At 34.5% G+C, this 72089-nt stretch overlaps 1 protein-coding gene and 1 pseudogene across 1 annotated transcript; one reads left to right on the top strand and one right to left on the bottom strand.

Moving 5' to 3' along the window:
* Positions 1–17330: 17330 nt before the first annotated feature.
* LOC120130106 lies at positions 17331–17851 on the bottom strand (annotated as a pseudogene).
* Positions 17852–32681: 14830 nt separating this feature from the next.
* LOC120130093 (WD and tetratricopeptide repeats protein 1-like) lies at positions 32682–49031 on the top strand. Its single transcript, XM_039147432.1, has 19 exons — positions 32682–32891; positions 33283–33351; positions 33752–33829; positions 40974–41108; positions 41213–41320; positions 41474–41602; positions 42548–42663; positions 42740–42857; positions 43261–43366; positions 43811–43956; positions 44078–44248; positions 44336–44446; positions 45054–45165; positions 45697–46043; positions 46454–46544; positions 47347–47442; positions 47545–47615; positions 47696–47823; positions 48821–49031. The coding sequence occupies exons 1-19, from the start codon at positions 32811–32813 to the stop codon at positions 48900–48902; spliced, it is 2295 nt and encodes a 764-aa protein (XP_039003363.1). The 5' UTR covers positions 32682–32810; the 3' UTR covers positions 48903–49031.
* Positions 49032–72089: the final 23058 nt, after the last annotated feature.

The raw sequence follows: 72089 nt of genomic DNA, 5'->3' as shown, positions 1-72089 counted from the left end.
TATGTCTTTGTATTCATATATCAATCTAGTTTCGTGTAAAAAAGTAGAGACTAATTTCAAAGTGTATAATAGAATATATGAATTTTTGACCGATGATAGGTCTGAAAACAAGGCACAGATTCTGCTCAAGACAGATTCTCGAAATTGGATTAAAAATTCACCATAAATTGTACAAGTGAAACTTAGAAAGATTGATTTATATGGTTAGATTTGTATTCAAATCTAGTTTTTAATAGAAAAAACGTAGTTGAATTTCAATGTGTATATTAATACAAGAAAATAATTCTTTAAGGGTAACGCAAGCTGCCATAATAGAAAGATGAGTGGGGGGTCATGTATTTTATGTTGCCTTATGTTATATGTCATTGTAAAGGCTTAAAATGATCCAAATCTATTATTTTGGCATGATACTTATGATATTTATAATATAATGGACACGTTATTTAAGTGTCGAAAAGGTAAGTGATCAATGATATTTTCTTGATATATTCATGTTATTTGGAAACGAAATATGTAAGGTATGAACTGCCCATTGTGCTATCATATGAAATGATCAATATATTTTTATCTTTTATGATTGAAGAACAGGTGATAATTAATGGAAATTCTCATTTTATGTACATTGAGAGTCCTTGGTATAGTCAGCTTGGAGAATTAGTAATTGCATTGAGTAGATAGTATAGTGTTTATGGTACTATTGTGCCCTTAGGAATACAATAAATAGTATAGTGATAATGGTACTATGGTATTCCTATTTATTGGTACATTGATACAGTGTTGATGGTATATGTACAAGTGACTAGCACTAAAAGTGCATTCTCATTTATATACCTTGGGCTATAGCATAAAGAAATTTTGAAAATTGTAGATTATGACAAATAAATGAGAAAGTTAAACTTTTCTTTTATTATAAATGTTTTAGCATAAAATATTTTATATTTGGTTTTGAAAATGACTTTGGTCTAAGTTCATTTTATGTTCCTATAATATCTCATTATATGTTTTGTATTTTTTATATATAATTTATTTTATATCATTGGTATGTTTTATTTTGCATTTTTTTACTATGCCTCACTAAGTGTATACTTAGCGTGTGATGATTTTCATGCATAGGTAAGGAGAAAATATCAAAGTAAAGAGTGTTGGACATCTTATCTATCGAGAAACACACCTATATATAATATTAGTAATAACATCCATCTGATTGATTCAATTTTACTAGCTTGCAGGTATATGTTTTAGTGTTTAGTATAAACTTTACTCAATTATAGTTTGTAATAAGTTATAAGCTAACTTACGATGGTAATAATAGTTTTAAAGAAACAAATTATTACAAATTTTCAATAAGGGAAGTTTTGTAAGTTTCATGTGACATCTCTATCTCGTGTTCAATGACGGATAGGAGAAGGGGATGTTATATTTATTGGTATCAGAACTGTAGGTTTAGCCGGTTCTGAACCTAAAATGAGTTTATTTTGAGTTAGTAAATATTTATGCCACTAGGATGTCATGATTATTGGTATGATGCTCCTTCTAACTATTTTAATTTAATTGTATTTGTATTTAATGTGAGTATGAGAGTAAACCGAGTTTGTAGATAGTTCATATTAAATATTTCAAGGGATCGAGTTTCTAGTAAGCTTGATATGATTACCTTTTGAAAATTTTGAAGTTATTTTAGGTATGGTTATTTATTTACCATGATATTATGGATTTTTTCTTTAAGTGATTAACTCTAAAAGAATCAAGATAATCCAAGATTATAATAGTTAGTGAGAGATCAAATCCTTTATTTAGTGTGATCTCGGTAACAACTACTAAGAAAATATTGATACAAGGATGTTAAGCTTACCTAGCCTGTGTAGTGGATATTCGGGCTCAAAGGGTAAAGTTCGAAAGTATCCCAATTGTTTATTAGTATCCAGACATGTTTCCTAGTGAATTACTTAGATTATGATATTGTTATTGATTATCATTCAAGGAAAGCTAATGTTATAGATGATGCACTAAGTCAAAATCATTCTCTACTTTAAGAGCCTTGAATGCGCAATTTTCTATGAGAAAGGATGGTGCATTGGTTGCCGAATTGGGTTGAAACCTACCTTGTTAGATCGAATTAAAGATCTTCAGTCAAAAGATGAAAAGTATTTGTCAAGAGTATAACAAGTTGAGAAAGGGGAAACTAAATACTTTGTAGTTAACATTGATTGATACTTATTTTATTAAAAGAGAGTTTATTTGAGATGATGATGAATTGAAGCAAGAGTTTCATATAGAGGCACATTGTAGTCCTTTGAATATACATATGGGAGGAAATATGATGTATCAAGACTTAAAGAGTTGATATTGGTGGATTGGCATGAAAAGATCTACGATTGAATTTGTTTCTAAGTGTTTGACCTGCTAAGTCAAAGTAGAGCATTATGATACTTCAGTATTGTTACAACTGATTTCCATTCCTTAGTGGAAATAGGAAAATGTTACAATGAATTTTGTACCATGCTTACCACTGACATTAAGTAAAAATGATTCGATTTAGGAAATTATGGATATATTGACTAATTCAACATACTTCATCCTAGTTTAAATCAACTATTCTATGGATAAGTAAGTTAAGTCATATATTAGAGATAATTTGACTTAATCAGATACCAATATCGATTTTTTGTGATAGATATTTGAGATTTACTTCAAGATTTGCAAAGTGTTTGCATAAAGATTTGGGAACTTGACTTAATTTTAAAACTATTTTTCATCCTTAAATGGATGAAAAGTCTGAGCTAACCATTAATATTTTGGAAGATGTTCTTAGGGCATGTATGATTCATTTCAAAGGTTCATGGGAAAAAATATTTTCCTTTAATTGAGTTCGCTTAATACAATAGTTATCAAGTGAGGATTAAGATGGCTCCTTATGAAACATTTTATGAAAGAAAGTGCCAAACTCCTTTAAATTGGTTTGAGCTTAAGAATCGTGATATATCGGTGCGACTAGATCAAAGAGGTCAACATAAAGTGAAGGTTATTCAAGATAATCTTAAGATTTATATTGATCGAAAATAGTCTTGTTCTGATTAAAAGAGGAAAGATACTGAAATTCAAGTTGGTGAAAAAGTATTTCTCAAAGTATCACCTTGAATGAAGGTGCTATGATTTAGATGAAAGGGAAAACTAAGTCAAAGATTTATTGATGCTTATGATTGTGAAATGAATTGGTTCGGTAGAATACCAACTAGCTTTACTCCAGAGATGGATAAATTTCATAATGTTTATCATGCGTCAATGGTTAGAAGGTAAGGTTATGATTTTTCTCATGTCATCACTCTATAAGAAATTAAAATACAATTGAATATGATTTATGAAAAAGAATCGGTCAATATTCTAACTTCTGGAATAAAAAAACTATGAAATAAGGTAATCTCACTTGTCAAATTTCTTTAGAGGAATAAAAAAGTATAGGAAGTTATTTGGCAAATACAAAAATGACGAGAGAGTCGTATCCTCGCCTATTTGAATCAGGTACATAAGAAAATTTAAAGATGATTTTTTCTTAAGGTAAAAAATTGAAAACCCCAAAATTTTTGTTAATAACCAAAATGAATAAATTGGAAGTTAGATGATCAAAGTATAATTTTGGGAAAAGTCCAAGGGATAATTGATAATTTTCCAAAATATGTATTTCCCATGAATGAATAGTTTACTCCCAAGATGATATTTCTGTGTTAGTTAGATTTTTTGTACAAAATTTATTTTAAAGGCTATGAAATGTTTAAATTTGCAAAAAATTTGGATAATTGGGTCGAATCAAAAATATGATATATTTTTTAGATGAGAGCGAGGGCGAAAATTTTATTTCCTTGATTTAAAATGATACTATTTAATATGGATCATTGAATTGAGTTGATTTTCCATGTTAAATCTAAGTCGTTGGATCAAAAATGGCAAGATTGTAATTATAGAATTTTACAAGGTCAAAATTGGTAACTACTAGCACCATGGATTAGTCTTAGCCCTTGGATGAAGATTTTGACATGTGTCACATTGTGAGTATTAGATTTTAAGGGTAAGTGGTCATTTTAATAAAATGAATTTAAAATTCATTTATTTAAAAGATGACAAATGGCTTTATTAATTGATATGGAAATTTCAAGACTTTCTCCTTCTTGTCTCTTCATTTCAACAGATTGCTAAGGTTGGAAAACTCTTTCATTTGATTTTCGAGAATTTTAGTTAGAAATTTTGATGAAGCCATGAAATACAATTTTTTCTTCCTAGAATTCTCTTCAAATTGTTACCATTAATTTATTGTTTTGGTTGGTATGAGCTATGAAATTTGAAAAAATAAAGATTAAGATTTATGGATTAAATTGGATTAAGGCTTGGATTTAAAGCATTAATTGTTTATATATATTTTTCATGCTTGATTTAAGATGAATTTCATGGATAAGTTGATATAAAAAGTTAGGCCATGCAAAAGAAAATTATGGAAAATTATTCAAGCTTGTTTTTATGCTTATCATGGAGGATTAAACGTTTTACAAACTTTAAAATATTTTTGAAGAAAAAATTTGATTGTGAACACGCCATGGAATATTCAACTATTAGGGTTTAAAGTTTTGATGAAATCAAAGTGTTCATGTTATTTGCCATCATCTAATCTTCATTTTGATGGTAAAATTATTAATTTTGGAAATTAAATGTGAAAATCACTAATTTTATCCTTGAAACCCTAAGAGAGGGAAAATAAGGTTTTAATGAAACTTTGGTACTCAAGGTTAATTTGAAGTTTATCAAGTATAATTAGTTTGGATTTAGCATCGAAAGAATTTTTAGAGAATTCTTTATAATTGTACGCATGGTTAGAATATACTATAACACATGCTTTGATTTTATTGTGTAATTGATTTGGTGAACCATCCAAGTTCAATCAAGAGAATAAATTAACAAAGGAAATGATGAGAGCTCATATAAAGCTATCAGAAAGACTACATTTTGGTTGATGTTTAAAGTGTTAAGATGAGTGCATATTTATGGTGTATTTATATTAAATGTAAACATTGGCTTCTGATGAGCCAGTGATTGACTTACTATGATAAAAAGTGAATCTTGAATGTTATATGAATTTTTATTCATGCATTTAGGTTAAATTTATATTAGAAGATTAATAGAATTAGTGAATAAAGCTAAAAATGCAAATAATGAAATAGCTTAGATTTATTATCTTAATAGTCGATTTGGAAAATCCTCATAAATTTTAAAAAATGATTTAGAAGGTGATTATTATACCATTGTATTTTTATGTCAATCTAGTTTTGTGTAAAATAAACATACTGATTTCAAAGTGTATACTAGAGATATAAATTTTTGATCGATGATAGGTCAAAGAACAGACAACAAATTATGCTCAAGACAGATTCTCTAATTGGATTAGAAATTTACCATAAATTGTACAAGTTAAACTAGAAAGATTGCTTTATATGGTTAAATTTGTATTCAAATATAGTTTTTAATATAAAAAATATTGTTAAATTTTAGTGTGTATATTAGTATAGAATAATAATTCTTTAAGGGTAGCACAAGCTGCCATAATAGAAATATGAGTGGTGAATCATGCATTTTATGTTATCTTTATGTTATATGTCATTGTATAGGCTTGAATGGAGCCAACTATATTATATTGGAATGATACTGATGATATTTATCATATGATGGACTGTTATTTACATGTCAAAAAGGTAAGTGATCAATTATATTTCATGATTATTCATGTTATGTTGAAATGAAATATTTAGGGTATGTACTACTCATTATGTTATTATATGAAATGTTCAATATATTGTTATCTTTGATGATTGAAGACCAAGTGATAATTAATGTAAATGCCCATTTTATGTACATTGAGAGTCGTTAGTATAGTTGGCATGCCAGAGGTGGAGAATTAGTAGCTACATTGAGTATATAGTAGATGTTTATGGTATTATTGTACTCTCATGAATACAATACATAGTAGATTGATAATGGTATTGGTATATTGTTACAGTGTTGATGATATATATACAAGTGACTCGCACTAAAAGTGCATTCTCAGTGACTAGCATACATTACGTAATCATTTATTTCTTGGTCTATGACATAAAGAAATTTTGAAAAGTGTAGAGTATGACAGAGAAGTGAGAAAGTTAAAATTTCCAATTATTATAAGTGATTTAGCATAAAATGTTTATATTTGATTTGATGATTTCAGGTATCTGATTTGGAAATGACTCTAGTATAAGTTCATTTTATATGTCCTAAAATATCATATGATATGTTTGTACTTTCATTATATAATTTATTTTATATCATTGATATGTTTTATTTTGTATTTTGCATTTTATACTTAGTGTGTGATGCTTTTCATGTCTAGTAAGAGTAAACATCGGAATAGGGAGTGTTAGTCATTTTATCTATTAAGAAGCACACCTATAGTATCAATCATGGCATCCATCTAATTTATCGATTTACTAGTTGGCATGCATATATATTAGTATTTGGTATAAACTTTACTAAACATAGGGTTTAATAAGTTATAAGCTAGCTTACATTGGTAATAATAGTTTTAAAGAAACAAAATACTATTGATTTCAATAAGGGAAATTTCGTAAGTTTCATGTGACATATATGACTCATGTTTGGTGAAGGATACAGGAAGGGTTTTACAGTTTATCAAAAATATTTGGATATATCTCTGCTTGTACTGAGGCACTTCAGTTTTATCTTGGTGTAGATGCCTAAGTACTCACGAGTATTAGTTAGTCGGGTATACATTTCTGATGCAACAGTTGTGGATATCACCCTAAGTATTAAGGGTATTATAGGTAACATAGAATGGTGTGAGTCTCAAAGTATAGTAAACCCTCTGAATACACTACGATAACTTCGTGTGAGTAATAAGTTATTTAGCTATGTGAGTCAAGCTATGATTTTAGTGTTAAGATTATAGAAAAAGTAATTTAAGCATCGATTGACTAACGTTAGCCGTCATCGAGCGATGGTAAGCGTCATGGGTACAGATATAGAACTTAAATCAAGTGTGGTTGTGATGGATCTCTGCTCTAGTTTACATGCTCTATAGGAGAGCTAGATGTTGCTAGTTTCGCTAAGAAAGTAGCCAACTTTCAGCTATAATTACCTTAGATAAACGATCTAGTGAGTAGAGCGTATGTGAACTACAAGGGGAAACGAGAAACGTCGAGTAGCATGGATGAATATTGAATCAAAGCTGTACAGTAGAAACTTTTAGACCCATGTGTAGAAAGTCAGGAATCATCATCATATCTTCAGCAGATGATATCAAGACCGCGTATGGTAAAGTGTTCGTAGGTCTTAACGTGTAGTATGACTAGTTACATATGTTCAGTAAGTAAAAGCTACTACAAAGTGGTGGAGTATGTTAATTCAATTGAGCGAAGTAGCCAGTAAAGTTAGTGGATACAAACAAGTCGTGCAGAAGTGTTTGTCCTTATGAAACATTCCGAGAATAAGTGTTACACCTCTCGAATGTTATTGCTTAATGTTTGATGCATGTAGCGTCTTTTAGAAAATTGTAGATCGATTTTCTAAGTTTTCGAATTGCACGACATGTTACGGGGACTTCTTCCCTATGGATCAAACTTGATAATATTTTAGGTTTTTTGAAGCTTCTAAGTATTTGACCTACGAATAGGCTGTTATTCGATCCAAGAAAATTTCGAGGACGAATTCCTTTCAAGGAGGAGAGTTGTAACACCCATTTTTAGGTTAGTAGTTTGGATTTTTTTTAGAGGTATGGGGACCTCGTGGAGTTTGTAATTGAATTCGTTGGGCTAAGTTTGGGCTTAATTAGGGTCAAATTGAGACCAAAAGGTCATAAAAGGGATCTTTGCATAGAAGACAAAATGAGAGGGACCTAAAGTGTAGTTAGATCGTTAAAGGAAATAATATGATATCTTAGGCTTTTATTTGTGGGATAAACATAGGTTCTCCCATCTTTTCTTCTCTTCATTCTGATTTCCTTTATTCATCTTTTTACTCTTTATTCTTCCTCTTAAGTGCCATAGCTTAAAGGTAAGCTCTTTAGCATCTTTCATAGTCCCTTAAGCTTTAAATCCTTCTAGAACCTTCCTCATTCCCATCTGTATTAAAAAACCATCGGTAGTTTACTTTTAATCCTTTGTGGTGTTAAGGCTTTTATAAGCTTGAAGATTTGTTCAGCTTTGGGTATTTAAGTATTTTAGGGTTTATGCTTGATTTCATGATTCGATAACATTTGCATGTAAAGCATGTGTTTTTATAGTACTTTATGACCCTAAATAACTTTTCTAAGCTTTAGCACATGATTTAGGATCAAACTATGACCTTTGGGATGACCCTTGAGTGTTTTTATAGCTTAAATAAGGCAATTATGGGTTTAAGTATAGATATTGGATGAACATTATCGATATTGTTTGACTTGTGATGATTTTTGGGCATTTTATATAGGGAGTATTGATATTCTAAGGACCAATACTGATATTGCATCCCTGGTATAGATACCGAGGGTAACAATATTGTTACTAGAAGGATTTTTAACACACATAAGCTACTTTGAAAAATATCTACTCAGCAAATATGTTTTCAAAATACCCAATCTTCTTAACCATGTGTCACATGATAGCGTGTTCCTGTTAAGCTACATCACAATCGCATGAATAAAGATGGTCCCTTTGTAGACCATTCGATCCAAGAATCAGTTCCTCGAGACCTCGAAATCTGAATTGGCCTTTTGTGTGTCGGTGATGATTGGAAATATTCTTGAGATTCCTAGCAGTTGTTCAACCATAATGTTGAGATATGAAGTTTTTCACATCATTTTTTTGCTTACTTGATGACATTGAAAAGGGAGACTCGACTCTCCCTTATATTACTGTTATTCCCGTTGTTATTGGATCATCATTGCTAGCCAGGGTGAACTGAGTTTTCATCTATTTTGGTTTTATCATGGGTGTTTCATCCCCAGCGGCAAGAATTCCATGAACCTCTTCCTGTACATGGCCCCCCCTATAGCTGATATTTTCTAATTCTTACAACGCTCTTACAGAAGAAATCGTGATCAGTATTATATTTGCCTTTGCCCGATATGAAACGATCAGTTGGTATCTCCTATTCAATTCGACACTAGTACATTTTGTGAATTTGACCAACTTTTTGGTCATACTAATATCACACTTGAATTCTCCACTGAGTTTTGCTCTCAAATGGTCTTATGACATCATTCAAAAAGCTTGAACACTAGGCAAAGAGCTTCAATGATTAAGAAATCTTGGCAGAAGCCACAGAAAAGGATGAATGTGTTGTCAAACGCTTTATGAACGTCTGAGCAAAAACCACAAGAAAGGATGAATGTGTTGTCAAATGTTTTACAAACTCTGAGCAGAAGCCACAGAAAAGGATGAATGTGTTGTCAAGTGTTTTACATCTCGACAGAAACCACATAAAAAGATGAATGTATTGTCAATGTTTTTATAACCAGTGATTATGGTGTGAACCAATGTTGTGATCATATGGTTTCCATTTTTGATCCAAATGAAGTCTGTCTTCTTCAACCCCAAGATTAGAAGTTGAGATATGATGAAGATTTCTTTCCACAGAAGGAGAGCTGAAATTTTACAGCAAGAAACTATTGGAGCCAACTAAGATCAAACAATAGTTGTTGTTAAACATCTTTACATGATATGGTTGAGTTGCTTTGTTCGAGATCCAATTAGATGTGGAGACATGAAAGGAATTGGAATAAATCCTCCTTGTGATATGTTTCAAGAGTCAAATCAGAACAGACTCTACTCTCTTAATTAATCCCTGCTGATCAGGCATATCTACATCTACACTCTTCAAGATGATAGATTCTCTTTTTAAAGATGACAGATTCTCTTTTCAAAGATGAAAACTTTATGGATTTCTACACAAGTCCAAACAATAAAGTTGGTTTTTATCCAAGACAAATGGGGCATTAAGGTCATAATTCTGACTACGACAAGAGTTCCACAAATAAAACAATTCTTCTGAGACTTTCATGAAGCAAAGAATACATAAAGATACAAGTTGATCAGATAGTTCTTCAGAAATGCAAGCTTGATAGCATAAGTTTGCTACACTGATATCCAAGGTGACCCTGGCAATAAATGATGAAGTGAGGAAAACCGAGTTCACCATTTTGAAGTCAAATGAAGATTGCATCAACATTCATGCATCATATTTAGACATTTGCAAAATAGAGCATTTTCATTCATTTTATCCATGTTGAATATTTGACAGGAATTTCAAAATTTTAGCAAAGATTCAAATCCATCATATGATGGATCCGCTTTCAAAAAAGTTCATAATGAGAAGAACTCATCTGAAGAAGAAGAAGAAATTCATAATGAGAAGAATTTGTTCAACCTTTTGCTCAAATCCATCATCTGATGGATCAGCTTTTCCAGAAAAAGTTCATAATGAGAAGAACACATCTGAAGAAGGAAAAGAAATTCATAATGAGAAGAATTTGTTCACCTTTTGCTCAAATCCATCTGATGGATCAGCTTTTCCAAAAAAGTTCATAATGAGAAAAACACATCTGAGATGAAGAAATTCATAATGAAGAATTTGTTCAACCTTTTGCTCAAATCCATCATCTGATGGATCAGCTTTTCCAGAAAAAGTCATATGAAAACTCATCTGAAGAAGGAAGAAATTCATAATGAAAGATTTGTTCAACCTTTTGCTCAAATCCATCATCTGAGGATCAGCTTTTCCAGAAAAAGTTCATAATGAGAAGAACACATCTGAAGAAGGAAGAAGAATTCATAATGAGAAGAATTTGTTCAACCTTTTGCTCAAATCCATCATCTGATGGATCAACTTTTCCAGAAAAAGTTCATAATGAGAAGAACTCTGAAGAAGGAAGAAGAAATTCATATGAGAAGAATTTGTTCAACCTTTTGCTCAAATCCATCATCTGATGGATCAGCTTTTCCAGAAAAAGTTCATAATAGAAGAACACATCTGAAGAAGGAAGAAGAAATTCCTAATGAGAAGAATTTGTTCAACCTTTGCTCAAATCCATCTGATGGATCAGCTTTTTCCAGAAAAAGTTCATAATGAGAACTCATCTGAAGGAAGAAGAAATTCATAATGAGAAGAATTGTTCAACCTTTTGCTCAAATCCATCATCTGATGGATCAGCTTTTCCAGAAAAAGTTCATAATGAGAAGACACATCTGAAGAAGAAGAAGAATTCCTAATGAGAAGAATTTGTTCAACCTTTTGCTCAATCCATCATCTGATGGATCAGCTTTTCCAGAAAAAGTTCATAATAGAAGAACTCATCTGAAGAAGGAAGAAGAAATTCATAATGAGAAGAATTTGTTCAACTTTTGCTCAAATCCATCATCTGATGGATCAGCTTTTCCAGAAAAAGTTCATAATGAAAGAACATCTGAAGAAGGAAGAAGAAATTCATAATGAGAAGAATTTGTTCAACCATTTGCTCAAATCCATCATCTGATAAATCAGCTTTTCCAGAAAAAGTTCATAATGAGAAGAACTCATCTGAAGACGGAAGAAGAAATTCATAATGAGAAGAATTTGTTCAACCTTTTGCTCAAATCCATCATCTGATGGATCAGCTTTTCCAGAAAAAGTTCATAAGAAGAACACATCTGAAGAAGGAAGAAGAAATTCATAATGAGAAGAATTTGTTCAACCTTTTGCTCAAATCCATCATCTGATAATCAGCTTTTCCAGAGAAAGTTCATAATGAGAATAATTTATTCAATCTTTTGCTCAAATACATCACTTGATGGATCCGCTTTTCCAGAGAAAGTTCATAATGAGAAGAACTCATCTGAGAAGGAAGAAGAATTTCATAATGAGAAGAATTTGTTCAACTTTTGTTTGAATTCATCATTTGATGGATCAATTCCCAGTAGAGTTCACAATGAAAGAACTCGTCATCTGAAGAAGGAAAGAAGTTCATAATGAGAAGAATTTGTTCAACCTTTTGTTCAAATCCATCACTTGATAAATCAGCTTTTCCAGAGAAAGTTCATAATGAGAAGAACTCATCTGAAGAAGAAAAAGTTCATAATGAGAAACTAATCTGAAAAAGAAGAAGTTCACAATGAAAGAGCTTGTTCAGCCTTTTGAATGACTCTATCACAGAAGGAAATAGGTCAACATCATCCCCTGCAGAAAGTTCATAATGAAGAACTCATCTGAAGAAAGAGAAGAATTTATTCAACATCTCCATCATAATCAAGTGAAGCCAAATGGATAAAAAAAATATCTTTTCATCTTTGCCCTATTCCTGTTAACACAAGAATGAGCAAAGAGGGGCAGTTGAAGATACTAATTTTTTTACCCATAATTATTTATTATTATTATAATTAATATTATTATATATTATTATTATAATTATTATAAATGTTATTATTATTATTATTATTATTATATTAAATATATAAATAATAAAAAAAATCAAGCCCAATTTTTCCGACCTAAACCAAACTGAAACCCAAAACATTTAGGGTTTCAGTTAGGGTTTCTAACCCTAGCCCTATGCCGCCGCCTCAAGGTTTCCAGCTGCCTCTGAAGTCCTTAGCCACCGCCGTGGTTCCAGAAGGCCACACGTCCGTTGCCTACGCTCCACCAATGCCACGAAGCCACCCCGAAGAGCCTCCAGAAGCTCTGCTGCCACAACCCCGACCGTCCACGTCGCTTCTATGGTGAGTCACAGCATAGCTTTGGTGACTCACCGAAATTTTACCCTTCAGACCGGTCCGATGGCTACACCGTGATGGTTATAAAACCATCAACCCATCTGCGAACAAGAAAAGAACACAGAGACGAGAGAAAAACAAAAGAAAAAAATATACCACGATCTCTTCAACAACACGCAGCAACAAAAAAAAATGGAGAGAAGAGAAAGAAACTTACTCTGTCATCGGAGAACCCCAACCGTCGCCCGGATACACGAAAACCGAAGGTACTTTTGTAGATTTGCTCCGATTGGGAGCTTTTTAAGGAAAAAGAAACACCGAAAACGGTTTTAGACCGTCCCGATCTATATTTTGGTGGATTTTTGTAATTTCCGGCCACCATAACGGTGGCGGCAACGGTGGTCGGAGCCCGGCAGTGGCTGACCGGACGGCTTTCTCTCAGTTTAGAGAGAAGCCAGAGAACTCTTCTCTCTCTCTGTTTGAGAGAGAAGAGAAGGATGATGAGGCTGAGGCCAGCCGGTTTAGGGAATTAATACCCTCTCCCAAACGACGTCGTTTTGGGGAGGGTATTTCTGTATTTCATAAAGGGTAAACCCCGCCGAAGCCATTCCAACTTGTAAACTTTACATTTTAGTCACTAAATTGAATTTATAATCCTTTTAATTCAATCTTTAAATTTTAGTTTTATTTATTTTAGTCCTTTATATTAAAATAATATATTTAGGATAAATAACAGATTTAATCACTTAATTTTAATAATAATATTTTAATCCCTTTTATATTTTTAATTTATTTTAATTTAATATCCGAATTTTATATAGTTTTTATTTTAGTCACTAAATTAATAAAATAAAAATAGTAGGTTTAATACCTATAATTTTGATTAATTATGAATTAGGTTTTAATCTTAATTTTACTATATTTTAGTCACTAATTTTAAATGTTTTCATTTATTTTACTGCTTTTAAATATATCGTTCTAATTGTATTTTTATTGTTTTATTTGTTTATATTTAAATACTTTTATTATTATTATGTAGTCATAATATATATATAATAATAATTTATTTTTTTTAATAAATTATTTAACATTTATTTGTCATATCAAAGAAAAGGGCATCTTAATACAACTGGATGTCATATTCTGGTATTTTAAAATTAAATATTATAAAAATTATTATTAATTTTATTCAAATTAATATTTATTAATATCAAGAAAAGAGCTGTCTTAAGGCACCTAGATCTTTTCCGATATTTTTAAATATTTTTTATATAATTTTGAAATAATAGGATTATAAATTAATATATTTTGAATTTCTAATAATAAGACAATTTATAATTAAAAAGTACCAATTTGGGCGTGTAGGGGTGCTAATCCTTCCCTAAACGTAACCGACCACGAATCCCTTTTATTATTAAAAAGAACGATTTTTGGTTATAAATGCAGATTTCATTTTTAATTGATGTTTTCTTAAAACTCTTTTAAAAAATAATTTTTAGGTATTCGACCTACCTGACCCAAAGGCCGATGGCGACTCAAATTATTTTCAAAAACCATTTATTCACATCAATTTTCCCGCCAAATAAATATTTCGTGCCCGGACGAAAACCGGTTACGACAACCATATTGGTGGAACTTAGTCCATGAGGGACATAAATGGAAAAAAAGTGCCTAGAAACACACTTAGAAGGGGTTACGACCGAAGTAACCATTTTATGTGTAATACATCCAAGTATCTTCAATAGAGCATGTATCGATTAACTAAGAACGAAGGTTCGTTGTAGAGGATGTATTGGTAAGCGGTATGATGAGCTAATTAGATTATGCAATAGTAGAATCGTGTACTACGAGAACACAAATGAGATGAGGACGACAAGTCATTCCCCAATTTAAGGGTGAACATAAGAAAATGTAGAGCGACTAGCATGTCGTTACAAAGCAAACCCAAGTCGAACATCAGGCTAGCAAATAACACGACTAGTGAACAGTTAATAGTATTCATGTAAATTAAAAACACCTAGACCTTACAAATAGTATGACTAAAGGTCCTTCAGTGTTAAATGATTAAAATACAACAACTTAACAGACTACAAGATATAATAATAAAACACTTGTAGAATATTCTAGATGAGATATCAAGTGAGATAGAAGCTAGTGAGGGGATAACCTCACTTTAGTATGTTGATTATGATAGTGGGTAGCTAGGCTACCTTAGTTGTCCTAATGGAGCATTGTTAGTGTTGTGTGGCCTTTGGGCCCTCAGTCATTCATGTATAGTTGCATCAATACAATACAAGTTATCCTTCACTTGGCTTGATGCTATGTGATATCAAGCCAATGCTTCAGTAGAGTGGGAAGTTTATCGATGCTATATGATCAGGTTCTCCCTTCATGATCTATCTTATGCTATGTGAGACCAGAGATCATTCAGTAGTCTAGTATCTGATGTTATATGTACCAGATACTAATATGTCATGTGTCGCATTCAGATAATGTACAACAACTTAGTGGGAATTTTACCAATAATTTGATACTGAGATTCCCTTAGTAAACTAGTATTGATGTTATATAAGAATAGATAATAGCAATGTGTCATGCATTCAATTAGAGAATGCACTATAGTTACAATTATTGTGGCTAAAGACCCATAGAGGTGTACTTCTGGTGAGGCCCTTAGTAGGATTAAGGGAAGCATGAGACTCCTCCTTAAACGACCGAACAGTTGAACCATAAGTAGGTAACACTTTATTATGATCATGCATATAGCTACTGATTAGTACCATGTCTTTAGCATGCTTGTTTATCAGGCCCGGTCCTGACATTTTAAGAACCCTAGGCCAAACCATGATGACAAGAAGACAAGTGGGGCCCACACCTAATTCCCCTCCTAATCATCAAAATAGGACCCATTGGATTATCATATTTCCGAATGTTTGAAATAAAAAAATGATGTTTACAAATATTTTTTAATTATTAAACTTAAAAATATTTTCAAGAGTGGGCCCCTTATTTGTATCTGCGAACACCGAACATTACACGCGTAATGTAAGACAAAAATAGTTAATATCACAGTTTACTAAATATCACAGTTTACTATAAATATCACAGTTTACTATAAAAATCAAGAATATTTACCATGTTTCCTAGTGTTTGAAATAAAAAAATGATGTTTTAAAATATTTTTTAATTATTAAACTTAAAAATATTTTCAAAAATGGGCCCCTCCAAACCGGGGCCCTAGGCGGTCGCTCCCCTCGCCTATGCTCAGGGCCGGCCCTGGTGTTTATGAGACTCATAATGATGCTTTAGATTAGCAATTATATTGTTGGGCTTGGTAAGCTCAATGTTCGGATGATTTTTCGTTTGCATGTTATTATCTTGAGTCGTTCAAGGAGCATCATCGTAGCGAAATTTCAAGCATTTACTTCCAGAGTATTGTAATGTATTGTTACTTTTAGTGGGCATATGTCACGGAGCTCCGATTTTAAACTTTGAGTTTATCAACTTTGAGTTGTATTAATTATTTTAAATTATGTGTCACAGAATTCCGATTTATAAAAGTGTTTTTAACTGTCATGTATTTCTGATTTGCTACCATACAGTGTGTTTTTAAATGAGAATGAATAGTTTTTAAAAATTAGGAGTTGCCCCGGCAGTTCAATGTAGTACTTTAGATCCAATTGGGTTCAGGGTGTTACACGATGCAACAGTGATAATGTGGAAACCCCCACCAGATTGTTAGTGTTGCCTAAATATTGATGTAACACTTGATACAAGCACGGGTTTCAACTCGGTTAGTGGTGTGATCTGAACAAATGAAGGAGCATGGCTCATCGATTTTCACAAATCTATTGGCATAACCACTCCCATTCAAGCCGAGCTTTTGGGAATTTACATCAGTTTGCATGTGGTATGGAATCACGGTTGAATTGTTGCAAGTTCAATCAGATAATCTATAGGCTATCAACTTCTCAACAAGCCAAATGTAGGTTGCGATTTGCTTCCTCTTGTGCGAACCATTTCATTGCTTTGTTGTCATAGTTGGTATACTGAATTTCTTTAGGTCCGTCAAGGAATATAGTTGCCGATGAGACGACAAAGCTTGCTCTTCCTTATAGTTACACGATACAGTTTCTCTAGTGCCCCAGAGTCACTTCTTCCTTCTGTTGACAAGGATATTCTAGGTTCTCCTTATGTTAAATTTGATGTAATTGTTTATGGCCTTATGCCCTTTTCTTATTCAAACAAATGTATTAAATATATATTAAGTTACTCATATTTGAAAGAATAAAAAAATATAAGCAAAATGGTACTTGAGGCTACTCAACTTTTCTAAAAAAAATTAATGTGGCTTTCGATTTTTTTTGTACTTAATGTGGTCTTCGAACTTAGAAAAAGAATCCAATGTGATTATTTGGATTCTGGCGTGGCACTTCACGATGTTGATGTGATAGTCCATAATGGTTGGTGACGTAACGGATGATCGAAATTGATTTTTTTATCGAGATCATGGTCCAAGTTGATTTTTTTAATTCAAGAGTTTATTTGATTTAAAAAAAATACAAATATTTAAATTTAAAATATCCTTATCCTCTCGCTTATCCTCTTTCGTCGGTGCCTCGCCGACACACTCTTAGGTGGCTTCACTGATTCAGGGTCTATATGAATCGGTTGCATAGCTGCTATCTGGAATATCTTCTCCCTCATTGCAGCCACTGAGTTCTTCTTTTGGTGAGATGTGGAATAAGCATTTGCAACTGAACCAGACAATGGTTTCCCTGCTGAGGTAAACGAGAAACCTGGACCTTCTGGAGTTGGATCACTGAAAGAAATATTGGCTGTTGTTGGCAGGGTTATGAATTGGACGGGAGAACAACGGACCTGTGGGTTCTCAACAAAATGCGGCATGCCATTGATGCTATTACTGCAAGTACTATTGCTAGAGTGATCAGCAAGCTCGGTTTGAGGGAATTCAACGACGTCGTTATAGGCTCCGTAGAGTTGAGGGAACTTTTCCATCTGCATCTGCAAGACTGCATCATCATCACCATGTCCATCTGATCTTCTGTTGCAGGCTTTAACTGGTCAACTTCCATGGCTATTGTTACAGAGCTGTGACTGTGTGGAATCTGATAAACAGAGTGATGGAGAAGAGTAGGAGTTTATCAGAATCTGCAGTGAAGGGATGAGAAAAATGTGAAACTATGTACTCCTTTCTCTTCAAAAACTAAACCGGTTTTTCCCTACCAAGTTGATAACTTTTTTTATTCAACAACAAAAGATTAAGAAAATTCCAAAATCTTCCATCAAACCCAGATTTGAAATCAATTGAAAGACAATAATGTGGAAATTGCAGACAAGAAAATTTAAGTTTACACCCTCTTTGAATTTAATGTTGCAGGAGCTTCTGGTTGCTTACAGGCTACGGACTAGTATAAATTTCTTTTCAAATTTTAACATAGGGGAGAATTTCAATTTTTTATTGTTTTTAGTTTTCAAATTTTGATCAGCTGAACACACAAACACAATGATATATTGATGTAGACAGCGATAAGGAGTGATTAACCCTCCAACAAACAACAAAGGTTTGATTTTGTCATTTTTGCAAGACACTAACACAGTAAATTAATTGCCCTGGTTGCAGCTTAGTTAATTTTCTGTATTGCAAAGTATATAAATTTCTGAACAGTGGTTACAGCTATCCCATGCACGTAATGTACAGATACTGAAAAAAAATATTTGAATACTAAGACTTTTGCTGGGATTATCTCTCTCTTGCATTACATTTTTCGGATTTAGCTTTGCTTTAGACAGTTTAATACATTGATGATTTCAAAATCCCAGAATTGAGGTTTTAAGATAGCCTTTGTGAAGAGAAAAAGAGAAAAGTGAGGCTTTGCCTATTATTCTTTTGTCTGGTGCAACAACACCAGCAATGCAAAACAGAAAAAGGCCTTTCGATCATCCTGTTTATCCGTTTCTTTGCTGGTTTAGGAACCATCCCATCGCCTGACAAAAACAAAACTAAAGCACTTGTTAGCATTTTAAGATGATTACCTTACCCACAACATGTCTAAATATATATTATTTTTAGATTTAAATTTAAATTTTTTTATTTGTTTTATAAAATCAAATAAGCCTTTGAAATAGAAATGACCATCCAGCTCAGTTGGTAGAGCATAATGTTCTTAACCTTAAGGTCGTGGGATCGAGTCCCACGGAGGGCATTTCATAATATAGAGGTCTCCCACGGAAGCTGCTCTCAACCTGGCGTTGGGGGCAGCCTACTATCTTACCTCTCCCTTACCCCATTACATATAAGAATAAGGGTCAGCTAATTTTTGTAAATAAGCCCTTGAACTTTTAAAATAATTAATTTGGCCCTCATACTCAACAAAAAAAACCAATTCAACCCATCTGCCACATCAACAGCCACATCACCAATCATCGTGGACTGTCACATTAACATCGTGGATTGTCACATCAACAGTATGAAGTAACACGTCAGCATCGTGATGGTCAACGAGGGAAATCATTGATCAAATGATCACATTGAGTTATTTTTCTAAGTTCGAGGGTCATATTAATTTTTCCAGAAAATTACAATGGCCTTAGATACGCTTTTACCAAAAATATATAATAATATCAAATATCAAATTAAAAATAAAATAAAAGTGTATTTCTAAATTTTAAAACGAATAGACGCGGAGAAAGAATTTAAATTAATTATTTATAAATATAAACCTATTTAAGTAAATTTAAAATTAATATTTTGAGTCAAATTGATTTTTAACAAATATTAATCTATTAATTCATGCACATTTTTTATGGTCGATGTTGGTTCCAGGTGTGACTGATTTTGTTCGGAACCCGGAAGCTATTTGTCGTGGGGGTTATCTGATGGTTTTTCTCTGAGTCTTGCTAAGGTTCTGTTGGTGCTATATTTCCTGGAGAGTTTTGCTTTCTGTTCTTAGTTGGTTCCGCCTGTTCAAGGCTTTTCCGTAAGTATGATGTTCCAACTGTGTTAGGATGCTACGGTTTTGTTTCTTCTTACTTTGCATCTATTTTCACGGTTACTCTATTTCCCTGGATTTGTGGGGGCGAGTTATAAAATCTGTTGTCTTCGATTCCTTGCTGATGTATGGAGGCTATTTCCCAGCTCAAATATGTTCCTTCCAAGGCTTCGCTTATTCGTCAAGATTCTTGCTTCATTGAAGGGGTGGTGTGATGCTAAGTTTCGTTTGTTGTTTGGCTAGATATGAGTCCAAGGTTTTGAGTGGTGCTTATCGCAGTATAGAATGTTGCAGTCGTTGGTTGAGATAGAAGCAGCTCAGCCGTTGCTGTTTTGGTGCTGTTAGGAGATGCTCCTGTGGTGTCGGAATGCTTTGGCGTTTCTGCCTTATTTTCTATATCGTTTGCTATGTTTTGGGGAGCTGGGTGGTGTGTGTCGTTGCCCATTAGTTGGGTGTTTCGTAAGAGGAAGCAGGGTTTGTGATGCTATTTCTGAGGCAAGGTCCGTGCTGCTATTGTTCCATAGTTTTGGACGGATTGTAATTACTTCGTTTTTTGCATATTGCATGCTGTTAATAACTTGTGGTGTGTAAATTCTGATACGAGCTTGGATTCTCTTTTTCCTCCATTTAAGTTTAGGGAGGTTTTTTAATGAGGTCCATGTTTATATCCGATTTTGTATTAGACTCCTCTATTATATACAAAATCAAACTCTTTCAAAAAAAAAAAATCAAACCTGAATATGCCTCTAATCTCACCTGAGCAGCGCTACTCCACATTATAGGCAATAATTCCAACATAAGAACTCCCCTTATATCAACCGTTTGATCCTGCATCTGCTTAAATTTCACGCAAGAATATTAACCTCCTCTCTTCACTATGTAAAAATCCTCTCCTCATCTTATTTTTAATATTATTTTATATGCAAAATTATCTTATGACTATTATATTTTTATAAATATCGGAGGAATATAATGTATTATATGTTCAATAATTGTCAAGTATTTGATAATGAGCGCTAATATTTTTTTTTGTATACGTATTGCTGAAATTTAAAGCTTCAAAAGATAATAACAAATCTCTTAATCATTGATATCGCTCAATTCATGTTATATTATGAGCATTAAAGTTTAAATTGCATATATATTAATTGGTCGAGTGGTAAAAAATATTTATATTATGTTGTGTGAGTTTGAATCCAAAGGTTTACCTTAGAAATATAATATTTTCTATTTAATAAAAAATTAAAATTTTAAATTTCAAAATTTTAAAAATTAAAATTAAAATATACGTAAAAAAAAAATAAAATTAAGATAAATTACATAAATGATCATTAATATTTAAGTAAGTTTTTGTTTTCTCTATTGATATTTCTAAAGAAATGATTTAGTCACTCAAATTATTAATTTATAACAAATTAATCACTCAACCATTAATAATCATTATTGGGATAATAAAATGTTGATATAACATGTTAAGTCAACTGACCTTACACTGTTTGATCATGTAAGATAACAATTTTGATCGGTGTTGACTTTCATCTTTAAAGAAGACCCCTATTTGTCAAGGAATCCTAATTTATCCATTTAAAAAATAAACTAACAAAGTTGTATATAACTCTCAGAATTGTATTCAAGTAAGAATTGCAACTACTTTCTTTGCCATGTCATCAATGAGTAAAATGTTTACATATATGCATAATTATGATTGTAAGACTTGAGTTTTGATTAGGTAATGGCTTATATTAAACACTAAGCTTAGTTGAAACAACAAAGGAATAGGAATCCAACATCGTTACAAATTGCATTCTCAATTGTAAACACAAATGGCGACATCCACAACAAAATAGGGCAAAATAGAGAAAACATATCACACCCCAAAATTTTGGGGCCAACTTAAAAATCTTAGGAATTTTGGCATTAATTTGTAAACTTATAGAAGTATGGTGACTAGGTTCATGATTAACCTAATTTTTCTTTAGTTTTTTAGAAAACCCACCATTTCTTGTTTTCTTCTTTTTTCTCCTCTGCTGCATAACCGTAAGTTTCTCTCCTGCTTTTTCAATTTTTTTTATTTGTTATTGTTTTCACAATTTTTCACCAAATTACTTGGTCGTGTTTCTCACCCATAACTTCGTTGAGTTCGTCATGTTGTCTGCTTTCATCTGATACCATTGTCTTCTCCATCGTCGTCGCTATTTGTTGTTGGGTAAGGGAAGAAAGCCTCGAGTTTTATAAAAACTCCATATTCGTCATCCATTTCCTTGATCTAACCTTGGTAAAGACTTTTAGCACCTTAAAACATATTCTAGAATTTTTTTGGTTCGGCCACCAAACGGCGATCGACGCACCAAGCGTACTATCATTGTGTGTGAGAGAGAATATTTTCTACAATTTAATCCAAACTGATTTAGGTGTTAATCGATCTAAACTACTCTGACATGACCACTAATCAAACTAAACAACCGATTGAACAAGTATGACCGTTGACCATTGATCATTGACTTTAACCATGCATCATTGGCTTTAACCGTTAATTTTGACCATTGACTTTTTCCATTCACCCCTACCTACATGTTTTTCGACGGACTAATCCATTCTCAGTCCTTTTTTATTAAATTCTAACCCGAAAATCTCATTTTGCATCATTAATCACTTTAAGTTACAATTGTGTTAAGTAAATTCTGAGATTTTAAACTCATTGTTTAATATTGTGTTCTTAAGGTGAACATGTGTCTCCACATGGCTCTCTGGTATATCCAAACCACCCTCGCTTAACTCAGTTCATTTTTAGTATGTTTGAATCGAGATACATGTGAGTGTTGTTTAAAGAATTAATAATCTATTTCTGTTTGAATATATTGTTGTGGTGCTCACTTAGAACTATGTTAATATTAGTGCTACCAACTGTGGGAATCGTAAAATTTAGTTGGTATTATAGCTAATATAGGTGTGCCCCTTGACCAATATTAAATGATTATTTTCCATATTATTTTTAGTTAATACATTGTCGGATCGTCTGAGTGTATGTTCACTTTGTTTATACTCTTATACAATATGATTTTGTCTATAAGCATGTTCATATTCTCGTTATGCTTATCAATGAAATGTTCAAATTCTTATTATTATATTATTTTTAATTTGTATATTGATGTCTTAATGTCATCTTCTTGTGATCCTCTACAATGGGTAATACATACATCTTGTTTATATTTCGGATCCTCTACAGAGGGTAATATCCTCATCCTATTTCCGTTTATGACCCTCTACGGAGGGCTACATCCTCATCTTAACTTTTCTATTCTGTTTTGGGTACCTCCTCGAAGGGTAACATCCTCAATTTATTTATCTGTAGCAAAAAGTAAGATTGTGTTAATTTTCTATTATGCTATTCTGGTAATGGACAATTGCCTTACTATTGCTTGAGTTTTTAGTTTGCATTTTATATCATGTCTGAATTATTGATTATTTGCTATTGATATTTGTTGCATTTAAATGACACACTAAGTCCTATAGCTCATTTTTTTGTCTTTTCAAATTCCTCAGACATTTAGGTTTCCTCTTGATACTTAGTGGATCGACAAGTAGTACATTTTTCTAGATATCATGTAGACATTTTTGAACTATATATATATATATATATAATTGGCCTTGGGATATTATATTTTTACTTAGTTTAAACTTTAAACTTGAGTTGTGTTATTTTTGTGAACTATTAGTTTTGATTATGGATTTACATCGGTATTCTATCGTTGTATGCTATATACTCTAAAATTGATTTGGGATGTGACATTAATCAATAAACTCAAAAAAATCATGATTTTTGTTCATTCAAATTATTGTGGTCTTTGAGATTCAGTTTTAATATCCATGCTGGGTTTAGGGGTTATATTTAGTGACATCAGAGCATAGGTTTAATTCTCAATCTATGTTACATGTAAACCTTATAGTATTACGCAAAATAATTTTTACATGCATTGAAAATGTTTGGGGATATGGGAAATATTTTTCAAAAATATGTTCTAATTGTAAATATCGATAATGACTGAATATTATTTGTTTTCAAATATGAGATTTATATATGAGTTATTTTAATCTAAGACTTTAGTACCAAATATAACTTTAGCTTCTATTTATATTTTTTTTTCAAATTCAGTAGATAGTATGCCACCTCATAGAGGTCGACGTCTTTCTATACCACCCTGTAGAGATGGTTATGCTCGAGGTCATGGAAGTTGAATGACTAATATTGATAGGGATCCTCTAGTTCCCGAGGTTGAGACATCTGAAGGGTGTACTTGAGCGTCTGATTCTTTTAATCCGACGAAGAATACGTCTGGCCCTGAGGGTCGAACTACGGGTGATATGGAGGATGTTATTGTTGGTCGAGTAGTGTTACGCTTATTTTAGAGATCAATTGGGTTTCAATCAGATCATATTATTGTTACTATTTTGTTGGTTATATTACGTAATGACGCATATTATTTTAGAGGGCTCACTCGAGTATCCTTATCTGTTGGGGAGTACTAGATTAAGAAGGTCGAGTTTCTTCTCGATGAAATAGATTATCCTGAGGGACGAAGACTTTAGGAAGTTTTTTCGTTGTTGAAAGATGATGCCCTAAGTTGGTGGGATTCGACTAAGATGACTACTCTAAGGGATCAATTGATTTATGAGTTTTTCTGAAAGGATTTTCGGAGTTATTTTATTGGCAGTCGATATCTAAAAGAGAGAAAATATGAATTCATAGATCTGAAGCAAGATGATATGATGGTTCAGGATTTTGAGTTAGAGTTTCTATATCTTCGTAAGTATACCACCAGAGTGATTTCTACTGAGGAATAAAAATCCTCATGGTTTGAGAATGGTTTACATGTTGGGATTTGTAGTACAGTGGATACTCATCATGAGCATGACTTTGTTAAGCTCATTCATTAATCTAAGATACCAAGGAGATAAAATATCTCAGTAGAGAGATACGCAATCGCTAAAAGAAGCAATTAGATTTCGAGGGTCCTTCTGATACTTCTGCTCGTCCTAGTAAATAGTTGAAGGAGGACATTTTGAGATTTGACTTTGTGTTTCTTCTACACAGTGAGTTGTTCCTACTTTTAGTTTTTTAGTAGGTAACATGATAGTGACTGTCGTGGAAAAATAAGGGAATGTTTTAGGTTTGGTTCAACTAAACATTTACTAAAAGATTATCTGTAGCCTGCCCTCACATATCAAACTCTTGTTCTTAGGGATCATCTCAGACAACGAGGGGTCATAGTCAGAGCAGACATGCATCATCTAGATTTATACCAATTTTTTCAAATAGGGGGTGATATGTCTATATTAGAGGTTATAAGAGGTCAAAGGCTAGACAACCTACCCTTGTTTATACTACGAGACATCGCAAGGATCATGATGAGCTAGATGTCATTATAGGTACTTTTACCGTTCATTCTATTCACTATTTTTCATTACTTGATAGTGGGTTTACACATTCTTATGTTGAGAGTTGTATTGCACACAATCATGAAATTCCTGTTAAGCCAATGATTTGCTTATTCACTGTTCAGTCTACTATGGTTCAATTCGTGGTGGTTGACAAATTTTGGTGAAATTGTCTTCTCGAGCTTTATGGAGATACTTTTTATGACAAACCTTTTGAAACTCTTGTTAGATGAGTTTGATCATATTCTTGGTACCGATTGGATGAAAGAGTATTTGGTTAATCTAAACTATGAATGTAAAAGAGCAATTCTGAAGACTTTTAATGATAGGGATGTTATTCTGGTCACTAAGTGATGAGGTTATTTGTCTACTGTGATATCATCCTTGGTAGCTGAGAAAATGATTCGGAAGGGTGTCAAAGTGTACCTTACTTATATTCTCTTTCTGAAATTGAACATATTCGTACAATGAGAGACTTTTCGGATGTTTTCCTAGAAGAATTACCTGGTATACCTCTTGAGAGAAAAGCATAGTTCTTAATTGAACTGTATCCAGACAATGCATCAGTGTCCATGTCACTTTATCACATGGCATCTAAAGAATTAAAAGAGTTAAAAGTCCAGTTGTAGGAGTTGTTGGATCAAGATTTTATTCAGTTTAGTACCTTTCTATGGAAAGCTTCAATGCTCTTTGTTAAGAACAAAGATGGAACATTGTTCTTTTGCATTGAATTTCAGAAGTTGACGATTAAAAATAAATACCCATTATCGTGCATTGGTAATTTGTTTGATCAAATTTGAGGTGCAGTTGTTTTCTCTAAAAATTTATCTATGGTCTAACTATTATCAAATTAAGGTGAAAGATTTTGATGTTCCGAAGACAACTTTCTAGACTCGATATGGTCATTACGAGTTCTTAGCGATGCCTTTCGGGTTGACTAATGTTTATATTGCTTTTATGGATATGATGAATCTGGTGTTCTAACCATATCTATATCAGTTCATCATCAATTTTATCGATGATATCCTGATTTATTCCTAGTCTAAGGCTGAGCAAGATAAGCATTTAAGCGTTGTTTTGTAAACCTTGAAGGAAATACAACTTTATGAAAAGTTCGATAAGTGCGAATTCTGGATTAGCAAAGTAAATTTTTGACTCACATTATTTCTGTTAAGTGTATTTATGTTAATCCAAAAAACATTGGTGCTATTCTAAACTAGAAGCAACCAAAGAATGTGACAGAGGTTCGTAGTTTCTTAGGTTTGACAGGTTATTATCAAAGATTTGTAGATGGGTTTCCTATGATTGCTTCTTCTTTGATGAAAATTCTGAGGAAAAAAGTGCCTTTTGTCTGGAATAAGGCCTAACAACCGAGTTTTAAGCAATTAAAATCGATTCCAACTCAAGCTCTAATTTTGATCTAAATTGAGTTTAAAAGGATTATACAGTTTACAGTGATGCTTCCCACATGAGTTTAGGTTATGTTCTGATTTAGGATGAGAGGTTAGTAGCTTATGCATCTAGTTAAAGTTGTATGAGTGTAATTAACCTACTTATCACCTAAATTTGATTGTAATGGTCTTTACACTAAAATTTTGGAGGCACTTCTTGTATAGTGAAAAGTATTATATATATACTAATCACAAAAGTCTAAAATATTTATTGACTCAAAAGGATCTTAATTTGAGATAGTTTTATTAATTAGAGTTCCTGAAATACTATGACTTTGAGATTAAGTATCATCTAGGGAAGGTCAATGTTATCAATGATGCTTTGAGTCATAGAGCGATTACCAAGTTGAGGGTTATGTTTACTAGTATGAGTTTGTATGATGACAGTACCATATTAGCTGAACTTCAAGTTAAACCTACTTTGGCAATTGAGATCAAGTCAAAGCAACCTTTCAATGTATTGTTGCTTTTGTTTGTGAAGCGAGCTTAGTAGAGTTCTGATTCTGAGTACACATTTGATGAGGATGGTGTGTTGTGTTTTTTAGGACATTCTTATGTACCATATGATCATGAGTTATGGCATGTTATTTTGTGAAAAGTTCATGATAGTCCTTATTTTATGCATGTCGATATGATTAAGATGTATCATAATCTTAGAGAAACGTATTACTGGTCTAATTTAAAAAGAGTTGTGACTAGCTATATGGTTAAGTGTTTGACCTATCAGCAAGTGAAGGTTGAGCATCAATTTCTATCATCTTTAATGCAACCATTCATTCTTTAGAGTGGAAATGAGAGCAAGTAACTATGGATTTTGTTAATGGATTGCCTTTGATGCAATTCAAGAAAGATTCAAATTGGGTTATATTTGATCCTGTCACTAAGTCTACCAATTTTATTATGGTTCAGACTAGCTATACTCTGAACAGGTTGTCTCAATTATATATTTCATAGATTGTTCGCTTTCATTGGGTTCGTTTGTCTATAATTTTTATTGAGATTTGGGGTTTACGTAGCGATTTTGAAAAGCTCTTCATGATGCTCTAGGTACCCGATTAAATTTCAATACAACTTATAACCCGTAGTCTGATGGTCAATCTAAGTCGATTATTTAAATTCTGGAGGATGTACTGAGATGATGTATTATAGATTTCTAAGGTAGTTGAGAGTTCACTTATCATTGTTTGAGTTTGCCTACAATAATAGTTATTATACCATACTTGAGCACATTCATATTATCTTTCATGTTTCTATATTGAGGCGCTACCATTCTGATCCGTCTCATATAATTTTTGTAGAGGATGTTGAGCTAAGACCTGATCTTAGTTATGAGGAGCCTATTCAGATTCTTAACTATGAGGATCAGGTTCTTAGAAGCTAGCGCATATTAATGGTTAAGGTACTATGGAGTAATTGTGCATAATTTGCTCCATTGAAAAATGGTGGCTTCTTAACCAGTTGTGAATCCATAATAGGATATTCTTCAAGATAATAAGCATTGGAGGAAAAAGTCATTTGTTTGTCGGTTGCGTTGGAAATTGGTAGAACTTCTTTGAGGATCGTCTCAAGGTGGTTAAACCTTCTTAACGAGTTAGGCTCTGATGCTAATTGTTGGGATTTTCGGAAGCTCGAATCGACAACCGGAACGATTTGCAAAGAGGAGTCGAACTATTTTGTGTTTAGGGAGTAAGGAGATTGAAAGATAGGGAATTGCACATCGATTTATAGTGGTTCGACTTTCTCAACCAAAGTCTACGTCCACTACCTTAGCTCCTCACCAAGGATTTTCCAACAAATTCACTAATTTGTTCTTTCTTTTGAGGACAAAGAGATAACCTTACAACTCCCTAGTTTTTTCGGGCTGAACTATAACCTTTCCCCTGTACAAAAGGATAAGAAATATAAACAATAAAACCTCTCTAAGGTAGGTGTTTACAAGAATTAAGCTCACAAAAACAAAATATTTATAAGAGAAAAATGAAATAAGAATGAAAAACTCTTCTCTTGTGTTTGATTGCTTGAATAGTTGTTCTAAGTGTCCTTAGCTTGTATTTATAGCTTGGAATGTGTTTGAAGCCTTATATAGCCGTTGGGGATGTTTTGGAGCCGTTTGGGGATGGAATCAGTTAATAAAACAGCTTGGAGCGTGGGGAGAATCGGTACCCCCTCATAGGGAATCGGTTCCTGTAGTGTAAAATTCAAATATTTCGACCGTTAAACATGGGGAATCGGTACCCCATGGGGGGAAATCGGTTCCCTCCGAGCAATCTGTTATTTCTCAGAGTCAAACCATTCAGGGGGAAATCGGTTCCCTTTGGTCAATCTGCCCATTTTGGTTTGATTTTAATTAAGAAATGATTTTTGACTCGATTAAGTCTGGAAATACTTTGTAAATTTGTTTAAAAGATTAAAACATATTTTTTTACACTTTAGTAAGGCTTAAAATGAACTTTGAAAGACTTGGGGTAATTTTTTATATTCAAATAATTATATCGAATATACTTAGAAAATATTTTGTAAAATATTAAAATTCATTTAACTTAATTTGTTATATCGAAACATCAAAATGTTTTCAACAGGAGAGTTGTCACACCCTAAAAGTTTGGGGCTAATTTAAATAGATTATGAATTTTGACATCAATTTTTAAACTTATGGTCGTAATTAACCCAATTTTTTATTTAGGGTATTTGAAAACCCACTATTTTTTCTTCTTCTTATTTCCCATCTGTTGCATAACCAGTAATTTCTCTCATTCTTTCTCATTTTTTATATTGGTTATTGTATTCACAATTTGTCACCAAATTACTTGACCATGTTTCTCATCGCCGACTTTGTTGAGTTCGTCATGTCGTCCCCTTTCGTCTAGTACCCTTGCCTTATCATTTCGTTATCACCATTTGTCGTTGAGAAATGGAGGAACACCTCAAGTTTTGTAAAAAACTATATCCATCATATGTTGCCTCAATCTAACCTCTGTAAGAGACTCCCTGCACCTTAAAACATATTCTGGAATTTTTTGGTATTTGTTTAGCCACCAGATGATGACCTATGTCCCACACGCATCTTCGTTGCAGGTGCGAGAGGCTAGTTTTTGCAAACCGGTATAATTTAGGTGTTAAATAGACCTAAACGAGTCTTACTGAACCAGTTTAAACTACTCTTAACGAACTGCTGACCGAACTGATCTGACCGTTGACTTTAATCATTGACTTTTTCTGTTAACTTTTTCTATTGACCCTCATCATTATGTTTTTGGATATCATGAGTCTGTTTTCACAGTCTATTTTGCCAAGTTCTGACCTGAAAGCCTCATTTGACATTATTTATCACTTTATGTTACAATTGTGTTAAGTAAATTCTAGGATTCTGAATTCAATTTTTTATATTATGTTATGAATGTGAACACGTGTCTCCGCATCACTCCCGGTAGATCCCGACCACCCTCACTCAATTTGGTTTGATTCTACACGTTTGACTCGAGATACACACGAGTGTTGTTTAAAAAATTAATTGTTTATATTAGATATATTATTGTAGTACTCGCATAGTACTATATTAATTTTAGGTTCATGTTCCGCAGGACCTAGTGCTATCGGTTGTGAGAAGCAAAAGACTTAGCCAATGTTATTTAGTTGAAATAGGTGTGTCCCTTGACTCGTATTAAATTATTATTTTTTCATGTTATTTTCAGTTGATACACTGTTATTGAATCGCGTGAGTGTGTGTCGACTTTGTTTATGTTATTATACTATATTATTTTATCTGTAAGCATGTTCGTATTCTCTTTATGTTTACCAACGACATGTCCAATTTTTAATTATATTTGTATTATTTTTAATCTATATATTGATGTATTTCTTTCATATGTTTGAGATTCTTTACGGAGGACAATATCTTCATCTTGTTTCTGTTTGGGAACCTCTATAGAGGGCAATATTCCCATCCTATTTCTATATGGGATCTTCTATAGAGAGCTACATCCTCATCTTGGCTTATGTATTCTATTTTGGATACTTCTTCGGAGAGTAACGTCTACATCCTATTTATCCACAATGAAAGGTATAGTGTGAAATTTTTGTTAAAATAATTCGATAATGGACAATTTGTTTACTTGTGGTTGAGTTTTTAATTTGAATTTTATATCATGAATGGATTATTTATGTTTTGTTATCGTTGTCTGTTGCACTTAGAGAACACATTGAGCCATGTAGCTCACTTTTTAGTTACTTCCCTTTCAAATTCCTTAGACCTTTATGGTTTTTTCTGGTACTTGAAGGATCGACTCCTAAATATCATATGGATATTTTCGGACTATATTTTTCTTTTTATTTTTCATTAACCCTCGTTATATATTAAACTTTGAGATATTATATTTTTACTTGGTTTGGACTTTAAATTCGTTTATGTTATTTTTGTGAACTTTTAGTTTTTATTATGGATTTACATTGCTATTTTGCAACCGTATGCTGTGTACTCTTAAATTAATTTCGATGTGACATTTATCAATAAACTCAAAAATTTTCATGATTTTGGGTAATTCAAATTATTGTGGTCTCCGAGATTCGATCATAACGTCTAGGCCAAGTTTATGGGGTTACAAAAGCATATATTCTATGCAATTTTGGTTATACACACATATAATGTTTTATTTATGTTGTTTCTTCCATAAGATCCAATCTTCTTAACTACATAGACAAACACATGATTTTATGTTAAGAGATGAACTTCTAAAATTTTAGGAATAAATGAACTTATAAAATTTCAAAGGGAGCCAATAGAAAATACGTAGAAAATCTAAAATATATGATAATTTTATCCCTATAGGTCCCCTTGTTTTTAATAGAAAATACACAAAAAAATCTAAAATATATGATAATTTTAAATTTTCAGAGGAAGAATGCTCTCACCTATCCCATTGCTCTATTATTCTTCTTCAACACGTTCACATTTTTCTTCTTCAGAAAATCATCATCCATTTCTTCTATATAAGGGCACTAATCTTTGGATCATGGTTGTTATCTAGTGAATCAATTTTTCAATGAACTTCTTCTCATTATCACTTATTGTAAGTGAGGATATTATATTCTTAGAAATTCTCTTTCAAAGTTGTAAAATAGATTTTTGATTTTGAAATAGGTAAATTAGAGTTACTTATTTTAAGCGAGGATATTTCTGTCTCATATGATCAAATAGTATTAGGTCAGTTGGTTTAATGTCTCACATTAATATTATTATCCCAATAACGATGATTAATAGCGAGTGATTAATTTATTATAGGTCGATAATGTCAGTGACCAAATCAATACCTTTAAAACAATAATAAGCAAAAGAGGCATTTACTCAAACATTATTGACTATTTATGTATTTTATCCGAAAATTTATTATCACGTAATAATCATTATTTTATTATTTATTTATTTGTACTAGTAGAGAAGTTTAGAAATCTTAGGAAACACACACTAGGCAAAAAACATTTATTAGGGATGACAATTCAATTCGAATCCAATGAGTTTCGATCCGATCAGATCGAATTTTTTTTTAAAAAAAGTTTGGGTTCGGGTCGGGTTTTTTAAATGCACTGTTCATGTCGGGTCGGGTTTAGGGTGGAAAAAATTCGACCCGACTCGACCCGAAAAATATATATAATTTTACCCTATATATTTAGAGATAATTATAATAATACTCCTCTATATATAATTTTTTTTAATTAAGTCACTGTTTTTATTGAATAAAAATATTTTTTTTATTATTTTGGGTCGGATCAAATAGAGTCGAATCAGATTTCTAAGTCATATATTCAATTCGGGTCGGTAAAACTTTAATTTTGTCGAATCAGATCGGGTCACGGGTGGAGGACATTTTCTTCTCGGGTCGGATCGGTGGCCCAGAAACCCGACCCGACCCTATCCATTAACATCCCTAATTTTATCACTGTCTTCGTGTCTGATAAAAAGCAATTTAGCGTAGAAAATTTTTAATTTATTTTGCTTTGGCGTGGCTAACCCACGAAAACCATTGTGCTTATGCTGGTAGCTTAGCTGTTTCTTTTAGCAACAGCTTTTATCATCGCCGGTTACCGTTGTCTCTTCCGATCGGAACTAGATTTTGTCGAATTTTTTTCCAGTTTTAGTTTTGTTTTTGAAGTAATATTCGATGGACGAGTGGCCTTTCCACGACGGCAGCATATATAATCTACTCGACGGCAGGCCCATCGACATCCGTCAGAACTGCCGCGTATGTCATCGCTCTCTCCTTTTGTTTCCATCTTCAAACCTGATCATTTAGTTCTCATTTTATTTGATTTTGCGTACTATTTGTTGTTGCGGTCTACAGTTCTCCAGGAATTGCTGATTTAAGATTTTTTTCTTTTCTGTATTTATTTTATGTGATTGAGAATTTGAGCAAATGCTTGTGAATTACTGAATATAATATGTATATGTGCTTATTATTGGAATTTTGATTAAGAATTGAAGTGCTGAACCTTGTTGTTTGTTCTTCACCTGAATATTGCTTTCTTAATGTCTTGTTTTTAATTACATATATATATGTTGTTGAAAAGGAAATTTGTTCAGTTGAGACAATAATAAGAGTGCTTAACCTAATAAGAGAATTTTATGTGTTGTAGGATGTTGATCATAGTTTGCAGACGCATTCCTCTCTGATTCGGAGGCTTGCATTGGAATATGAATCGGAGGTAATTATCATCTGTAAAGCTTTCATAATTATCATGCAAAACCTCTTATAGTGATAACGATCTTTTTCTTTCTCTTCTTTATCCTCTTTGATGGATGCAATTTTTTATTTTATTTTAAAAATTCACTTTTATCTCATGATGGATCGCAGACTAACGTACATTTCAGCATAGTTGGTTGTTTGCAGGTCTGCATTTGGTGGCTTCCTAGATTACATTGCATGTTATGTATTGGTTTAGTTACTTTGCTACATTTACTACGGTCCCATGTAACAGTTTTTCATTTCTATTTTGTTTTAGTACTTCTAGTTGCGGTATTTTCCTTGGAAGGCTTGAACATGGTGACCTCTTACTTTACTTATATTTTTTCTTCTAAAATCCTCCTCTGTTCATTGTATACCAGGGACATCAGGGTTGTGTAAATACTATAGCTTGGAACTCAAATGGTTCACTTTTAATTTCTGGTTCTGATGATGCACAGGTATGATTCATCTTTATTTTTCTACTAAATGTAAACTTCTGTGCATTTTAATAGGCAACTTTTTTTTTTGATAGGAATGTAGGCCTCGTTAAAAACCCCCTTCATGATTAATGGAACACTAAGTGCTTCTCAATCAGCGGAAGGAGGAAAAGAGTGCCTTAGGATTCATTAAAAAGCACAATATACATAATGTTTAACAACAACACATAAACACTCCCTTTACATAATCCAACCCAAAGACTACAAAAGCAAATCACAAATGTAAAACTAACCAATACCAGCTTTGGCTAAACTATCAGCCTCAACATTGGCTAACCTAGCAACCCATCTAATAATACCATTCAACTCCCTTAACTTAGTAACAATATCTTTTACTAAATTAGAGTATACACCGGGACAGAGATCAAAATTCTTGACCCATTCTATTGCAAGTTTACTATCAGATTCAATCAATAAACGTTCCTTCATTTGCTGATGAAACGGCTCAAAAAAAATTAGGCCCCTCTTAACTGCCAACAACTCAATCAGCGCCGGAGGACCTGGACCAGAAGGCTCTTGAAAAGAGCCCATCACCGAGCCATCCTCATCTCTAAGAATTCCCCCCAACACCACTCTTCCTCCAATCACCATTCACTGCTGCATCCACATTAAGTTTAATAAAACCCTTTGGAGGAGGAGACCAAGACACAATTTCAATGATCGAACACCTTGAATTAGAGCAAGAATCCCCAATAGTAGGATCAGAGATGAGAGTCTTTTAGAATAGAGACATCCTTGGAATTCGTTATGAACCAGGTCGCCAGCCTACATCTTGCCATAAAAAAACAGATCGATCTGATTGAGCCTACCCCCATCAAACACAATGTCATTCCTATATTTCCATATAGTCCATAGTACCACACCCGGAATATATGACCAAATTCTAGAATTAGGGACCAAATACTCCCAAGCTAGCAGAAAACTTTGAGCATTGGCCTGCAAAACCGAACTAACACCCCACAATTTCAAAAATTTCATCCACAATGCCCATGCCACAAGGCAAGTAAAAAATAAATGCAAAGAGGATTCAACCTCTTTTTTTACATAGGGGACATGACACATCTATAACAGCTGAAACTCCTCTCCTTTGTAGTTCCTGTTTTACTGGCAGTCTATGATGCACAACCTGCCACAAAAAGACCTCCACTCTGGGAGGCACCAAACCCCTCCAAATGAATCTCAACCAAAAAGAATCAACTGACAAAACAGGACTGCAAGCTTTGACACTGGTCTTAACAGAATAGATCCCATCCCCGTTTCCTCTCCAAACCCACCCATCAGACAGATCCTTGGACAGAGATATATTTTGAATTAGGGTCATCAGATCGCAGAATTGAACCAGTTCCCAGTCACTCAAACTCCTTCTCAATTGAACATGCCAACACCAAACTGAGGACTTGAACTCACCAAACTCTTTTAACTTCCCATTTTTATTTACAGACAGAACAAATAATCTGGGGAAGACCTCTTTAAGAGGGGAAACAGTCGCCCAGTTATCAGACCAGAAACTGATTCTGTCCCCACTGTCCACTCGAACATCTAACAGACATCGAAATTTAGCTCCGAACTGGTCATCTTTGAAATGATTATTGACTATCGATTTCCAAATCCAAGAAGAAAAAGCAGGTAGTTTTTCCTTGAAAATCAACAAACTAGGGTCCAGATTATACTTACTGCAAATAACCTTTTTCCACACTGACCCTCTATCATTCGCAAACCTCTAAGACCACTTTCCTAGGAGTGCTCTATTCATGTAATTAAGATCTATAACTCCTAGACCACCCGCACTTTTTGCAGAGCATACTGTCGACCAGTTTATCCAATGGATTTTTTTAACCTCTGCCCCTCCTCCCCATAGAAAACTGGCCATAATGGAGTTTAGCTTAACAACCACGGAAGAGGGTATTTTAAACAGGGACATGAAATAGGTGGGTAATGAGCATAAAACAGCCTTCAATAACACTAATCTTCCTGCCACAGACAGAGTCCTCGCCTTCCAGCTTGCTAGCTTCTTGTTAAATTTCTGCACTATCGGATCCCACAACGCTATAGAATTTCTCTTAGCACCAAGCGGTAATCCCAAATATTCCGAAAGAAAATGTCCCACTACACAACCAATAGTATTAGCCCACTGCAACACCTCTTCCTCACTGATATTAATCCCAAATAATCTACACTTAGTGAGGTTTAATTGCAGTCCTGAAATGACTTCAAAGACCCGTAAGACCCTCTTGACATTTAGAATCTGTGTCTTCGAAGCCATACAGAAGATAATGAGATCATCTGCGAATTGAAAATGTGACAAATTAAGAGCTGATCATCCTTGCCAACAATCAAACCACTGAACAGGCCAAGATACTGCTTTCCGAATCAGTAGATTAAGTAACTCGCCAATGAAATTAAACAGCAATGGGGACAAGGAGCACCCTTGTCTAAGACCTCTAGCCATAGGAAATTCATCCGTAGGAACCCCATTAACTAGCACTGAAACCGAGGCAGTTGACACACATTTCCGAATCCAGCCACAACATTTTAATCCGAATCCCATTCTAACCATAACTTTAAATAAAATATCCCAATCTACCGTATCATAGGCCTTCTTGAAATCCACCTTCAACACACAACCCTTCAATCCTTTCTTCCTCCACTAATCAATACCTTCATCAGCAATGAAAGAACAATCCAAGATTTGTCTACCCTGAGTGAAGGCAAATTGTGAATCACTAACAACATCATCCATGCAACACCTCAACCTTCTCGAAAGGCACTTGGAAAGAATCTTGTACATCCCACCTACTAGGCTAATTGGTCTGAAATCATCTAAACCCCCAATATTAGAGCCCTTTGGAATTAGAGTTATGAACGAATGATTAATGCCATGCTCCCAATCCTTTCCCAAGTAAAAGTTATTGAAAAAATTCATAATATCACCTTTCAATGAAGACCAAATTTTTTTGAAAAAACCCATACTCAGCCCATCCGGACCCGGAGCTTTGTTGCTATCACACGAATTCAAGGTTTCCCAAATTTCGCCTTCCGTAAACTCCTTTTCTAGCATAAGACTCTGCTCCATTGAAATTCTTGAGAAATTTAACTTAATATCCTCCACTTCCAAGGTAGTGCGGCTATTGAAAGCTTTGAGAAAATGCTCTTTGACAGCAGACTTTAACCGGACCGGGTCCCTGATAATAACCCCATCAACACAAATAGCATTTAGAGCGTTCCTCCGCCTCCTAATGGAAGCACAAGTGTGAAAAAATTTAGAATTCCGATCACCATCTTTAACCCACTTCTCTCTTGAATTTTGAAACCAGATTTGCTCCTCAATTCTGTAAAGTCTCCAAAGCTCATCCCTCAGTAACTTCAGCTCTGATGAACTATCAATAACTCCTGAAACTCGATTCTTCTGAAAAGAGTTCTCTAGGTGATGGATCTTGTCTTCAATAGCAGAAATCTGTTTACTAGGGAACTGATTCCTATTTCCAGACCAAGTCTTTATAGCAAACTTAGTATTTCTAAGAATGCTCAGAATTCCTGCTTTTTTCCTGACCCTCTTGAACTAAATAATAGACTCTGCAACTTTCTCTTGGAAGCCGTCCTCAGTCATCAAATAGCTAAACAGCCTAAACGGCCTCTTGCCCCAGTTATCTTCCCCACTCTCCAAAATAATAGCATTATGATCAGAAATGGACTTTGGCAACAACGATTGGGTAATATCAGAAAACTCAGAAAGGAAGCTGACATTAACCAGAAACCTATCCAGCCTAATAACAGTGGGGCAATCCCGATTACTGCTCCATGTATAATTCCCCCCTATTAAAGGTAAGTCAATCATCCCCGTTTGCTGAATGAACAGAGTGAAAATATCCATTGAATTTCTATTTTGAGACCTGCCATCCTTCTCCTCCTCTGTTAAGTAAGCATTGAAATCCCCTCCCACACATAAAGGCAAACTGCACCCATTTAAAAACTGTCCCAATTCTTCAAAGAAACTGGCCTTCTCTTCTTCCACAGACGGACCATAAACATTAATGAATCCACACCTAAATTAGTTGGATTTGAACTTCCCAAAAACAGCAATAAACCTCCTATGGATAAACTGGTCTTCTAACTCAAAACAACTATCATCCCAACAACTAAATAAGCCTCTTGAAGATCCAGCTGCTGGAGACACAACGAACCCCTGCAGCTTATTCAACCCACTTCTTCTTAAAAATGAGCTTGGTAAAATCTCAAGTTTTGTCTCTTGGAGAAAAAGAAACATTGGTTTTTTCTTTGAGGATAGCTTCTGAACAGCTCTCTGTTTTTCCTTTTTGCCCAGCCCCCTAACATTCCAGGACAAGATAATGAGTTTTGTCATCATATTCAATTATAAAAAATACCAAAGCAATCCCAGAATCCATCTTTGGACTCAGCTAGCCTGACTCAAACCTTTCTCCAAATCCATAATTTTTTGTAGAAAAGCATTCTTCCCTTCCTTGAAAGAAATGCCCAGCATCCTGCTTATCTCCCAGGTAGCAATCTCTTCCTCCAACAGCCCTGAGAATGTTAATGTGGATACTGTAGTCACACTAGCATGGTCTAGAGCATCCCTAGTGAGGGATCTTTTCATTCTCCTGTAATAGCGCTTGCCTCTTTGATCAACACAAACCCCTTCAGCCAACCCAGCCGCCTCTGAACTTTTAGAATGAAAACCACTTGAAATAGGAGACCTACCCAACTTTAAACTAGAAACCCTTCCTGGATCATCCAACCAAATTTTCCTTTCTCTGGACCTGCTGTAAAATCTCTTATGACTCTTAATTAGCTTTCTCCCAACCGGGGCACTCTTCAAAGAAATAGGACTAGCAGAACGAGTTGGCGAACCAGCTCTAAAACATGACAACTTTAAGCCTTCAGCAGACCCCACTTCACCATCCATACCTGTTATATCCTTAAAACCCGCCTCAGACCATAAGCCTTGACTGCCTCTGTCTTTGTCTCCATCCCCAGAGCTGCTAGTAACATTATGAATTTGATTTTGATTAGCATTTCCGAGCCCAATGAATTTGACTGCTGGCCCAGCCGGAACTAGTCTCAAGATAGGAGAAAAAGGCTCACTGCTCTTGTCTGAAAGGGCCTGCAAACTGTCTTTATAATCCCCCTTATTTCTTAAACCCAGCCCAGCATAATCTCCCTTTTTACTACTCCCCAAACTGTGACCTTCTGACACAACTTCATTAATGTCTTTCCCTGCCAAGCTTCTTTTTGAAAACTGATTTTCTTCACCTGCTGCACCAACCCCGACAGGAAATCCCTGATCAATCCATAAGTTCACTTTCTGCCGATCTTCCACATCAAGCTGACCTGGACCTGCCATGTCTGACGAACGTATACTATCGTCTTCCTCCTCTGACGACTCTACGACTGTGACACTATCGTCGGAAAATTTATCCGGCGATATGCCATGAAAGAAATTTGAAACCTGGGAAGTAGATCCCAACTTAGAAGTCACCTTGTATGATCTTCCATAGGAACCTAGAGTAAACACTTCCGGGACATCAAAGGGACTTTCCACCCTAAGCAAAATTTTCACCATCGAGAGATCTTCCCTTGTTAGAGTCGAATCTTGGATGACCTCCACTGAACCCCACCTTCCAGCTAACTTCTGTAAGAAATTCTCTTGCCAACATAATAGAGGGACACCGAACAGCTCCACCAAACAATAAGCCATAGGCACTCCACCTTCATTCAACAGAGGTGCCAACCGATCGAACCAGAACCATAACTCCTTACTCTTATTTGACCACGCATCCTTCATCAATTCCTCTGATTTGAACGTTATAACACAAGAGTTCCAAACATATCCCCAGCTCGCAATTTGAACTTCAAAACCATCACTAGCCAAACCTTTTTGAACCAACTCCTGCTCAAAGGAATGTTTCACAATACCCGTTAGAGATCTTTTCACCCAACTTGAATTTTCAATAGGAATATGCATTTCCCAAATATTCTTCTTCTTCTTCATCCCTCTTCCCCTGTCTAGACTTTCGTAACTTTTTCCTATATGCTCCGACTCAGTCTTTTGCGAACTGCACGACACCAAGACATCTTTGTATGATCTATCATCTCTTAATCTGCTCGGAAACGCAGCCTTCAAACTTGGATTAGCTTTATCAAATATAACCTTTTCCTGGACACCAACTGAAAGACGAGAAGAACCAGCAACCCTTGGTCGAACACTCTGGTACTTTGCAACTCCAACATAAATTTTCCTCCCATCTATCCACAACCCGTTAATATTTTCAACTGCATTCCTCATCTCTGTTTCATTACCAAACTGAACGAAGGCAAAAGTGAAAGATTTATACTTTGGCCTGTTCACCACATTTGGTATGAAAATTCTCACCACCTGACCCTGATCGATAAATATGTTCTTAGCTCACTCCTAGTGACTCTCTTACTCAGGTTGTCAACGAATACAGTCCAACTCCCGCCGGAGGAAGACTGGCCTATTCCTTTTTCTCTCTCTTCTTTCCTCACACTCTCTCTCACCATTTCTGTGAAAAATATATGGATTTGTACTTTTTTTAATAGGCAACTTGAAAATGAATAAAATTGAAAATTTGAGCCAACATATTCCAGGTCATTATAGCATCACTATGATCTTGTTATTTTGGTTTTACTATTTATATGGAGTTGGTTTCAACATGTTTGTGAAGTCTTAATTAAGTCTTGTAGTATCTAGTGTTATTCGTGTGTACTGAGGTGTATAAATATTTTATACATCATCTTTTGGCCAAAAAATTATATATCATCTGAGTTCTGACAGGGATCCAAATTCAATATTTTAGAATATAAAAACTTCTACGTTTTGCCTGAGGAATGGTAAGCCTTGTCATTCAACTTATTGTGGCTACATGGTAATGATGGGAGTGATTTTAATTCATTGTAGTATAAAATATGGGTTTGATTACAAGAAAGAGGATATTAAGTGTTGGTTCAGTGGTCTAATAGGCTGAACTTGTTGGCTCATGTGTTGATAAAGGTGTGTGAAGAACAGTTTTTTGAGGGGTATTGGTTTTATGGAAATATATAAAGTTTCTTATTCAATTACATTTTTCAGATTAATATTTGGGGCTACTCTAGTCGGAAACTTTTGCATTCTATAGAGACAGGACATTCTGCTAACATATTCTGTACAAAATTCATTCCTGAAACTTCTGATGAGCATGTGGCCTCTGGTGCTGGTGATGCGGAGGTAGCTTTTTGGAATTTGTTAAACAAGTTTTCTATGCTGGAGTCTTATTGTGTTTCTATTAGGTATCAATATCATTAATAACTTGAACAGCTAATTGTTTGCAGGTTCGATTATTTAATTTATCTTGCTTGAATGGGAGAGGGCTCAATGATGGTGCTGCTACTCCATCAGCACTCTATCAGTGTCACACAAGAAGAGTTAAAAAACTAGCGGTAAGGTTTATTGGGAAAAAAATACAGTAATGCTTTAGTTGGACCCAAAACATGGGGAGTGGTAAATTCAAAATTAATGTTGCTTTACATGGTGAACATAAGTGTTCCTTGATTGCTTCACTTTGTCATAGTTTTTATTTATTCCAATTTCAGGTTGAAGTTGGGAACCCGAACGTGGTTTGGAGTGCAAGTGAAGATGGAACTCTCAGACAGCATGATTTTAGGGAGGGCACTTCTTGTCCTCCAGCAGGTTCTTCTAACCAAGAGTGTCGCAATGTTCTTGTGAGATTTGCATCACATGATAATACCTTTCATTAATTTCTATGTTCTAGATTCCTCTATGAGATTTTTGTTTGTTGAAGGTATAGTACTAACTAGACAAGGGGTATTTTGATTGCTACTATCATGGAATCCCTGAAATGCATGTTCTGACTTGCATACATGATAACACCTTTCATTCATTTCTATGTTCTATGTTCTATATTCGTCTATGAGATCTTTGTTTGTTGAAGTTATAGTACTGCCTAGTCAGTGTGGAATTTTGATTGCAACTATCATGATATCCCTGAAATGCATGTTCTAAAGGTTTGGAAGTTTTTACTTGTCTTCATTTGAGTATGTTCCCATGGTTGTTACATGACTTTGATTTCCCTATCAGTAAATTCTATATGGACATTAAAGTTTCTTTGATGTCTCTGCTCTTTGCAATCAGGATGCTTAGTTGATGGAAATCCATTTTTGTTTTTTGTGGGATTGAAAACCTACAATCATTCAATTTGCCTTTTTGTATGGTTGTAACCCTACAGAATCCTGGATGCTTTTGGACCTAAATTAAAATATGTTATTACCATGTAGATTTGGTCTGGATGCTTTTTGACCTAAATTAAAATATGTTATTACCATGTAGATCTGGTCCGGAAGACACTGCTCATCATGTTACTTTTACCAGTATTTTAGAAAGCTTAATTGGACTTTAAGCATAAGTGGACGTACTGACACCCCTTGATTCTTAAGTCAACGGATTATCACCTCAGTCATTCGGTTATTGGCGTAGCTTGACAATTTTGAGTTCTATCTGATAATCTGTCTTCACTGGGAATTCTCTAGCTTGGCATTGTAAAATCGGCAAATTTAATTGATAGTTTACGCACTTTTATCGTAGTTGTCTTATATTCGACCATACTGTGAATCATTTTAAATCTTTCCTTTTTAAAATTTCTTTGGCAGCTTGACCTGCGTTGTGGGGCAAAGAGGTCACTAGCTGATCCTCCTAAACATACTCTAGCCTTAAAATCTTGTGATATCAGTTCTACTAGACCTCACTTGCTCCTTGTTGGTGGGAGGTACGTGTCTAATCATTCTTTTCATACACACACAAACTATATTTTGACCATTAATCTTGTCTTCGAATGTTTGCAGTGATGCATTTGCTCGTCTATATGATAGAAGGATGCTGCCACCGCTGACCTCCTGCCGCAAAAGGATGTCACCACCTACTTGTGTTAATTATTTCTGCCCAATGCATCTCTCTGACCGTGTTAGTTTTGAATTTATTTGTTAGTTACTCTTGTTTGTTTATTTTTTTTGAAATGCCTTGGCTAATTTTAGGATTTCTACTTAGAAGGACCAAGTTTATCTAGAATGATGTAACAGCTCATTTTGCAAATGATAATAATTCTAATAATTCTCTTCTTTCTCTTTGATGAGTGAACTTATCTTGTTTTTATGTTCATTAGGTCCCCTATTAAATGTTTCCTCAAGGAAAAACTTTTCGTGGAATTTTTTTAGTTATAATCTGCTAATTATTTTCAATTGGTATTAGCATTACGAATGTTGTTTTTTGTTTGATGTGTCATTATATGTTAAGCTAATCTAACTTCTGGTTCTGAGTAAAATATTGCTAAATGAATTCAATCTTCTTTTTCCCCTTTGTTCTTCAGAGACCTTCAAGTTTGCACTTAACTCATGTTACATTTAGCCCTAATGGAGAAGAGGTTCTGCTCAGCTACAGTGGGGAGCATGTATATGTAATGGACATAAACCATGGTAAGCATATTCAAAATTCTCTAATACTGTAGACAGATAGTTCAGTTTATTGGTGTTCCTGTTTATGTTTATCTTCTTTGAGGAGCTTCCCTGCCTGACTTGATCATATATGGTTTTGAATTTCCTTGTGTTTATGTTATTGTTTTGTGTAAAGAAGTGAACCTAGTGGGGGCTTCATTGAAGTGGAAAGGGTGGGTTCTTATTTTGTTCTTTTTAGGTGTTCTGTTGCATTTTCATGAACAAGTGCATGAAAATGCAACTTGGCTTCGTTCTTCTCTTGTCTCCCTTCCTCTCAGATCCTTCTGGGTTGCATTTTCATGAACAAGTGCATTTTAGATTTCACTATAAAGGTTAAGCATGCATCCGCCAGTATATATATGATACCTGCAATTTATAACTCATTTCTTTGGCTGAACATTTGTTACTTACTTCCATAATTGGCAGATAGCGGGAGTTCAATGCAATATACATCAGGAGATGCTTCAAAATTGATGACCTTCACTCCTGCACCAAATAGACTAGAGAATCAATCATTTGTTTCTAGTTCCTTTGAAAATGGTCTCCAGAGAAGAAGCAACAATGCTGCAAGAGTAGGTATCTTTTATGTTCTTGTTTTAGTTGTATGGGAATTGTGGTAACTGGTAACTTTTCACGTAACTTATTGTGTTCCTCCATATGTATTTCAGCTTCAATCTAACATGGCAGTTATAGGTTGAAAAATGCAGGATCTTGGTTGAAATTGCTAAAAGATACTTAGAGGAGAAGACAAATTTTTTCCATGCTATTGAGGCATGCAATGAAGTCTTGGATGGAAATAGTGGTGATGTTGGCCTCTCGCTGAGGCATGAATGTTTTTGTACTCGTGCTGCCTTGCTGTTGCAGGTTCATTGTTTACTTCTTTGGGATAAACTTGATGAAGCATTTCATCTATTTGATGCAAAATTAATATTGGCCTGTCGCCCTTTGCAGCGAAAGTGGAAAAATGATGCCCATATGGTCATCAGGGATTGCCATGATGCTCGACGAATAGACAATTCTTCCTTTAGAGCTCATTACTGCATGGCTGAGGCTTTAGAACAGGTAATCTGCAGTACCAGTAGTGTGGAGTTCTAAACATGGTGTATCTGAACAATTGGCTTATTGCTTTGGGTTGCTGAGAACATTATAGATCATTAAGCTTAATGCTAAGTTGGGTTTCTGCCCGACAAGCATTTTTTTATCCTTCCAAAATCCTTGCATCTACTGGTGGAAACAAATCTGAAGTTTGTCAAACACTTGCATGGAAAATTGAAAATATCTTCAATTGTTTGATTTTACATTTAGATAATGTAATTGAATTACCGATTTTATATCCTAAGAGGTGAATAAAGTAAAGCCAGTGGCTATGGCTTGGTTCTCACTATGACTCACACAATATCCAATTGTAATTTGAATTCCAAATTGTAAGTCATTTGTGCATGTTTTGCTCTAGATCAATATCGGGCAATGAGTATTTAAGCTGTGCTGTTGTAAGTAAAGATACATCATGTTGTGAGATCCTTCAATTCTTTTCATTTTTTTCAAAAGGAAAATTTGGGCTATTGAAAGATCAATTGGCAACCATTTAAGACTGATATGGTTGTCTCTTCATGTGAAGTTGCTGAAATTATGTCTTTATTTTTTCTCATTTGGTTTTCCTATTGTGCAGTTAGGAAAACATAAGGAAGCTTTAAATGTTGCTTTTGTGGCGCAATGTTTATCTCCATCTAATACTATGGTGGCTGAGAAAGTGGAGAACCTAAAGAAACATCTTGCAGTTGGTTTGTGTCTTGTACATGCTCATCTTAATCCCTATTGATCTATCTCATCTCTTACCCCCGAAGTTGTCTTGTGTATATTTGCGCGTGTTGGCAATTCTATCACGGGCTATTCATCTTACTCTTACTGAAAAGCAATGTTAGGTTGAAGTGTTGACTGAAATATCCCATGTTTTTTCTTGGTTATATTAGTACGAGTCTTAACTTTTCTTATATGTTCAGTTCATTGTATGGTAGATGTTATGTTCTTATAAGTGGAAGTCCTGACCTGATTTTATTTTCCTCTTTTCCATTAATTCTTTGACCTTTTTTCGTAATCCTTTTGTTCCATTCTCTGCCTAAATTTCATTTTCTGTCAGGCCTGAGTCTGATCAAGATTCAATTGTACGTGTAGCATGCTTATATTTCATGTTTTTTAAGTTGATCACACTGAATCACTGTAGTTGTTGCATGTGCTAACTTCTGCTGCTATGCACTTTTGTTTTGTCTGACTTCTATTTATTTTATTTATTTACTATTATTATTTTTAAAAAGCTGAAGCTGGAAAAAATAACAAGGCTAGTGACATGGCACCGAAGTTTGAACCTCGGACTCGAAGAGGATTGTCTTTAAGTGACATACTCTATCGCTCAGAAGCTAACAGTGATGCTTCACAAGATGGGCCAAGATCTGATAGAGAAGATTCTGATTATGATGAAGAGCTGGAATTAGATTTTGAAACCTCGGTATCAAGTGAAGGACGAGATGTTGAATCCAACATGTTACATGGAAGTTTAAATCTCAGAATTCATCGAAGAGGTGATTCAACGAGGGAAACTGGTCCAAATGGTTCCTCTGGATCTCCATCCTTGTCATCACAAAATGGGAGAGGAGCTTATCAGGTATAATTCTCATCTTCTGCCTAATTTTTCAAACGATTCAACTTTTGATAACAAGATTCTCCTATTTAGTTATTTCATTATTAAAAAATTATCTTGAAAGTAACTGCAGTCATGTATTAATTATCTGGGCATGGCTATATCTGTCACTGGTGATGCTGCTAGACTCTGTTTGTTCTGTCCTTGGAAGAGTTGACTTTCCTCTTGCTTTGACTTATGATGTCCATTAATGTGTTAATATCAGATATATGTCCAAAGATGACTGGCCTATAATGATGATAGCTTGCAAAAATAATTTTGTTTACTGTTTATCACTGTTACATGTTTTCTTGCAGTTGACCACGGTTTATAATCATATTTCTTGCAATGGATTTATTAATCAAGCTTAAGATTTCCTTGTCGTGTATTTGTAGCCCGAGGCAGTTACTGATATGAAGCAGAGATTTGTTGGCCACTGCAACGTTGGAACTGACATCAAACAAGCCAGTTTCCTTGGTCAGAGAGGTACACTATTGTATCATCTTATCTATATTTTTATCTGCAATTGTAGTTCTTTTCTTTTCACCCTTCTTACAAGCTCTTTAGAGTTTTCTTTGTGGCGTTGAATTTGTGCCTTTTCATTAGTATTTCATTCTTCAAAAAGAAAATATTGTTTCTTATACTTCTTTTATTTGTTACACATCATTAAATTAAACCCTTAGTCAAATTTGTTTGTGTTATCTGAGGATCATCATTTTACTTCTACAGTGAGTTCTAGTGCTGTTTGAGAAGGGAAATGAGGTGGTGGTGACTTTCTATCTTTTGATGATATCAATTGAAAAGAAATATGGCATTCTCTGGGTGGTTTATCACTATTAAACTGAAATATTTTTCTGCAATAAAATTTCTAGGGCAATCCACCTCTCAAAGGAATCATTGAACATGAATGGGCTTTACAAGTCTTTTATTGAATCCAAACATTCACTTCTTCTTGGATATTTGATTTGTAACAAGTAGATTGTGATCAAGTAACATCTCAATTGTTTCTTTTATGAATTATAATAACTGCTGTCAAGTATGGTCTTTACTTTGGCATGTGCAATATCTGATGCCTAATGGAAAGGGGCTTTGGGACGAAGTGTCCTATAGCCTCAGGAAATTTGATTTTCTTTCAATCAAATTTCTTGTTGATTGTGGTGGTTATTAATCCTTTGTTTGTCAAAAATGTGTCGTCAATTACTGTAGAAGAAAAACTGTCGGTCATGACTATGAATATGCAACCTTATCAGTGAAACAATTATGCTAGCATCCTCTGATTGATTTGTAGGTGAATATGTTGCTAGTGGGAGTGACGATGGGAGGTGGTTTATTTGGGAGAAGCGAACTGGTAGATTGATAAAAATGGTCCTTGGAGATGGCGCTGGTAATATTTCTCCTCTCCACTCCTAACTTGCCTGGAGACTGTGGACGGTACTTTCTCCCTATTGTTTCTCATTGGCTGTAAAATCTCTGCTTTTCTCCACAGTTGTAAATTGTGTTCAGTGCCATCCATTGGATTGCTTTGTTGCGACCAGTGGGATTGATAACACCATAAAGGTGAGCTTCAAGTACTATGGAAAGAGTATTATATGCGATAATCAAGATCAGTCTCTAATTTTAGCTGGAAAATGGTGTAGCTTTGGAGTCCAACTGCTGCTGTTCCATCATTGGTTTCTGGGGGGTCAGCAGGGCCAGAAACTTCTAATGTGTTAGAGGCCATGGAAAGTAATCAACGCAAATTGTGTCTCCATCGTGAGGCTATTCTGTAAGCACTATAAATAGTATCATTATGTTTTTAAAATGGAGCATGCATCAAATGAAAAAAAAAATTGTGGATGTGCCATCTTTAGTTCCCTTCCTCCCCTCATTTCTCTGTCTTGTTCTGGTTGAGCATTCTGGCGATTGATGCTAATTGTTTATATGGTAATCATTAATGTGTCATCTTTAGTTCCCCTTCCTCCCCTGATTTCTCCGTCTTGTTCTTGTTGATCATTCTGGTGATTGATGCTAACTGTATATATGGTAATTATTCTGGTTGTTGATTCAAGCCTGTCTTCTGCATGGTGAGAATACAAATTTTATAGTTTTAGAGCTCTAGGATTTTTTCCCTTCAATTGTTTTTCGTATAATTATTCTGGTAGTTGATTCAAGCCTGTCTTGTGCATGGTGAGAATACAAATTTTATAGTTTTATTGCTCTAGGATTTTTTCCCTTCAATTGTTTTTCGTACTCCAATGTCGAATTACTGAAAATCTCATCCTACAATTCCTGTAGCAAAATCAGACGGGCAGATGTTAACTGGCTTTATGGAAGGATACTTTTTTTTTTATATCGTTTTTATAAGATGAAAGTTCTCTATATGCGAAAGTTTACCATCTGATTATTTTCAACAATATAGTTATTATACTTCTCATAAGGACACAACTGGTTAGGGTTTTGAATCTCCTACCTCATGCAGCATCTGCCGAAATGAAAATTTCATAGAGATCTATATTTTGTCTTACTATTTTCTCATGCCATTAAACATTATTTCTTGAAAATCTCATTACAATAATATACTGGCTTGAGCTGTCTTACCATCAAAGAAAAGATCTTAGGAAGATGGAAATTGAATTGACGTCAGATTAGATATGGTTTGGACTTCCAAGTTTGTACTCGTTATGCTGATTGTTGTTTGAAGAACTTTGTGCTTATAATAATTCTTCTTGAATCAAATTTCCTTATTAGAATTATATGCAAGGTTGGTAAAATGTTACTTGCAGGCCCTTTGAACTTTTGGAGCGGTTACGTATGCATGAATTTACTGAAGGATCCTTGCATCCGTTTGAGTGTGCCCAGAGCTAGTTTGCTTAATAACTGTTACAAAAAGCATGCAGGTAGCTTCCCTCTCTATCATAGAATAGGTTTTCCTTTCAAGTTTTTTACCTCTGAAAATTTGACAAAATTTAGTAAATTACCCCTACAGTTACTGTTGCATGGCGTTGAATCTTTATTTGAACGGCAATATTTGTTACATAAGTCGCACATATAAACACTGTTTATTTTTTTAACAAATAGTTGTAGTTTTAAAAAACAACACTAATAAAGTGCATGTTAACAAAATTTGACAGTAACAACTTTTTCATGTGTAAATTATTTTAAATTAATATAAAATTATTGTTTTATGTTGAATATAAAATTTAAATGATGATAAAAATTCTGATGTTAAGCAACACTTATTATTAGCTAATAATATAATTTTTTTGTTCAATAAAATAATTTATAATTGTAAATTCGGAACCATTGGAGTATTATATGGTTTAACACCTAATTTTCCCAACCCCGATTGTAAGTCGAGCACATACTTCCCCTAGGATAGGAGGATTCCATTCACACTCTTGCTAACTGCAACACCCAATAAATATTTTAACATCCTTAAGGCTGTGGTTCACAATAAATATTTTAACATCCATGAAACTGAGTATGGAGAAAAGATTTTAGAGATGAAATTCTGCTAGAGTTACAAAACCATCAAACTTTTTAACATCCATCAGACTTTCTATAGAAAATAGAATGGTATGTGTCATAACCATTTTTTTATAAAATCAATTATGACTTATTCTGAAAAATTGGGTGATTTGAATTGATTTGGAATAAATTGGATAGAGTTGCTATCAACCTTTGGGTTAGGTAGGTCGAATATTTAAAAAAATTTTAAAAAAATAAAAAAAAATATATTTTTTAAGACAAAAATGGTCTGCATTTATCAAAGATTTAATTTAAAGGGATTTAGTTTCAGTTACGCGGGGGAAATGATTAACATCCTTACAGCGTCTAAAATTGGTATTGTGTCTCTCACACATTGTAGCAAATGGGGGAAGTATGAAACGAATAGAAAGTTAAGTTATGATCCATTTATTAAAATTTAATTAATTTTCTCTGAATTGAACAATTAGAGAAAATTCTTTAACTTGAAAAGAAATCTCAAGATTAGCAATCATCTCTCGGGAAAACTATCTCGTCTTTTTCTTATCCGTAAAAAAGTATTCACTCATTGATAAATATGCGATTTGAATATAAAAAAATCATTGTTTACAAACAACAAAAATAAATTGATTAACTAAAAAAGTGAATCAAATATAAAAATATAGAATGAAGATTAGGGTTAAGCAACGAAATCGAGAAAATCGGAAAACCGACACGAATCAAGTAAATCGGTTTGGTTCGGTTTGGCATTATACGGTTCAGTTTTTGGGTTGGTTTAAAGTCTCAATTCTTTTGATTCGGTTCGGTTTGGGTTTTTCATAGGGAACCCATTTGTTCCATATTGAATCGAATAGGCAATTTTTTTTAAAAAATTTATAGTTTCAATTGATTTTTTCATTGAAAAACCGATAAACCAAACCGAAAAACACGAACCGTTTAAAAAACCAAACCGAACCGAAAAAACCGGTTTCGGTTTTTTAACCTTTCGGTTTAAATTTTGAAAAATCGTTTATTTCGGTTCGGTTCAATTTTTGTAAAAAACCGAATCGAATCGAACCTAACCGAATACACCCCTAATGAAGATCAACAATTTGCATTAAATGAAATAAATTATTATTTAGAGACATTCATTGTAATGTTCGATTTAAAATGAAATGAATTAATAATTAGCAAAATACAATTGATTTATTGCAAGTTCGTATTTGGTTCGAATATCATATTGGATTACATCACTTCGATCAATTGGTGCTTTCCACGCCCATTCTACAAATATCGTTCTCGAAACTATTCGAATAATATTAACAAATAAATAAAAAACCATGGAAACAAACATGAATGAAAAAAATGTGAAATAAAGCATACACAACAAATAGAACCAATAATATATATGTTTACAAATAACTACATAATATATAAAATATTCATTCATAAATGACTAAAATAAAAATAAGTAAATATTACGACCCAAAATACAAACAAAATAAGCACATAGGATGATTTCAGGGACCAAAATGACATTTAACCAATCTTGAAGATCTAAAATAGCTAAAACAAAAATTTAAATGACTAAAATAGCAAAAACAGAAATTTAAAAGGCTAAATAGTAAAAACAGAAACATTAATTACAAATAAACCAGAGCCCAAATAGCAAACATTAAGAATACAAGTACTAGAAATGAAAATAACCCATAAATAATATTTAGGACTAAAATGCAATAAATCAAAAAAATGAAGGTCGAATCATAATTAAACCAAATGTAAAATAGTGACTAAAATAAAAGATGCACAAATCTTAGAGCCAAATTCGAATATCAGCCAAAATACATAACACACAAAATCAGTGACTAAAATGAAACTATTACAAATACCATAGTCAAAGTCAAACATTAATAGAAATAACATAACATGCAAGATGGTGACTTATATACAAAAATTGAAAAACGATAGCCCAAAACAGAATAATACCATACTTATATTAATGGCAAAAAGAGAATATTACAGAGACATAAGGTCTAAAGTAGATGTTTACCCCTTACGCAAAATTACAGAACCTGTCTCCCTCAAAACGACGCCGTTGCATGCATGGTATATATACATATTCCTTGAGCCAAAAATGACATCCTTGCACATTTGCTTCATTTCCCATCTTCACATGAGAGAGATAGAGAGAGGGACAGAACTCTCTCCAAAGCTTCAATCGAAGCCCAAATTCCGGTAAAGCTCCGTTGTGGTGGCTGCCATTGACCGGTGGCCGTCTTCATACGCCGGCGTCGGAGGGGAGAAAATAATAGGTTACCCAAAGCGTCTCTTCTTTCTTAACAAGGATCTAGGCCCCGTTTGGCCTGAAAATAGCCTAAACGTTACAGATCTAAGAAGAAACCTTTCGATTTCATTGGCTCTGACGACCTTTGGTTCTCATCGGCGTTCGACCGAGGTAAGCACTTCTCCCTCTCCATTTCCTTTCTTTTTGTTCTTTCGTTTCTCTCTTTTTTGGTTTTTGTTTATTTCAAATCTATCCCTTTTTTCTGGGTTTTTTTCGGTTTTTTCTTTGATTTTTCTCTCTCAAACCCCCTGTATTTTTCTTCTCAACCTCCCGAATGAATCCCTCTGATATCTTCTCATTTCTTTTATTTACATGTGATGGTTTGATAATATTGGCCTTCGGTTCCCAAGAGATCAGATGATGTGACTGCCTCCCCAAATCTATATCTTGATTTGCTTGAATTGTTTTATTTGGATTGTGATAGACTGATGATTGCTTGATGTTCAGTCATTGTAGGTGATAGCCGCGGCGTAAGAGACTGATGTAAGGCTCTTATGATGCCTTAACAAATTGATTGTGGATCTAGGAAGGAAACAAAACAACCTGCAAAGTGAATGGCTCAAAACAGAATGGTTAAGGGTGGTAAACGTATGGGTAATTAGGTGGGCTGTTTAATTGAGAGATGGAAGCGGAAGATGGTTGATATGGATATGGTTATGGTTTATGAAACAAAGGGATGGTTGTGAGGATAGTATCTTAAAGAAGACTCAAAGAAGAACCAATGCTATATAGAGCAAAGACCCATACTTTATATTGGTTCTTTAAGGGTGGTATGAAGTACTTTGATCCACTAGTTATAGAGAACTAGGAACCAGAAGTATCAAGGTGAAAGAGAAGGGGTTGACGCCACAAGTATAAATTATACTTGATAAGTAGATAAAAGTCATCAGGACTTAAGAAAGAAATAATCTCACTTTAATTAAACAAAAAGGTCTTATTACAAATGATGAATGCTTTTCTATTTATAGGAAATGGAGAGACATGGCCGAATAATTACAAGGAGATTCGCCCAGCCTTGTGCCTTCCTAAAATGACATAATTTAATTCATAAATAACTTGAATAAATAGGTGTTGGTTCGGTTGAAGTGTAGGGGTATGTCTCATGGCCGAATAGCACTTGAAACCCTTCAAGTCGGCGTCAAATTGGAGGAGTAATGGTGTTTGGCTGAATGGATAGACGGCCATTCATCTTGGCGCCTAAATGGAGTCATATGCAAGGCACATGGGGGCTGATCACATGCAAAACACATGGCTTGACCGAATAAGGAGAGAACTCTTCATCTTGGCGCCTAAATGATCCATATGCAAGGCACATGGGGGCTGGTTATATGCAAGGCACATGGGTGTTCTAGGAAGCCTTGTGGTGCAGCCTTGTGCATGGAATGATGGCTGGTCATGCTCTCTCTCTCTCTCTCTCTCTTGGGCGTGCATGTGTCTCCTTCAAGCTAGCTTGAGTTGTGGAGCTAGCTAGCAAACATGGGTTGTTTGTGAACAAGCTTCCTAGCTAAGTCCTTGTGAGCTCCTCAACATTATGTTCAGCTACATTCAGCTACCTTTGACATCACTTTTGGCAACTCAACTCCAAATAGTCCAACTAGCTAAGTTTAGCTAGCCTTAAGCTCCTCCAGCTGAATCGAGCTTCCCTTAGTGTTCCATGAGCTGCCTTGTACTTTGTAAGCTGTTTGTGAGCTGCATATGACGTCCAAATCATTCACCAAGCTACCTCAACGTGCATCATGCTCCAATGTACCTACATGTGCAAGGAAACAAGGTAAGTCCATGATATTGAGCTAAGACGAGCTAAATACCTTGCTGCCATGTTTGATTATGGTAATGTGAGCTAAGTTTGAAGGCCATGAGCTAATTATATCATCTCATAATATGTGTAAGATTATGCATGTGGCTTAAGAGTTAATATGAATGCATATGAACTAACAAAATGCATTATAAGTATGCTGCCTTGATGTATAAATAATAAACATGCTTAATATGTTTATAAAGCTATCCTAAAATGCTTAACATATTAAAATAACAATGTGCTAGATGTATTCATACTAAGTTATTATTTGACTATTAAAACATTATATAACATAACATAGGAGGGTGTTAAGTTATTAAATGAATCAAAAGCTTCAAGACACTTAGTTAGGAGAACTTCCCTGAATTGTTTGGTCCTTAACCTAGTAATGGGACCTTGCGGCATGACTTCCGGATCTGGGGTAGGTGCGATCACATCATCCCCCTTCTTTTAAGCGATTTGTCCCCAAATCGTGTCCATCCTCAAAGGGTGATAAGTCAGTGATGTTAAATGTGGCACTGACGCCACCAAACTCATTGGGCAATTCGAGTTTATAGGCATTGTCGTTGATCTTTTCTACAATCTGAAATGGGCCATCTCCTCGAGGTAATAGTTTAGACTTCCTTTGGTTTGGAATTCTTTCTTTCCTAAAGTGTACCCAAACCCAATCTCCCACGTCAAAATTTACCTTCTTCCTTCTTTTGTTTGCTTGTTGTTCATATTGTCTTGTTCTCCTTTCAATGTTGTCCTTGACTTGTTGATGGAGTCTTTTAACAAATTCTGCCTTGTTCTTTCCATCTTTGTTTACTATTTGATCACAAGGTAAAGGAAGTAAGTCCAAAGGAGTTAAAGGATTGAAACCATACACTACCTCAAATGGAGAATATTTGGTTGTTGAGTGAATGGTTCGATTGTATGCAAACTCCATGTGTGGTAGGCATTCTTCCCATGTCTTGATGTTTTTCTTGATAATGGATCGTACTAGCGTTGATAAAACTCTATTAACTACTTCAGTTTGACCATCCGTTTGAGGATGACATGTAGTAGAGAATAGTAGTTTTGTGCCGATTTTGCTCCACAGAGTCCTCCAAAAGTGACTTAAGAACTTAACGTCTCTATCTGTCACAATGGTTCGAGGAAGTCCATGTAACCTTACCACTTCTCGGAAGAATAAGTTAGCAATATAAATAGCATCATCGGTCTTGTGACATGGTATAAAGTGAGCCATCTTGGAGAATCGATCAACCACCACAAATATTGAATCCTTTCCACTCTTTGTTTTTGGTAAGCTCAAAACAAAGTCCATTGAGATATCTATCCATGGCATGGTTGGTATTGGCAAGGGCATGTATAATCCATGAGGCATGACTCTTGATTTTGCCTTTTTACATACTAAACACCTCTCACATACCTTTTCAACATACCTCTTCATCTTTGGCTAAAAGAGGTGTTCTTTCAGAATGCCCAGAGTCTTTTCGACTCCAAAGTGTCCCATGAGTCCTTCTTCATGTGCTTCTTTAGTTAACACTTCTCGCATGGAACCTTGTGGAATACATAATCGTCATTCTTTGAAAAGATATCCATCATGCTGATAATATTTGTCATGAGCACCTGTTTCACATAATTTATACCTTTCTCCAAAGTCCAAATCAGTAGCATAATGTTCCTTAATGAATGAAAAACCAAGAAGTTTGGAATCCAAAGTGTTAAGTAAGACATACCTGCGTGAAAGAGTATCTGCCACGACATTATCCTTTCTTCTCTTATAGTGGATGACATAGGGAAAAGACTCCAGAAATTCAACCCAGTTGGCATGTCTCTTGTTGAGTTTATGTTGTCCTTTAATATGCTTTAATGCTACATGGTCAGTGTGTATCACGAATTCTTTCGGCAATAAGTAGTGCTGCCAAGTCTCCAAGGTTTGAATGAGTGCGTACATTTCCTTGTCATATGTTGGATAGTTCAAAGTTTCCCCATTTAGTTTTTCACTAAAATAGGCGATGAGCTTTCCTTATTGACTTAAAATAGCACCAATCCCAATCCCAGAGGCATCACATTCAACTTCAAATGTTTTCTCAAAGTTCGGCAATACTAATAGTAGAGCCTTTGTTAAACAATCCTTGAGTTCGTTGAATGCTTCATCTTGTTCTTTGCCCCAAGAGAAGTTCAAATTCTTCTTAATAGTCCCTTTTAAGGGGGCGACAATAGAACTGAAATTTGGTACAAACCTTTTATAAAAATTGGCTAATCCATGGAAACTCTGAACTTGGCTGACATTGACCGGCTTTGGCCATTCTTGTATTGCCTTAATCTTTTCTGGATCCACTGACAATCCTTGTGAACTTACAATAAAGCCTAAGAAAGTAACTTGATTAGTGCAAAAAGCATACTTCTTGAGATTAGCATATAGGTACTTTTCTCTTAAAGTGCTAAGAATGGAATGTAAATGTTCAACATGATCTTTTAGTGACTTACTGTATATCAAGATATCATCAAAGTAAACAACACAAAACTTACCAATGTAAGGTCGAAGGACATGATTCATTAGACGCCTAAAGGTACTAGGGGCATTAGTTAAGCCAAAAGGCATGACTAACCATTCATACAAACCTTGTTTGGTCTTGAATGCAGTTTTCCACTCGTCACCTTCCTTCATTCTTATTTGATGGTAACCACTTTTCAAATCAATTTTGGAGAAGATGTTGGCTTCGCTAAGTTCATCAAGCATATCATCCAGCCGAGGTATGGGGTGCCTATATTTGATAGTGATTTGATTCACTGCCCTACAATCCACGCACATTCACCAAGTTCCATCTTTCTTTGGTACCAACAAAATGGGTACAACACAAGGACTTAAAATTTCCCGAATGTAACCTTTGTTGAGGAGTTCTTTGACTTGTCTTTGTAATTCCTTTGTTTCCTCGGGATTTCTTCTATATGCTGGTCTATTAGGAATGGTGGCTCCAGGAATGAAATCAATTTGATGTTCAATTCCTCTAATTGGAGGCAATCCCTCGGGAATTTATTCGGGAAACATCCTCAAATTCTTGTAAAAAATTAGAAATAGAAGAAGGCAAGCCTTCAGGAGGGTTAGTAAGAAGAAAACTTTCCTTATACATAAGTATAAGTAGAGCCTTCTTAGTTGATAAATGTTTCCGGATATCTCCTCTGCTGGCATAGATATTCATCTTCGGAGTATGAATTTCTTTGGCCTTCTTTTCTTTCTCCCATTATTCTATGCGTGACTTGAGGGTCACTTGACATACATGAACTTGGCTTGGAAGCATTGGTGCTAATATGATTTTTCTCCCTTGATGCTCGAAAGAGTACTTGTTAGAGAATCCGTCATGGGTAGCCTTCTTATCATATTGCCAAGGACGCCCAAGTATAAGGTGGCTTGCACTCATTGGCACCACGTCACAAAGGACTTCGTATTAGTATCTTCCAATTGAGAAAGGTACAACAACTTGTTTGGTTACCTTGGCTTCACCCACATCATTGAGCCACTGAAGTTTGTATGGATGAGGATGCTTGGAAGTCTTGAGACCCAATTTTTCCACCATGTGAGTACTTGTTACGTTTGTACAACTTCCTCCATCAATGATCACCACGCAAATTTTATCTTCCACGTGAAATTTGGTATGGAAAATGTTCTCTCTTTGTTCATCCTCGACTTTGAATGTTCAAAGTTCTTTTGACTACAAAGATGTTAGATGAAAGAGACATGTTAGCAAATAAGGAAAAATTGAAATGTGTGTAGGACCTTACCAGAATATACTCTCACAAAGCCTCACGAGTCACTCCAAGAAAACTTGATGTCACTCAATTCGCTCGTGTTTACACTCTAGGACTTTAATGGCTTTTACTTGTCCTCTTCTGATCTCACACACTTTCCAGCATTTTTCCTCTCGATTCTCCTGTCTAAAGTTCTAGAGAACTTTAATCAAGACTATATCAAGTAAATTTTACTTGTTTGGCGTCGGCTGCAAAAAGGTTAGTAGGAAGGGAAAAATAAATATAATGAAAGGGTGGCTTAGAAATAGAAAGAAGAGAAACAAAAGGGTTACTTACACAAGTTACTTCACAACCTTCTATCACCACAATCAATTTAAACGGCTTAATTAACTTGCTTGGTGATGAGAATTGTTAATGAGTGCTTCAACTTTCTTTTCTTTTCTTTGCTTTTCTTCTTTTTGAATGCTGAATTTCTTTCTTTCTTTTGGAGTGCTTCAATTTCTTTTCTGATTTTCTTTTTCTTTGACTTTGCACTTCACTTGCACTTTTTTTTTTTTTCTTTTTGTTGTTGTTGCACGTTGCTTCTTCCACCAAAGCTCTGATTACCGCTTGATGTAAGGCTCTTCTGATGCCTTAACAAATTGATTGTGGATCTAGGAAGGAAGCAAAACAACCTGCAAAGTGAATGGCTTAAAACAGAATGGTTAAGGGTGGTAAACGTATGAGTAATTAGGTGGGCTGTTTAATTGAGAGATGGAAGCGGAAGATGGTTGATATGGCTATGGTTATGGTTTATGAAACAAAGGGATGGTTGTGAGGATAGTATCTTAAAGAAGACTCAAAGACCTAGACTTTATATTGCTTCTTTAAGGGATGGTATGAAGTACTTTGACCCACAGGTTATAGAGAACTAGGAACCAGAAGTATCAAGGTGAAAGAGAAGGGGTTGATGCCACAAGTATAAATTATACTTGATAAGTCGATAAAAGTCACCAGGAATTAAGGAAAAAATAATCTCACTTTAATTAAACAAAAAGGTCTTATTACAAATGATGAATGCTTTCCTATTTATAGGAAATGGAGAGACATGCCGAATAATTACAAGGAGATTCGCCCAGCCTTGTGCCTTCCTAAAATGACATAATTTAATTCATAAATAACTTGAATAAATAGGTGCTGGTTCGATTGAAGTGTAGGGGTATGTCTCATGGCCGAATAGCACTTGAAACCCTTCAAGTTGGCGCCAAATTGGAGGAGTAATGGTGTTTGGCCGAATGGTTAGATGGTCATTCATCTTGGCGCCTAAATGGAGTCATATGCAAGGCACATGGGGGCTGATCACATGCAAAACACATGGCTTGGCCGAATAGGGAGAGAACTCTTCATCTTGGCGCCTAAACCATCCATATGCAAGGCACATGGGGGCTGGTCATATGCAAGGCACATGGGTGTTCTAGGAAGCCTTGTGGTGCAGCCTTGTGCATGGAATGATGGCTGGTCATGCTCTCTCTCTCTTGGGCGTGCATGTGTCTCCTTCAAGCTAGCTTGAGTTGTGGAGCTAGCTAGAAAACATGGGTTGTTTGTGAACAAGCTTCCTAGCTAAGTTCTTGTGAGCTCCTCAACATTATGTTCAGCTACATTCAGCTACCTTTGACATCACTTTTGGCAACTCAGCTCCAAATAGTCCAACTAGCTAAGTTTAGCTAGCCTTAAGCTCCTCCAGCTGAATCGAGCTTCCCTTAGTGTTCCATGAGCTGCCTTGTACTTTGTAAGCTGTTTGTGAGCTGCATATGACGTCCAAATCATTCACCAAGCTACCTCAACGTGCATCATGCTCCAATGTACCTACATGTGCAAGGAAACAAGGTAAGTCCATGATATTGAGCTAAGACGAGCTAAATATCTTGCTGCCATGTTTGATTATGGTAATGTGAGCTAAGTTTGAAAACCATGAGCTAATTATATCATCTCATAATATGTGTAAGATTATGCATGAGGCTTAAGAGTTAATATGAATGCATATGAACTAACGAAATGCATTATAAGTATGCTGCCTTGATGTATAAATAATAATCATGCTTAATATGTTTATAAAGCTATCCTAACATGCTTAACATATTAAAATAACAATGTGTCAGATCTATTCATACTAACTTATTCTTTGACTATTAAAACATTATATAATATAACATAGCAGGGTGTTAAGTTATTAAATGAATCAAAAGCTTCAAGACACTTAGTTAGGAGAACTTCCCTGAATTGTTTGGTCTTTGACCTAGTAATGGGATCTTGCGGCATGACTTCCGGATCTGGGGTAGGTGCGATCACATTAGAGATGGTCAGTGCTGGCAGCGACAGAAGCATCTACCTAGGGTTATGATGAAACCCTAGGTAGAATTAGGTCGGGTTAGCTTGGCGGTTCGGGTCGGATCTTGGGTTGTTGAGTGGTTTCAGGTCTGCTTTGCCTGTATCGGTCATGGAGCTCCAATCGGGTCGGGTCTCAGTTTTACATTGGGCTGCTTGGTTATGTCTGATGGGTTGGATGTTGAGTGTTGGGTTAGCCTCTTGGTGGGCTTGTAATTGGGTTGGTATTTAGGCTTGCAAAAAATAATATAATTAGAATAAATAATAATAATAATAATAATACAATAATATTTTTTTAGTAGACCCAGACAAAAACGGATGTTTACAGCTGCCCATCTTTGCACATTCTTATATTAATATGAATATGACAAAGACGAAAAAGACAATCAGTTTTTGTTCGGTTTTTTTTTTGTTTAAAATTTGATGTGTTTGTTGGTGGGGATGACATAGCTCATACGTGATGAATAGTTATGGTCGTCTAAGGGTGACACAACTCCTATGTGATGAACATATATGGTCGAGGGATAACAATGTTCCTACATGATAACGACATATTGGCCATCTTTAGGGAGGGTGATAACACAATTTTTATGCGATGAGAATGACTGGTTACTTAGGGGTGACACGACTCCTACGTGATGAGGAGGTCTAGTTGGGGGATGAGACGGTTCCTACGTGATGAGTATGGCATGTCATCTTTAGGGATGATAACACGGTTCATATATGATGAGGACGGTTGGTTATCTAGGGGTGACACGGCTCCTAAGTGATGAGGAGGTCTGGTCGGGGGATGACATTGTTCCTACGTGATGAAGACGTCTTGGCCATCTTTAGGGAGGGTGATAACACGGTTCCTACACGATGAGGACGACTGGTTATCTAGGGTGACTCAGATCTTACGTGATGAGGAGGTCTAGTCGGGGGATGACACAGTTCCTACGTGATGAGGATTGTAGGCTATCTTTAGGGATGATAACATGGTTTCTACGTGATGAGGATGACTGGTTATCTAGGGGTGACACGGCTCTTACGTGATGAGGAGGTCTGGTCGGGGGATGACATGGTTCCTACGCGATGATGACGACTGGTCATTTTTAGGGATGATGGTTTCAAGAGAAATTGACTCACAAATGATACTTCAAGAGAAATTGTCTCAAGAGAGAAAAAATTCGTTTTAAGGGAAACGATCTCAAAGATGGGTGTTTCAAGAGAAACTGTCTCAAGATAGACAAATTTGTTTCAAGGGAAACAAACTCAAAAGATTTTTTTCCAAGAAAAACTATCTCAAGAGAGACAAAACTTTGTTTTTATAGAAACAGACTCAAAGACTTTTGTTCAAGAGAAACAAACTCAATAATTTTTGTTCGAAGAAATTGTCTCAAGGGAGACAAAACTTTTTTTGAGTAAAAACAATCTCAAGTGAGATCAACTTTGTTTAAAGTGAAACAAACTCGAAATTTGTATCTCAAAGGAAAAATGTCTCAAGCGAGAAGAAAATTGTTTTGAGAGAAATTGTCTCAAGCGAGAAAATTTTGTTTTCAGAGAAAACTGTCTCAAACGAGACAAAATTTGTTTTTAAGAAAATTGTCTCTAACGAGACGACACTTTGTTTTGAGAGAAACAATCTCAGCGATGACAGACAGTCTGTTTGTTCTTGCAGGTGGAGGAAAGACCTTCAGAAGATCTAATCGTTCACATCAGGATGTTGAATCCCCAAAGATGCCCTAACATTCGATGTTGAATCTCCAAAAATGCCCTATCATTCATCATTTATTGCTTCAGCACTGATTCTAAGCATAAGCTTTGTGTCTGAGAGCCATATGTCAACTACTAAGATCCACTCCATAGAGATTGTCTTGTTTGAAAAACCTTTTTCTTCTTCTTCTTTTATTTTCAAAAGTCTAGAAATATCAATTAAAAGAGTTTTGAAAAATGTTTAATAAAAAGTTTGAAAATATTACCCCTTTCGAGGTTTCACAATTGACAACTCATAAAACAATAGTTAATTAGATATCAAAGAATTAATTACACTGTTAATCCTTCAATAAATTATAGCTATTTGTCAAGTGCAAAATCAATGTTATCTTTTAGAAATGGTTAAGTAAGGAAAGGATAAAATGTCTCAAGTTATTGTGTTTGGTCAAAGGTTTGTCATTATTATATTTTAGCCTCATTTTCAGGTTTTCAACTCGAATCTTCTTTTGATTTCAAGACATTATTCAGAATTTACGTCTTGAACCCTTTATTGTTTTTTCTCTATCATACATTGAAGATTTTAGAAAACCTTTTGTAAATAAAAGATTAATCCTGATGGGCTGGATGAAATCTGAAGATAGTCTCTTCTATTGAGAATATATATATGATTAGAAGAGACTTTTAAGGCACATAATGTGGGCCATGGTTCACGGTTATGAAAGAAAGGGATAAATAGGCCCAAATAAGTGTTTAAGGGTGATTGAACCGAGGATCAATTCATTCTAATGCCTTTAATCTTATTTTGCTCAATTTGAATCTGCTCGCATGTCCTTTATTCTCCTGATGCTCCATGATCTTCTGGTGAACTAATTTTAGAATGATTGTGCATTATCAATATTTAAAGCTTAATGCGTCATTTAACTCGAGGGACTCTTGGTTTAATCTTGACCCAAAGATCAGCTGAATAGGCTCCCATCGTACTGATTTTAGCTTCTTGCTTCTATTTTCAATGTGGTTAGGACCACTTCATCAAATCCTCCGCGGATTAACTCCATGTTTTTATGAATAATGCATGTGAAAATGCTAAAAAATGAAATACAGATGCAAAATGCAAAGATGCAAATGCAGATGCAAATATGTTGATCCCAACGATGGATATATTCGAATCATTTTCACCAGAAATAAAAGCTTTCACATTATAAGATAATCCACTTTACAAACATGCCTTCGCTTAGATGGTTGAATATGAAGTGGATCACTGCTTCGTATCGGATCTTCGTCCTTAAAAATAATGCCCTCCAGCATTCTGTAGCTTAATTTCGTTAATGCTCCAACGGTACTGAAGTCAGTGCGTCGCTCCTTGATGACTAGAGATGGAATAATTGTAGATGAGAATCTACTGTTGGATTACTTCTGGATCAAAGGATCATCTCTCCAATCTTGAATGTTGCACGATCTTCAAGAAAGTCTCATTCTAGTACTCTGAACTTCTTTTAACTCTCGGTGTATGTCTGTGTAAGCGACCGCTTGATTGAAATTTTTTGTCTTCTTGTGAAAATTTTCTCTTGAATATCTCCTTACAGATCAGTACTTTTGTATTATGTTATGATAATGCAATGCAATGTGTCGACAACCATTTTCGTCCGAGTTTGCATATATTATTACTATATTATTATTATATTATTATATATTAATATTATTATATTTATATATTAGTGTTATTATATTACAAATATTACAAAATCGTAGACCTGTTACAAATAAAGACCCGAAGGCCCAAATATAAAGCAAATTATGGAGGCCCATTTACAATGCCCAGAACTTGATCTACCCAGAAGTAAATCCAAACCCGGAGGCCCAACAGGCCCGAAAAGCTCAAGACTTATCCAGCGCCGTCTGCAACCATCACTATTGGATCTGGAGAGAATGATCCAGAGTCATCTAGCAAAAGCCCTAGGGTGTCATTACACCTAGGGCCTATTCCGACCGCCGCCTCTAGCTGCTCCAACCGAGCGTTGCCAAGCCTTCATCGCCTTCCAGAGCTCTCCCCAAAGATTCGGTGACTCACTGAAAAAGTCATAATCAGAGATGGCTCACCGAGGCCTATAAAAGCCGACCCTACAAGCAAGAACAAACACAACAGCGAGAGGTAGCAAAAAAACATTACAAAGCGAGAGAGAGAGAGAGAGAGAGGCAACACACTAATAGCAACAAAGTCAGAGGAAAAAAAAGAAGAGCTTATCGAGTGCTACCACGCGCCTCCACGCGCCACTGAGGAATCAAAATACCGAAGGTATTTCTTTAAACTACGAAGTTCTAGGGTTTTGTTTAGGAGAAATAGAGGCTGGATTCGGCCTTAGAAAGTTCAGATCTATATTTTGGTATAGTTTGGAATTTTCCAGCCACCATGGGTAGTGGCCAGCGACGACGATCGACGCCGGAACACGACGGCCAGCCGAAGACAAATTCCTTCCGGCGAGGGAAATTTAGAGAGAAACATTTTGTGAAAATGAGAAGGGTTAAGCCCCTTAAGGGTCGAATTTGGGCTTTTATACCCTCTCTCACACGACGTCGTTTTAGGAGAGGGGCTTCTGTCTAATTTTTGCGTGGTGCAAATTACGTCTATAGTACCTCATAATTTGTAATCTTTCATTTTGGTCCCAGAAAGAGGTTTTTACGCCTTTTAATTCGGTCTTTTAATTTTATTTATTTATATTTTAGTCCATATCTATATGTTTATATATTTTAGGTAAAAACCCATATTTTGTACCTTAGATTTTATAATTTACATTTTAATCCTACAATATTATATATGGTCAAATAATATTAGTAGTACATAGTTTTTATAATATTTCGAATTATGGCCTCTAATTTTATTTTTATGTAATTTAATCCTTTATTTTTAATATTTTAGTTTTAAATATTATCTTAGGTTTATTTACTATTATGATATTTCATATATTAAATATTTTGTAATAGTAACCTAAAACTTTAGTATTTTCATGTTTTAATCATTTAGTTTATTACATGTATTTGGGTTATTTTTATTTTATACAATGGATTATAAAATTTCCCCTTAACTAATTAGGAGGATATTTTAAATAATTGTTGGTATAAAATAATATCCCTGATATTTTGTCGATAGGTTCATAAATTAAATACAAATTTATTACTTTTATGGCAAAGACAAATTAATTAATAAACATTGGTATCAATTTTGGGTGTTAATCCTTCCCCATACGTAACCGACTCTCGAACTCATTTTTCTGGTAAACAGACCTTTTTGTGTTATTTTAATAATATTCTCAGGAATCTTATTAAAATAGCATTTTGGTTACCAATCTCACCACATTAAAAGATTGGTGGCGACTCTAGAATTTAGTGTTTTATCTGATTCAAGGAAGATATACACTTACTTTTTCGAGACTAGTTACATATAGGTGTACTATTTGCACTTTCTGTCGCCGGGCAGAGAAACGTCTCGACAACTTGGCGACTCTGCGGGGGAAGTTTTTTTTTAAAGGGAGAGTCAAGCCACAAGTTTATTAATTAATTGTCTTTGCAATAGAATTAAAAATTTGTTTTTATTTAGTTTTTTTCCTTGATTATTTTAATAACTATTTTCTGTATAAATAGTTGTACTAACTTGTTTTTTTTTATGTTTTCAGATATAATTGTGTTTTTAGATTTAAAGTTTATATTTGTGTGTTGTACATTATTTTTTATTTATTTTTATGCTTTTTCTAACCCACTGAGCACTACATTTATGACATGAGCTAAAACCCCGCTCTTATCCTATTTAGCTTGAATGATAAACTACTCCCTCATGTGGTTTTCACCTCCGTATGGGATAGGGGACCATTCCTTGAGTTCACACCTTATGTTCCTTGTGTGGTTTTCACCTCCGTATGGACATAAGGAAGTGTGTTCATTCGAATTGAACTCGATCTGAAAGTTTGTAATGTACCGGGATTGAGGGCTTGGCAATCCAAGGGTGCACCAACAAAGGATAATTCATTGACCCTTTTTACCTTAGAACCAGAACTCAACATATAGTAAACCTAGACCTTGAGTCTAGTTGGAGCCTAACCCAAATGAGTCTCGTAAGGTTAGCACACAAGGGAAATCATGATGAGTCTTTTAATTTACTTAGTATTGTTTTATTTTCCTAATAAATCCATAGGAACTAGAAATCACGTGGTTAGGTTTATTTTCCAAACAAATCATGGAACTAGAAAGCACGAGGTTAGAATATATATGATATTTTCTTTCCATTACATGATACTAACCATTTTTCTTCTACCATGTAAAACTATTTTGCCCTAATTTGTTTATATTAATTTCTTTTGTTTGCATTGTATAATCATTGCATAACCAGAAGGTATTGATTTGAGAGTGGTCATCAAAAATATTTTCATTATGGACAAAGGGTTTAATGATCAAATAAACTATAACATAGCCAGGGAATGGCATCCTGAGGATACTCCGAGGATATAAGAGAGCTATATGCCCAAAGATCGTATGGCCATTGAAGAGCAAAAGGAAATACGAGAAATAAAAGAGAAAATGTCCAAAATGATGAATATAATATCTGTTTTTACCAATGGAAAAGAGATTCTCGCACAAAAGGAGAAAAAGCTCAATGAACCTAATCCTGCAATCTCAGATATACAAGGGACTTCTTATCTTAGCCGATTTAAGAAATTATGCACAGTCACCATTCTTATCAACAATTCATCTAGAACTACCAAGGAAATGGTGACAACTATAGAAATTTCCAAAGATAAAAAGAAATTATACAATCAGAACTCATCGTCGTTTAAGAGTAATTTTCCAACTTCAGAAACTCATGATCAATTCAAGATGAAAGATGGTTCTCATTTTAATGATATCCCTATATCATATAAGGAATTGTATGAGAAGCTACTAAAAGCACGAGTTGTGGCTCCATATTATGGGAAGCCTTGGTAAACTCCTTATCCAAATTGGTATAATGTTAATTTTGAATATCATGCCGGAATTCATGGACATTCCATTGATAATTGCACTACTTTCAAGCATCAAGTCTAACATCTTTTGGATTATGGAATTTTAGAGTTTGAAGTAAAGAATCGACCTGGGAAGGTCACTAATTATCCCATCATATTGATACCAAAGGTATTCAAAGGCAAGAGTTTCAATGAGGGCATCCTGAAAGAAGAAGATCTACCAAATTAAGAAACTCAAATTCTTTATTCAAAAACAGGAAAAGATAAACTTAGTGCCAAAATGGAAACCATGCGTGAGGATTTCCAAAAGATTAATCAAGCCTTTCAAAAAGTTGGTTTAGGAAATACCCCAGAAGAGTGGATAACAGGGGTCACTAAACTAAAAAAGAATTGCAAGACACATGAAAATCGAGCCAAGAAGTTTTCTCATGATTTACGAATTACAGAAGAAATGAGCAATACGACCGACATTAGATTGAAAAGATGTCAAGCCAAAAATCAAATGTTGAATAAAGTTATAATCAACATGGAAGATTCATATCATAACCATCAGTGTGGAATTGAAGCTGAACCAGAAGACACTAAAGCCAAAAATAAGAAATTGATGACGTTTTTGGATCTTGTATAAGAGCTTATTGATCACAAAGATTCCCTTGCAATGAGAAATGAATAATATTGTCTACAAATCCAATAATTGACATGTAAGAAGAATGAAAAACACAATGTCATAAAGGAATTTGCTATCTAGGCAAGTAGTGTGCTCATAAACTGATTAATTTAGCTAGCTTTACGCAAGAGTTAAAGTAGATTGATAACTCTACACTCGAGCATGAGTGGAAATTAGTATGGCTTTTAAGGGAAATAGAGAAATTGGGAGTTAAAGTTATCCCTTATATGTAAAGTTTGTTTGATGTATTGAAACTTTTGTGTTCAATAAAAATTGTTTTAAGATGATCACTCTTGAGTAATACCTTTTGCATACATACATTTCCATTGCACATTTTACATTCTCATTTTTGCATTTTTTGCATTTGCATTACATTTATTTATTTAAGTATTGCTACATCCATGTAAATAATTCATGAAAGGTTTTGTAACAGAAAAACTGAGATCATTCATTCATATTATTGTGTCATAATCATGGAAACAATGAGGCAATTTCATGAGGGATCACAAGATCAGCCGCAAGAACAGTTTGATGGGTTATATCAAGAAACAAGTAATGAAACATTAGGATCTCTGCAAGATGGATCAAATCAGATAATTCAAGTAATGTCAATTAAGACTACTGATGAAGAAGAGATGACCGCTAAAGAGCAACAATGTTATCAGATTAATGCATCGAGAATGATAACATACCATGGGGCATCCCTCTTGAAATAGAGAATAACCTCATTAACTATGAGGATGGATTCAAGCAGGTGGAGGAAACAATTAGAACTATGAAAGGTGTTAATGTCTCACACGAAGAACTAGAAGCAAGAGAGCTCAGTTTGGTTCTAGATTTGATTATTCCCCATAAATTCAGGATGCCTGGTTTTGAGAAATATGATGGTACCAGTTGTCCCTTAATCCACTTGAGAATGTTTTATAGAAAAATGAAAGGGTATCTAAATTTTTATGATTTGTTAATTCATTCTTTCCATGATAGTCTTGTTGGGCCAGCGGTAGTATGGTATAATCATTTGAACCGAGAGTAGATCAAGAGATGGGTTGATCTAGCGGATGCATTTTTTGGACAATATCGATATGTTAAAAGCTTAGCTCCCAAACGTAAGGATCTTCAAGAAATAAGGATGAAAGCCAATGAATATGCCTTAAGATGGAGAGAAGTGGCAGAACAAGTTCAACCTCCCATATAGAAGAAGAGATATCATATATGTTTCATAATTCTCTTCCAGCTCCTGTCTATGAGTTAATACTAGTGAGTTCAAAGGATGAATTTAAGCATCTTGTGACAAGTGAAGAATTGATTGAAAATGCAATCAAAGAAGGAAAATTACAAGTCCATTCAAAAGCCCGCCTAATCAAAAAGTGAAAGCTGGTGATATGAATGAATGTCACATCCAGAGTCCCCATAATCGCAAAATAAAAGGAATAATTAGTGGTTTAGACCGATTAAAGAAAATCTCACGATTAAGAAATACTTTGGAGGTGTTCCAAATATCTATCTTAGATCTGTACCTTCATTTGATTAAGGGTCAATACATCACATCGAGGCTAATGAAAGTACCACCAAACCCTTCTACTCATAGCTATTATCGAGATAGTGTTTGTAATTTCCACTTAGGGGTATCTGGACATTCTACGGGGAATTGTAGGTCACTGTTAAAGGAGATAGAGATGTTTATTGACAATGGGACATTGACATAAGAATTAGTGGAACAATGGATGACAAGCATCAAAGCATGATTAAGTCAATTATCATCACATTAAGAGATCATTTCATCAGCTATGGAGTTTTATCTTATTTTGTAACATCTTGTTTGAACATGTTTTTTGTTACTTTCTCCACCTTTTTGGTAATAAATAAATTTATGTTGCTTTTAAGGTTATGAACATTGAATCAATTTTGCAATCTTGCAGTTCTTTGAATATCACTGGATTAAAAATTCTTTATGGTTAGAGTTATACATCTTTTAAAAAGTATTGAGATTGAAAACCGGTAAAAAAGGACCCTGACCTTACCTCAGAAGAAATACACCCCGAGACTACACTGTACCCTATTACAAATATGAGAGAGTCTTCTCCAGTGTAAGGAATTAGACAAAAGGCTTGGTATTTATATATAGGAGTGTACAATATGGGGTCTCTTTTGTGTAACATTACAAAACTGGCTAGATTACTCTTCTATTGATGAGGTTCGAGGATGAAACTTTTACAAATCTAGTCTAAGTCAGTTGCTTGGGAATTGAAATTTAATAATGAGATTCTCTGACTTCCATTGAATCACCTAGAATATAACAGGTTCTTCTTAACAAGTGGAAAGAAGTGGGAGTTGTATGCTCATGTTATTATTATATATGTAATAAAGTTGTCCCTCTAGAGCAATTGGTTAATAGCCCTGTCTTTATGGATAAGTTTCAATTAGCCCAATGAAGGCTAATTTCAATAAAGTTGAATTCAACTAGCCAAAATGGAAAAAGGTTACTAAACAAGAAATTGTTGTAAGGGAATTAAGAAACACTTGTTATAGTCTACTTCACATACGTGCACACATAAATTTCATTGTTAGACCGATATTTTCACACTGCTTTGGGTAGAATCAAAGATTTCAGAGAACTGAAATAGAGGTATTCTAGAAGGTCTAGTAACTGTCTATGTTAGCTGTGTCATTTTGTCCGCATCCGGTTAAAATACCAAGTCAAGAAAGTGAGGCATGTGGCAATGTTCATAAAGAGAGAGAGGAGTGACATCTTCAATAAGATGCAACCATAGAAAATAGAGAACCAACCTGAAACTAACCTCTCAATCTTGATACTTGTCAAAGAGCTATAACTCTAAAACATTAAAGAGAGATTGATTATTTTGATATTCTTTGAATTCATGCTTATAATTTGATTCTATTGTGAACCTGTAAGTGACAATATTTTACAAAATTCTTTCAAAGAAAGGAGGAAAAACATTTCCAAACAGAACAGTCTCAAATGAGAAAGGTTCTTAAGCAAGTTAATGCATAATTATACATCTATTGGAGAAAAATGAGCAAGGCTAGAATGATGAAGCATTTCATGTTCTTGAAAGAAAATAGCCCTAGAAACCAAAAAAAGTATGGGGAATTAAACTTATAAAATTCCTTTGTGACAACCCGTCAAGAAGAATGTGATCGCCTTATTCGAAAGAAAGGCACATATCTCGTATGGAAAAGGCATACATCTGAGACATTTTGTCAGAAGGATTAATCACTTCTTAAAGATTACTTGACAACATTGCTATTTAGTAACACTGGATGAGAGCGTTAAAGATAAACAAATTTGGCACCAATAGAGCTACAAGTACCCACAATGGGGCATCATCAAAGTTGGACCTCATAGGAGTTATGAGATTCAAATCAAACATTGAAAGTAAGCCTTACAACTTAGCATGTTGGGACATTTTGAAGGCCCATTTCAGACAAAAATGATCCAAGTATGGTGTTTTGAACAATCACATCAGTTTGAACATGTTGGAGCATTTTGAAGGTTCATATCAACAAGAAAATACTAGAGCATTTTGAGGACCCGTTTCAACAAGAAGCAAGTGTTGAGGCATGCTAAAAGCCCATATCATCCTTCAGAAGGATCATTGATTTGAGTAAATATTTCCAATGAAACATAAAGGTATAAAGATGAAAATAGCAAAGCAATGACAGTAGAGTTGACCATACATAATTGTTTTGTCCACTATACGATTACATTATCCCGGCAAAAGTCACAAGAAATGATGAATGTGTTGTCAAATGTTTCATGATATGATCCAACTTGTATTCTTATTAAAGTATCACTGTGACATCAATCAAAAGCTCTAAACATCATGTAAAGAGTTCCCTGATTAAGAAATCTAGGAAGAAGCCATAGGAAAGGATGAATGTGTTGTCAAATATTTTATGAACCAGTAATTATGGTGCTGAACCAATGTTGTAATCATATGGTTTTAATGTGTTGAATCAAGATGGGGACTGTATTCTTTAACGCCAAGATTCAGAAGAAATGAAAATGATGAAGATTTCTTTCCACGAAAAGGGCGCTAGAATTTTAACAACAAGAAACTAGTAGAGCCAACTAAGATTGAACGATGGGTTGTTAAAAAATCTCAATATAATATGGTACAAAAAGTCTTGTTTGAGATCCAATAATATGTGGAGACATAAAAGGAATTAGGATAAATCCTCCTTATGATATGTTTCAAGAGTCAAATCAGAACAGTTGTTGCTATCTTGATTAATCTTTGTTTAGTTTGGTATATTTACATCTACATACTGAAAGATGATAGATTCTCTTTTCAAAAACAAAAGCTTTATTGGATTTCTATACTAGTTCAAGTGAAGAAAGCCAGTTTTGTCAAGGACAAAATGGGGCAACAAGGTCATAGTTCTAACTGAAGCAAGAATTCTATAAATGAAACAATTCTTCTGAGATTTTCATGCAAATTTAGGCAAAGTAGGCACAAAAATACAAGTTGATCAGATGATTCTTTAGAAATGCAATTTTGATAGCATGAGTTGCTATACTGATATTCGAAGAAAGCCCTAGAAAAGATTGATCAAGTGGAAGAAGATTGAATTTGCCACTTTGGAGTCAAAAGAAGATTGATACATTTTGCATTCAGAAGAACATCATTTGCATAAAAGATCATGCATTACATTGATACATTTGTTTGCATTTGCATAAATGCATTTTACACGAAGATGCGGGAACAAAATACCTTACGAGTATAAGGTAGAAGTCAAATCTCAAATGAAGGAATCATGTTTGGAGAAGCAAAAATCTGAAGAATAGATGAAAACAATCCATAGAAGAAGCAGTTTTTTTGGGGCATGCCCAACCAACAAGTTGTTTTAAAAAAAATGAGAAAACGATTTTCAAAATTTCTCATTTAATCTTTGTTTTAAAATGAAATTTTTGAAAAGTAAGAAGTTTCTTACCCAGTAAATTATTTCCCATGAATTTTTAAAACCTCCGGGT

Source organism: Hibiscus syriacus, unplaced genomic scaffold (assembly GCF_006381635.1).
Source record: "Hibiscus syriacus cultivar Baekdansim isolate YM2019G1 unplaced genomic scaffold, ASM638163v2 tig00110511_pilon, whole genome shotgun sequence".
NCBI lineage: Eukaryota > Viridiplantae > Streptophyta > Magnoliopsida > Malvales > Malvaceae > Hibiscus > Hibiscus syriacus.
The sequence above is the reverse complement of the archived record's forward strand: the minus strand, read 5'-3'. Positions and strand labels throughout refer to the sequence as shown.

Excerpts from the sequence above, each read along its gene's own strand:
- LOC120130093 (XM_039147432.1), top strand. The coding sequence starts at position 32,811 with ATGGACGAGTGGCCTTTCCACGACGGCAGCATATATAATCTACTCGAC. Across the intron at positions 32,892-33,282 it reads ACATCCGTCAGAACTGCCGC|GATGTTGATCATAGTTTGCA; the intron begins GTATGTCATCGC and ends TATGTGTTGTAG. Across the intron at positions 47,824-48,820 it reads CTCCATCGTGAGGCTATTCT|GCCCTTTGAACTTTTGGAGC; the intron begins GTAAGCACTATA and ends TGTTACTTGCAG.